Source organism: Gavia stellata, chromosome 5, assembly GCF_030936135.1.
Source record: "Gavia stellata isolate bGavSte3 chromosome 5, bGavSte3.hap2, whole genome shotgun sequence".
Lineage (NCBI taxonomy): Eukaryota > Metazoa > Chordata > Aves > Gaviiformes > Gaviidae > Gavia > Gavia stellata.
The window spans coordinates 29,880,592-29,936,007 of record NC_082598.1 but is presented as its reverse complement, the minus strand read 5'-3'; the positions used below and the strand labels follow the sequence as shown (position 1 = coordinate 29,936,007).

The 55,416-nt window shown below is 40.2% G+C and overlaps 2 protein-coding genes across 2 annotated transcripts; one reads left to right on the top strand and one right to left on the bottom strand.

Moving 5' to 3' along the window:
• Window positions 1–5,894: 5,894 nt before the first annotated feature.
• CWH43 (cell wall biogenesis 43 C-terminal homolog) lies at window positions 5,895–37,217 on the bottom strand. The gene is made up of 16 exons (XM_059817930.1): window positions 37,175–37,217; window positions 36,016–36,207; window positions 29,224–29,344; window positions 28,932–29,086; window positions 27,422–27,623; window positions 26,326–26,414; window positions 24,161–24,415; window positions 20,334–20,459; window positions 18,037–18,116; window positions 16,601–16,706; window positions 13,679–13,814; window positions 12,329–12,478; window positions 9,457–9,601; window positions 8,737–8,798; window positions 7,524–7,679; window positions 5,895–6,000 (listed from the first exon to the last, which is right to left on the bottom strand). The coding sequence occupies exons 1-16, from the start codon at window positions 37,215–37,217 to the stop codon at window positions 5,895–5,897; spliced, it is 2,124 nt and encodes a 707-aa protein (XP_059673913.1).
• Window positions 37,218–43,864: 6,647 nt separating this feature from the next.
• On the top strand, window positions 43,865–54,916 carry OCIAD2 (OCIA domain containing 2). The gene is given in 8 exon segments (XM_059817929.1): window positions 43,865–43,957; window positions 45,581–45,752; window positions 46,585–46,673; window positions 49,203–49,296; window positions 50,184–50,237; window positions 52,420–52,467; window positions 53,476–53,581; window positions 54,835–54,916. Coding segments are annotated over 8 exon segments (738 nt in total).
• The last annotated feature ends 500 nt before the right edge of the window (window positions 54,917–55,416 follow it).

The following is a 55,416-nucleotide window of genomic DNA, read 5'->3' as shown; positions in this document are numbered from 1 at the left end:
AATAATAATCTATGTCAGGGTAAAGCAGTACAAGCTAGGTTTCACTTCATCAAGTAGTTCTAACGTCCCACATGCCAGACATTCACATCTATGCGTGTCATCCCAAGCTCTTATACCCAATAGGGGCACCACTGAGTTGCAATTCATCTGATCTGTTCTAATTCTGGATTGAGAGGAACAATTCCTTTAGGGGTGCCTGTTTGTTCACATTGACCATAAAAAGCACAGAGACCACTAGTTCAGAATAAAAACATATTCAAAAAGAAATCTTCTCCCATGCCTTATGTAGCTGTAAACCAATACAGATCTAAAGAAAAGTGGCACAAAAAAAAACCCTATCTGGTTGTATCTGAAGCCATTTGGACCTAAGGCAAGGTTTGTATTCTTTTCCCCCATTTATGTTAGTCTAAAAAGAAAGATACTACTTGGCTTTACAAATCTTTCCTTAGACTACAGCTTCTGTAACTACTGCTATCCGTAAGTGTAAAGCAAATCATAATAGTGTAAGTTTGACAAACAAAAAGTTCAAAATATTTTTGAATAGTTGAATGCACAAGTATAGTCTCCGACCCTGATCTACAAAGAAACCAGATCTGCAAAGAAATCCATAGGGAAACACAAAAGAGACTTTGTTTTCTGCTTCTGCCTGCTAAACAAGGGAATGTATGCTTCAGCTAGAAAAGGCCTGCCCCATGAGAACAAGGCCCATTACAACAGGCACCTTCATTCCAACCTCAAGAAGGTATAACTATCCTTTTTGTTACCACTAGTTGTAAAGCAGTATGCAAGTCTCCAGGTTGGCAGATGTTACATAATCATGCCTGTATTTTCTTTCTGAAGCCTAAGTTTACAAAATGCAGAAATACTTCATTTTGCATAGAGCAGATCAATCAGATCATGATTGATCAAGCATTGTCTCAAGGACAGAGACAGTTTAAGCAGTTCCAGCATTAGACTCGTAATACTAGCCCTCCTGGCATCCTTTTTTTCGTGCCAATGCAACCATTTGGACAGCTAGAGAGCAAGGTACGTCAAAGAGCAAGACTGCTGCCAACGCCCCCAAAAAGCAAAAAACCCTAAAACAAACAAACAAAAATGGCAACACTTTTTGGGGTTTTGTTCATTTGTTTCTTTGTTTTCCCAACCAGATGAATATCCTGATCTGGCTCACTACACATATGTCCAAATGCTACCATCAGGAACTGGAGAGGGGCAGGACATGCATCAGCCAATTTACACACTGCTAGATCAAACTTAAAACTGCAGACTTTCTTTTTAAAGGAGAAAGACTGTCGTTGTTTGGATTGCTTTTTTTAATTGATAGCTAAAATGGCAACCACATAAAAAACACCATAGACTGTGAAAAATACTGGCTAACATGAGAAAGAGGAGCCATTTACCTAGTTTTACCTTCTTCGCTATCAGAAACATAATGTAGAAGGGGTCTTTGAGAAAGAGGATCCCCTCTGTTTCCAAAGGGTATCAGACTCAAAATTGCTAAATCCACTGCATCTCTCAAACAGCATTGTTCATTTTGCTTTGCTTAGAAACAAGCTTGAAAGTTAATTTTAGGTACCAGAATCACAAACCATTACGTGTTTTACAAGTTGGAGGGGAAGAGAATTGTATTGAAAATAAAAACATTGGCAAAGCAGAATTTGCTGAACATTTACGAAGCAGATAAAGAAGAAACAAAGCACAGTACAGGGCATTGTAAGAAAAGAAACAAATCGTTTACTAGAAGCCCAGCATTCACAGTTTTAAATCATTTGCAGATGTGAAAAAGTAACTGATACCCAAGTCAATGTAAACAGCTTTATGTAATGCTTCTGAAAAGATTTTTCACCCTCACAGTTACAATGAAACACCTCAACTGTGCATTATTCTTGCATGCTATCAGCAGAACAGTACTGATCAGGGATAAAAGAGGACCTCAGGTGGCAGAAAGTAGCAGCTGCAGGTTATATAACTGCTTTCAAACCACTCCTCATTAAGTAATTCAGTTCATTTTAATTGCCCTGTCCCATGGACTCATACTATGCTGCTTGTTTAAGTAAAAACATTTGTTTTGTTACACTTGCTCCACAAATGTATAACTAACCTTGACTCTGAGGTGCCTTTTGTAACACACTACAAACAAATGTAATTTTACATACATGAGAAAAAACATGTTTCAGGGCTGTTGGTAGCTCATATTTAAATCCTTAAATTGGATTTATAGGTTTTTTTCAGCCTCAGTTTGAAATTTAAAAAAAATTTCTGCTTAATTTCGTAATTAGGAAGCTCTAAGCAGCCAAGCTTAAGCAAGAAGCTCAGAATTTCTGCCTGAACCCTGGAGGTGCAACAAAACAACCAGCACCTTTGTCTGGGGCCACATAGCGCCCTCACCATAAGTTGAGGACCCTGAACATTTTCGGCATTCTGTTTCAGTGAGGCATGTGGGAGCTGGTCGCCTGCACACTTAAGCTGCACCTAATTTGTTTCAGTAACATCAACTCCAGTTCAAAACCAAAGGATGTGCCCAACTTCTGTTTAATAAGCTTGTAGCTGTGACACCCTTTTTGAAAACAGGAAATAAAAATTTCAGGTCCTTCTTAGCCCAGGAGGTTTGAACTGCAGCTCTCAGGTTTCAGAGTGCTCTGTGACAACGCCAGAGCTGAAGCTGAGCTTACAATACACATAGAAATGCCTGAGCCTGAGTCAAGGCCCCAAAGCAGGAATACATGTAGGAGGAGACTTGAGTCTCCACCCTGCTGAAGAATCCAGTACAATTACACTCAGAAGTTGCTCTCTTACATGTTACCTAGAGTCCTTCTTTCTTATTCTGAGATACACACTGGTAGGCTCCTGATGTACTGCTGTCTCTTCCTGTATATTCCTAGAAACTTTAACTGACCTGCACAGAATGTCAGAGAGAATGGAATTAGGAGTGCAACAGAATACATATTATTTAGAAGTCAGATATATATAATCTAGACCTTTTACCGCCAGGAAAAGCTCAAACCTTTAGAAAATAATGTCTATTTTATACATTTTATCTTTTCATGCTGTCTCTGCATGCATGGTTACAGATAGCCACAGACAACTTCTTTCACAACATACTATCATCTCATGAAAGCTGAGATTAGGAGAGTATGATTAGGAAACAGCAAGATTAGTCACACACCCCTGCAGCAGGACCTGTTCTAGCACATTTCTTTCATAGTTCGAAACATAGTGATTGCAACTGAGAGATGTACTGTACATTTTTCTAAACCAGTCAGATACAGGTGATGAGATCGATGTGCAGATTCAAGGACAAATAAAGTGTAGTTTTAGCTTCCCAATTCTAACCGTAGCAGTAGAAGCAGTATACAAACAGTTCATGGTCATAGTCTTTCTTAGTCATTCTGATAAAATAATGCGAATGTCAACAAATCCTTGCTTCTCATTACATTTGCATACAGTGTTTTCCAATATTAGGCATTATGAGGTATGGATCCACCAACACTAAATTACACAAGCTACTCAGAATAAGAGAATAGTCAAACTTTAGATTTTGTCAATGTCTATGTGGATGTTTCTAATGGGACGAACATTTCTAAATCCTGTGAAAATCCATTCAAGTATGCTCACAGACTTTGAAGAGATCACACACAGAGATGACATATAGTCTGATCTGTTATGCAAGTCATGCTTTGGTGTCTGACTTCTTGAAAGATACCCTGATTCTATTTTTTCATTGTTAAAAAAATAAGGTTTTTTCAAGCTTTTTGTGTTTATGAGCATAATTTCCTGCATCTCACATGAGTAAACTGCTCGCATTACAAGGGATTTGCAGAGTCAGCCTGTGGAGAATGTTAAGTAATGTCGCAAGATAATGTTATGTTTTGTACAGGCTATGGAAAGGCAAACCTGTGGCTGGACATGCGTCATGCTGCAAAGAAGTGAGGATACACAGAAGCACTGCACAATGTTGGTGCCAATGCCAGCTGCTGTTGCAGGCTGGGAGAAGGGAGAGATGGGCTACTGCTTTTTGCAGAAGAAAATTGCTGAAAGTGCAAGAAAGTCACTCCCATCACTCCGAAATCTAATTTATCCTGTCCTGCTGGAAAGTCACACAGAGAACAACCTCAGAGGATTTAAAATCCTTCCTAAAGGTTATCTAAGCTGGTATGTTTAATTAGACTTCCTTGGGCTTGTAAAGACAAACATAGCACCTCTAGGTGAGAAGTAAATTAGTTCAACAATGGATGGTTAATTGCAACTAACAAAGTCAGGCTTTCTAACACCATCTGAGATGAAGCTGTGGTGGCTACGTATTCCTCAAGTATCTTTCAAATATCCTCTGTCCACAAAAATCAGTGAAGTGTTTCACTCTCAGAAACACAGTCCTAAAAACAAGGGAGGACCAAGATAAAGTGACAAGCTTGGTGATGGCAGCAGTTACCTAACTGCATACGACAAGAAACCCTGGGTAAAGACTTGTCCTGTATTTGCTTACACAGAAATAATAAAATTGAGTATGCTCAAGCTGTTCTCAAAAGCACATGGTGGAGAATGAGAGAGAAAAAAAACCCCACCTCTTTCCTGCAATGTGTCCTATTCCTTTCAGTTACAGTATGTTTAGGTGTTACTGGAAAGACACACAGTACTAAACACTCATGTCACAAATGTGGTTTCCAAGTTGAGAAGGTCATCTAAATAAACCATCTAAAATGCTTCTCACAAGCACAAAACTTTCTTTGGCCAACACTGAAGATGTCCTCATTGTTTAAGGGAAGTTCTGCACATATTCTGAAGGATCAGGAGTTAAATATAAAAGACATTGCCAAGAGGCCCTGAGAAAACACATTTTACGTTGTGTTGTATGTGTATTACATAGTAGGTAGTTCATTGCCTAGGCCAAAAAAAGCCGCACTTCTATTTAGTCCCACTAAAAAGTGTAGTGCCAGCAAAGGAACAATGCAGGTTTTTTTGTTTTATTACAGTTAATTTCAAATAAAAATTACAGTTAATTTTAAATAAAAATTAGGCAACTTTTCTTCCTTCTCAGAACCCTCGTCATGTTAAGCATGATTTTTTTAAATTCTTCTGCAGTGTGTTCATTTAAGTGTCTCATAACAATAACTATTCAGAGGTACTTTACTCTTCCCTTTGTAAAAGCATTGCAATGTCTAATATCTTGTTAAAAAAAAGTCTGTAAAAGTCGCAGCCTTTTCTCCAATATTTTGAACATCAAGCATCTGAAAATTGTTCTAATAAAATTATTTTAAGAATAAAATGTGGAATAGCAGCAGACGTAAACACTGTTTCAGTAAGTAAAAATGCATACACTTCGAACACATAGTTACTGCATATCCGTCAATGAAGAAATACAGAAGTCCCATTCCCATTTTGAAAAACCTAAGGCCAACCTTTTTATTGCAATAGCAGCAGGACTACAAAGTGCAGCATATATCAACAGGTTACCTACACTACTACATTATTTTGCTTTGCCTCAGTCATCAAAATTGTGGAAATCGGCTCCAACTCCTTGCTTATGATTGTTCCAGTGAGCTCCTAGGAGAGGAAGGGGGTCATATCTGGATCCTAAAGAAAAGGCGGATAGACACATTCAACTCTGAAACAGCACAACGTACCTTCAAAAAAGTTGAAGAAGTTATTGTCAATACAAATTCCCACCCTTGCTTTGCTGCGTACAAAGCAGGGACCTGGCCCAGGTAGATACTGGTTTATCAAAATGCATGCGTCTTCGCTCTCTCACAGTGATGATGACTCATTAAAGAGTCACCAGCTATTACACAGACATTCACAGTGTTATGCAGCATGGGAGTTGCTCATCCTTAAACAACGTAGTCTTTTTGACTGCCAACTCAATTTCAAGGAACAAACCTTTCTTGTTGGTCCCAATGCTATGTTATTTTCTCATTCTCGCTTGTCTTTTTAAAATACTTAGGAGTGCTCATATGAAAGTGATGAATATGCTCATAATTATGACCATCTTTGTAAGATCCAAACCTGAGAAAAATATTCAACAGAGCAAAACCATTACAACATGATCTAACCCATGCAATTAAAACAAACACTTACTACAGTATAATTCACACTTCTTCTGAATGTTCTAGATAGTTTATTTCAGAAACAGGCCACAACCCTACTTACATATAAATCATTATCTGTGTACACTATCTAACTAGAGGTCTTTAAGTATAATGGAGACATTTAATTACACTGATTGGATTAATGCCATAGGCACTCTATAAATGGAACTCCAGATGACAAAGGTGAGCAGTGCTTTTATCTAGTTAAATCCTATGCTCTTTAAGTTTTTTCTACTGACTTCAGTGGAGATACAATTTAACCACCCATAGTATCCAAATACTCAACTCTATTGTTAATATTGCACACCTTACTTTTGAAAATTATGGTGAAAATTGTCATTCTTCATGCCATATTTAAATCTGAAAGTTTTGACTACCGACTATTATGGTAGATAGATTTGCAAAAGTAAAGTGTAGTACTTATCCAAAATATCAGTGCTAAATAGCATTTAAAAGCAGTGCCATTGTACTTCAAAAGAACTATAGTTAATCGGAAAAAGTTAAACTTATTCCTAAGGGGTATAATTTTTTCTGCTTATAGGCAGACATAAAAGAAATTAGGACAAGAAAAATATTCTGCACTGAAATCAACTGAGAAAAATCTCAATGTGAATGCTAACTTCAGGCAAGTTTCATCATGTGGAAAAGACTAGGCAAACTCCTGCTTAGACAGGAAGCCAGTGACTGAGTGGTAAATAAAAAGTTACTAAGTTCAACTGTTAGGTGTATGTAAGAAATTAATATATTCTGTATTATGCATGTTAGAAGTAGTAAATACAGCATTGCTGGAAATAGTCTCTCTGTGGCAACATCTATCTCAAATTTCGTGGCTCCTCCACTGATATTCCGCATAGAATAAATACCTTTCTCCATATTTCTCTTCCTTATGCAATGTCAGTGGGAAAATGACAGCATTCTAGAAATAAATTACTTTTTATGTAAAAAGCTAGCCCTTTTTTCTTCTTGACATATGTAACATACTGCCTCAGGCATTCGCCTTAATTTTTGCTCCAGTTATATAGTATATTTTAAAATGCTTATGCAAGGAGTATTTAACATATATATTGTATTTTGTGTTCTAAGTAACAGTATATTAAGATCCTGATCCTCAAAAGTGCTGAGAAACATGGGAGATCTCTCATCATCTATAAAATGAGTCACCACACCACTTGGCAAATATCCCTATCAAACAATCGCCGAAATCAATCACCTGGGTGAAATAAGCATTACCATCAATTTATGCTATGACACAGCAGACTGATTTTCCCAAGGCACATGCCAAGTCAGTAGAAAAAATGGAATTACAAATCAGAAGTTCTTGCCTCCTAATCTTCTGCTCAGTTTGGTACTGACCACTTTAAGAACAACTTTGTTCCTAGACTTCTGTTTTACAAGATGTCACGTACATCATCCCCTTAATTTCTTATGAGATATGCTGACCTGGGATTGAAATGGATGTCCTCAGGAACTTGGCTGGGATCAGTGACAATTCTGTCATTGTCAACATAGCCATCCAAGTGATCTGGGATCCTAAATTTGGCCATCTGGACTTCTGAATCACTTAAACCAGCATGAGATATGCGGGCATAGCCCAACCTATCAGATACAAGAAGAGTTAATTTGAAGAAATAACTCAAGGCAATTTCACCACATTCTTAATTCATGTCTCTTTTTTCCAAGAGTTATTATTTAACTTATCAACATAACTTTCCATTTCTGTGAATCTCACCTTCAAAAAACTTAAAGCGCTCTATAAAAACAATGTCACAAGTAGAAAAACTGAGAAAGCCTAAGTGTTTGACAACAAAAATAAGTTCTAGATCTAGAAACTTATTTTTAAAATCACAGTTTTAGAATATGCATACTGGTATAAGCTCATCAAGTTTTTTCACTGAAGAGATTCAGAAATTCAAGACAAGAACTCAAGCATCAATGGAATAAGTAACGAGAAAAATTAGATTGCAAATGGGGGATTCGTTGGGTTTTTTGTTGTTGGTTTGGGGTTTTTTTCCTCAGTACTGTTACTTGAGACAGCTATCTAGTTTACTGGTTTTACTCCTGTGAATGCTGCAGAATTTGCAGTTTATTCAGAATAAGCTGAATTCCATTCTAGTACATACATCACCAAGAGAATTATTTACAAGCAACTTGGTATTAAAAGATACGGAGTGCATAGCTCCCAGCAGAGGAAAGTGCTTCATTATGGGCTTACACAGTTAAAGTTTCCACTAAATCCAGCGTAAAGCTTGGCTGGATTAGATCAGCATTTTGCTTCAACAAACCCTACAATCATAGTTCAAAATTTGTATCTTCTGTGTGACATAAAAATTAGGGCTTAGCCATCACATTTTAGAATGAAGCTGCAAAGCCAGAGCTTTTGAAAAAAGTAGTTTTATGTTACCAAAGCAGATTAGATCTGAAGGCTTTTGACACAGAAGGATGAAACCTGCAATACCGTCTTTGTAAATTATATTCAGAAATACACCAATTCATCCTGAGATCGATGTTTCACATTACTTCATGATATAGCTAACTGTCCATACATAATTGTTTAGGGATATAAGACTCTTCCACAATTACCTACAGAAGGGTGTAAAACTGATTGTCATAAAGATATTTAAAACCAATTAATAAATGATCCACTTTAACATACCTTATTACTCCACGATACATAATATAGCTACACCATCTGTCATGATCTGTACTGTCAATATCCTATGAGTGAAAGGAAAAAAAAAAAGTCAAACCAATAAGGCAAGCTTTCCTTATGGGTGGGCTTTAAATCAGTAACAGAACCAATGTGTAAACCTGCTGCAGAAAAATATTTTGCCTAAAACACTGTAATAAGGTAGAAAGGAAAAAACCCACTGTTAGACACAGACAAATCAGACAACTTTTTGGCATCACCTGACAGAAAAACAAACTGCAGAACTCAGTTTTAAAACAAAAGAATCACATAATTAGAGGTTGGAAGGGACATCTGGAGGTCACCCACTCCCAACCCCATGCTCAAAGAAGTATCAAGCAGGTTGCTCAGGGCCTTATGCAGCCAACTTTTGAATATCACCAAGGATAGAGATTTCACAGCTTCTCTGGGACCCTGTTCTAATGCTTGACAACCCTAACTGTAATTTTATTTTTTTTCTTCTACTATCTAACTGACATTTCCCTTGTGGCAACTGCTGTCCATTGCCTCTTGTCCTTTCACTGCGTAACTCCACCTTCTCTATAACATGTCAGGTAGCTGAAGACTTTATTTGAAAAAGTGCATGTATTTTCTTATATGTCTAAGTTACCAATTTGAAATATTAAGCTGAATGTTTCAAATATATATTACCTCTAACTGCTAAAAGAAGCAGTATTTTTACACTACCTGGACATTTCCATTTTCTATTAATTCAGTATAATCTCTGGATCCAGGAGCTGAAGTGATGTATCCTAGAAATACAACTTGCTTAGAGCTAGTCTTCAATAGGTTTGAAACAGTTATAGCCTGGAGTTTTCTGTCCAAGTCCTCTCTGAAAGAAATGGAAAAGACTTTAACATATGTATATTTTAGCTCAGAATCTTTGTGCTGTAACATAGTAAACCACAAACCACTCTGACACCTTTTTTATTGCTCAGTATTAGAGAGTATGAAAGTTTACAGAAAGCTCACTGATTCAAAATGATCACTATGTTTGATAAAAGCCAAATGCTCATGGTAGATGTAATTAGAGTTCTCTTTCTAACCATTATAGGAACAACTTTTTCTATTACTGTTTTGTTTTTAATACTGATCTCATCACTAGGAAATGTGAATATAAACGCTTTGTTTATCTGAGGCTTTGTCTCTGCCTGCACCTGAAATTTCATTGTGCTAGCACAGAGTGGTGCATAACGAAGAGCTCACATGCTAACAAAACTTTTATGATGGACAGATCATGGTAAACATAGTCTTAAAGTTTGGGTCACATAATTTATGAAATGTAACTTAAGAGCTACGTCATCCCATTAACACTACTTAACAACATTTGGCAGGTATTCTGCATCTCTTTAACAAGATTTACACAACAGTTCCAACTTGACCAAAAGTGATAGCATAAGTGGAGTCTGGTAAAATACTGTATTGGATCCCATTCCCTGCCCTTGGATTTGTCATAACATAACGCGAAGTCAGTTCTCTTTCTATGATTCTTCATGTTAATAACTTTAAATGTTTGTGCAAAGCATATTCTCTTCTATATTTTGGTAGACTGGGCTAAATACCATTGAGACAGGGAGTTGATTTTTGAACCTGTAATCCCAAAAGAAGACAAGAATTTAAATGCTGCTATGCTTTCTAAACAGCAGTACTTCTGACTGAAGCAAATGCATTAGGGAGAAAGAGCACACAGACAGCAGACAAAAAACCCCAACTATTTAAATAGAAGCCTGACGTAGGTATGCGTGAAGTTGCCTGCTCAGCTAGCTGCTCTTTCTAGAATTACACCTCTCCAGAAGATGAGTTCTTTTAAATGACACAGGAATTGTTCTATTCTCACATTTTAAAAACAGTCTTTAAAAAAATCCCTAGTTACCCCGTATTCTATAGTTTATGTCATCCTAAGCAGCAGATGAAAAAAGATGAAAAACAAGTAGCTGTGTGTGCCATTTAATTACAAATTCATTCACCTCAAAGCACAAACTAATTTGCACTCGTTTCCCATGTGTCTCCTCCTATTTTCTCCTTCATCTTTACCTCATCCCTCTGTGAGGGGGGAATACAGTGCTATTTTCTTCTACTTTGACAAACTTTCTCAGAGGCACAAATATAATCAACCATGTGAGGCAGAGAATGAAATTCCTTTCTAGAGTTCAGATTGGGAGTGGTTTCTGACAACTATATGTGTTTAGTAAAAGGGAAATCTATAAACAATTTGCATGCTTGGAGCACAGCTTCTACACAGGTGAAGGAAATAAGGAAGCTCAGTATGGGATAATGAGAATTCCTATTGCTTTCTGAACAGCTTCTTTGTGTATTATATATTCTGCACCCAATCCATAAATTTGCCTCTCCATGAATAAACAAATATAAAAAAGTCCAAATCTTACTACATAACCAGAAACATACTAGATATTGCAGCAAATAAAACAGAAAATACAGCTATATGGAGCATCACAAAACTATCCCTTATTAATACTCATTACATACAAGTAATCAAGACATTGTTTTAAAGTAAAGAACTGATATCTTTTCCATCACATATTTGAGTTATTGGTATAATTCTTCCTTTCAGAATCCAGAGATTAGAATTCATATTTCCAGTTTCATATAGTCAGAAAGACACTGAATGGATATTTTTGTTGCTGTTTCAACACTGTCATAGAATCATAGAATCATTTAGATTGGAAAAGACCTTTAAGATTATCAAGTCCAACCATAAACCTAACACTACCAAGTCTACCACTAAACCATGTCCCTAAATGCCACGTCTACACATCTTTTAAATACTTCCAGGGATGGTGAGTCAACCACCTCCCTGGGCAGCCCATTAGAATGCTTGATAACCCCTTCAGTGAAGAAATTTTGCCTAATACCTAGTCTAAACCTCCCCTGGCACAACTTGAGGCCATTTCCTCTCGTCCTATCACTTGTTACTTGGGAAAAAAAGACCAACACCCACCTCACTACAACCTCCTTTCAGGTAGTTGTAGAGAGCGATAAGGTCTCCCCTCAGCCTCCTTTTCTCCAAGCTAAACAACCCCGTTCTCTCAGCCATTCCTCATAAGACTTGTTCTCCAGACTCTTCACCAGCTTCATTGCTCTTCTGTCCTTTCTTGGAGGTTTCAGAATTGTTACTTTTTATTTCAATAAACATCAATTGTCCATTAATGCTATCTATCTGCAATTGTAACTATCCACACTCATTGTGGAATATAACAGATCTATTCCACATGCAGAAAGTCAGAAGGATGCTATCCTGCACTGAGATATATCTGTAGCCCTATTGCTTGTTGTGGTTTTGCAGAACTATATCTTTATATCTCTAGTAAATCAGATATTAGGCTCATGTGAGTTTTGCTGACACATTTGTCCCTTTTAAAAAATGCTTCAAAATTTTAAACCAGTAGTTATGTCATAGTATTTCCTCCAATGTGCTTTGTTAGAACCAGTATCACTCCAGCAGATTTTAAAGGGTACAGAAGAAATCCCAGAAATTCACAAATTACAATTATGTTACCCAACTTTACACAACATATGTAACAATAAATAAGATACACACTCTTCATTTCCAAAGTGGGCAACAACAAAATCAACCAGTTTCCCTGTGAAGTTGACAGTCATAGATATGGCAGGTGCAATCTCTCCCTCTGGAGATGGAAGGAGGTGATGGGTAGATTTTACAATTGGATACCTTGATAGCACCATAATCCTACATGAGAAGAGGAAAACAGTTACATTTTGTAGTTCACAAGCGTCACAAGTGTGAACTAAGCAGATAAATGTGGGCAGAAGACTAATGGTCACTGCACTCAAACCATCAGACCAGAACACAAACCATCTTTAGCACATTTTTCTGAATATAGAAGGTTTTCCTTTAAAATACTACTTAAGTACATGTCTAAAAATGTATTATCAAATTCATTCCTACACTAAGAAATACCATTCCATACATATGAATTCTTACATTTAGCCTTTCAAAATCTGCATCCTCAGACAAAACAGAATTCTATACTACCAGTAATTAAAATGTTATTTTATTAGAAGTAGAAGCAGGTAGAAATACATCTTTAAAGCAGGAGATTTCTCATTCTTTCAGCTTCTGTTTAGAATCAACCTTAAAACCATTTTGCATCAGGTTTTTCAAAATATTTCATGTAGAAAATTTCAGAGTATTACTTTTCTGCCCCATTCTGCACCACAGGCTCTGGAAGAGGAAAGTTACTAAATCCTCTTCCCATGTGGCAAAAATTAAATAGCCATTGCAACATCACTAGGATGTTCCATCTGCCACGGAGATCTGCATATCCCCCTGGAAAAAAAGCCACATCATAAGCCACTATTTTCCAGAGGGCAAAGATATTCAAAGACATGCAACTGGTAGTTGGTCAAGCATTAAAGTAAAATCAGACACAAAAAATCTGGTCAAATAGATACGTGCCTTTCTATGCCCATTTCCCACCATACAGCCCAAGCTGGATTTAATGAATTTAAAATTTCTAGTAACTCCAGCTGCAGCTACGTTTTCCAACTGCTATCACATTTTTAAGTCTGAAATCTAAAGTTCTCATAGCCCAAAACAAAATAATGAGAAAAGCAAATCAGATATAGTACCTTAGAATGCCAGACTTCCAAATCTGTACATTAAGGGACAGGATGCCACTCTCTGCATCACCAAAGCCAAAGTAGCTTACAGAGGCAGGCACTAAAAACTGATTATTAACAACAAGAAAACTTCATCTGCATTGCACTGTAATGCTAAGGAATTAATGCGTGTTCTTAAAGACAAGCTCTAACAAGTGATTACAGTGATTATTATTCCAATTATTCTTTGCCCATGTTTTAGTGGAGTTAGTATTGGGTAGTGTATTTACATTTATTTACTGTCACTGTACATGTAAAGATGACTCACCCCCAAGTGTGATCTCTTGTGCTTGGACCAAAATCTGTGTAAAATCCTAGTCTTTCTCCTAGCCACATTGTTGGATCGTTGTTCCCAATGAATGGTTTAGAGGCATCACTCTCTATAATAGTGATAAAATCCGCACCTAAAATGGGGAAGAAAAAAGAAAATATTTCCAAATTTATAACTGTGACCTATAAATGTGATTTATAAATGACTACATAATGTCATCATTTCCCTTTTGATTACACAGGGATGGACACAAGCCTTTCAGGAGTCAATCAGGACAAATCTCATGCTAGCAACAAAGTCATGCCCAAACTTTCAGTCACTGTAGGATACTCAGCCTCTCATGGAGAGATACTCAGTGTCTGGATGCCACAGCTCCTCACTGGTGCATAACGAGACACACATGAAGCTGCACAGTACAGCTGGCCTGCACATACCTAGTGCGGACCATTTCAAAAGCATTAGACATAATGGGCATACACAGATTAACAGCGCAGTAGCGAGTCTACTGCTTTCAACTTGATAAACAAGCGTTACACAGCACATCTGCACTTACCTTCATATACCAAATCCTATTCTGCTCCAAAGGGTCCTGTGCAAGAGGGAGCAGGTTGCTGCTGCCAAAACAATTAATCAGCCCATAGCAACCTAGCGTCAGCCCCCAAGCATGGTAACAAAAGGGTTCCCAGCTCTAGTGAACTGTTGACCATCCGCAGCCACCTCACTTTCTCAGGGCACTGTGGTCCTTCCCTGTTTACATGCTGAGGTGTGGTTTTGTCAGGGGAACATGACTGGTTACCCTGCATTTTAGCTGCAGGATACAGGAAGAGCTATGTGGTCCCTCAAGGAACTGGCACCTAAGAAAGACCTGTCCATGCCTGAAAGGAAGGTGGGAGTCTGCAAGCTGGCCACAGGCTAGCTGAACCATGCAGGCTCAGCTTGAGCAGCAGGTTGGTACGGCTGCAGCAGCAACAAGCGCTCCCTTCTTGATGTGATTATGCCCCCTTTGGAGTGCTCTCCTACTCTAGAAGGCAGATCAAGTCACCACTTCATCCGCAGCCCTTCAGTAAGGAATTAAGACTGCTCCATCCAGCACCACTCTTGCCACGAAAGATTTTTTGCTTTTGAAATGTCTTATTTAGCGCTATGAAAGCAACGTTAGCAGGGAAAATGGTAGTTCAGAGTACTTTTAAGTGACTTTCCGGATTTTTGCTTCTACATTATTAGCATACATGCTGGCCACAGAAATAATGACTGAAACCATTGAGAGGGGTTGATGCTGGTTCCCTTCAGGGCAGACAGGAGTTCCAGTCACAAAAGCCATTACATGTTGTGTCTTCACTATTCCCACAGAAAGAAGATGAGCCCAAGGAATGCACACCACCACACCTCTAAAGATAATCCCTATGCTGGAGAAGTTAGCCACTCTTTTCTCTGTGGTTCTCAAAATCAGCTACTCTTCTTTAGCAAACAAATCGTTTAAGAATCTCCAGCTTAACTCTGAATGCATTAACACATTTCCTGGAAATGTTAATGTGGTATTTTATATAACAATATACATGTAACATAAAACTCCAGAATACTGTTTCTAGCAATCAGGAATTAAAATTTATTTATTTATATTTTGGATTTTTCTGATTTTTTGACTTACCAGTTGCTTCTTTTAGAAATGATACTTCATTACCACAAAGAAATGCTCAACAGGCATAACCATGTAAATCACTTTTTCTAATATTCATGAATTTAAACTATAGGTACCAGGAATAAATGCATTCATTCCAGTTCATAAATAAATATGCAAAGATGAAATAAATACTCAAACATAAGCCATGAGCTATGGAATCACATATGTACAAGAATGCCTCGAATTTCAATTCATCAAATGTCCCAATTGTTTTCTCATATCACTAGACAGCCTACAGAGCTCAGCCCTCTAAAATTTAGGTCACAGGACAACAGAGTGAATGATGCACAAATCAGCCTGTTCCCTCTTCACTAGCTCCTGAGCACCTCTGCCATAAAATCAAGGCTTGCACAGCAGCACCTGTGTCAGTGTCTTCCCACTGCTTGGGTCTGTCAAGCCTGAGCTGCTCAGGAAAACCGTATGGTGCATTCACACCATAGGAGGAGCGGAGAACAACAACGGCTGGAACGACAGCACGGATGCTTGCTAATCTCCTAGGCTGCTTTAAATCTTAAAGTGGCAGCTCCCAGTCTTCCCTGTCTCATGGGTATCACAGAAAACAAGTAACATCTACAAGCGCCACTGGTCTATTCCTTTCAACGCACCCTGCAGCAGCACTAATCTTTGGTCCAAATTCTTCATTTCCTATAGCTAATTTTCCAACCAAAACCCTGTCCATGAGCAACAGGTTAGAGACCCTTCTTTACAGTAATATCACGACAACTCAACAAGCTACAATCACTATTTTTGTTTTATACGTTGCTCTGGCTCAGTGATGGAGACAGACTTGTCTGTTTCTCCTCTGTACACCTTGTTTAGGGCATTTTAATTTCAGACCCTTTAGGAATTATACAATGCTTCACATCTTAAAAAAACACAGAGAAGTTATAAAACATTAAATTTGACCTAAAAGGATATTTATCATTATTTCATTTATGCAAAGAATTTCTCTATAGACAAGTAACTCATCAGCAATATGAGAAGAAAATCCAAATAACAAACAACGTGTTTCTTCCAACCAGAAACCTCTTTAAAATACATTAAAAAAAAGATCACCTCTGCAAAAGCATTTTTAACAGAAGTGATTGTATTGGAACAGCTCACAAATTCAGGAGAAAGCCACCGGACACAGGTCCTTGTGTTAATGCAAGAATGGACTCAGTTACCCAGCAGGTGTTCTGCTTTTGTCTCTTCAGATGAACCCTCTCAAACATAAATGAAGTGGAAAAAGAAGTTACCTGTCTGATTAAGCAAATTAGCTGATCCTTCCAAATTAGACCATCCTTCATTGTCATATGCAAATCTAAAAGGCCAGATCATAGCAGAAAAGTCTCTTTTTGGAACCTCAAAAAAATAAATGGAAAAATAGTCAAGTACAATTTGACTTTTATGTATTATACCTTTGCAGTCAAGAATATCAGATACATGGTGCCATAAAAGACACGCCAAGAAGAGATGTTTTAACCAACATATTTTCCTAAGAAAGTTGTCAGGATTACAAAAGACTTTAGGTATTTTTGAGAAAAATCTGCTATTAACAAGAGGAGAAAAGTCATCATAGCTAAAATTAATTTGTAGAGGTAACAGTCAATAAATGAACATGAAAGAGACTACGAAATTTTTTATCTTTCTAAGAGGAACTACCCACTTTTTTCCACATTCTAAGGTACTACAAATCTGGATGAGTTCTAAAAAGAAAGCCAACTGTGTATGTCTGTGTGCATGTGTGAATACACATGTGGCATGTGCACACACACACAATTTCTACTTAGCTCTCATCACCTTTTCTGCATGTTTTCCTGCATTTGTCATCAGTGATTTCTCTAACAAAAAAATTACCAACAGGAATACATGTCAAGAGCAAGTTTCAAAGCACTATTTCCAAACAGCCACCAGAAGAAAAAAGTCTAATTCTTAATTGCAACCACCTGCAGCAAAAATTCAATTTTATATTAATAATCAATTAAATCATAGAATGGAAACATGTTCATTTATATCTGATCAAAACAGCTCTAATTTTGAATTAAAATTACTAAATATGCAAGCAACACACTCAGACAACTTTTAAGTAATCTAACTGCTAAACTTTGCGAGCATTATGCATCTTAATTGTTACTATCATTGCAATACCTATTTTTTTGCCAGATAGAAAACTGGAACATTTTGATTTTTATCCAATTTCCATAACTAGTCTAATTCTAATCTAAGTCAACCAACTTTTCAGAGAGGTTCAACTCAGAGTTACACATATAAATACAGAAGCATAGAATTCCTTCAGCCGGAAGGAACCTCAGGAGGTTATCTATTCAAACTTCCCTGATATAAGGTCAGGCTGCTAACAGCATTGTCCAGTCAAGTTTTGAATAAAATTAAAATAAATTCATTTATAAAAGTAACATTCAAATTGAATGTATGAGGCAAGCATCTCTCAGTTTTTCAGAATATTTTTTTCCCTTCATAGCAGCACTATAAACCTCCAAAGATCCAGACATTTCCCGGGTTCAACATGAATTTACAAATTAAACTTGTTGTATCTTCATTTCTGCATTATTGTTGCTGAAAACTTAGATACCGGTACAAAGACTTCTTCAGCACCAACCAACACACCTAAGATATCACACCCACATTTTACTGTATATTTGAAAGTCACCCTTTCCACAAACACACTACTCACCCCTTGGCCCAACTTCTTCTGGTAAGTTTTATAACGTAGACCCAATCCTAGCAAACCAACACCAACAAACAGCCACAATACTCGAAACAGAGAAACACAGAAAAATTGTTTTTAAAACAAGAGAAAATAATGTCATTATTGCAGTTAAACAGAACTGGGTACACTGTCATTCTAAGGTGTGCTATTCGTAGAATGGGGAATGTAAACATTTACATTTCCACATATGCCAGTGATAACACCATTCCAAAGTAGTGTACTTAAGAGTATATATATGCGTGTAGAATATCTATGTGTGTGCAGATACACTTACATTCTCCAAAACACAACAGGCTGAGCAGATACAATATATCAAAACTCCTTGGAATATTTATGTAAAAATGATACCTACTGAAGAATTCATTACAGGAGATGAGTAAGAGCATCATGTAAACCTTCCAGTGTTTTCCTCTCTGTGTTCCAGGTATGCATTTGTAGTATACAATTTTTATTTTATATTAATACAATGTGTGGAAGAAAATTCAGTTTACTTCACAAGCCTTTAGATGTCAGAAAGATGTGATCCCTGCCAGACCTCCAGAGCAGTCCTTTGTTTGACACATTCTTGGAAAGGCATTGTGGCTTCACAGAATGCAAATACAGAGGATTCCCATTGCTCCTGTAGCCTTCCAAATAACCACAGTGGACACTTAAGAGCTCTCAGGGTTGGGCACACTGTAATTTGAAGATCAACCCCCTCTGCAGTTATTTAATTTATACAGCGGCATACGGTATTGACAATGATTTCAATAGCTCTAGTTTATTCTTCCATCAAATATTTAAACAGATATGTAATTATTTTTATGCACGTTTTCTGGAAGAATTTTGTGTAAAATTTAAATAAATTTTACTGTGGATGATGACAGAAGAAAGGACATGCTGTTTACATTAGTAAATGTCAAGCAATTTCATACTCTGCTAGATGCAAAGGTGTTTAAAGGGGAAGCTGAGAAACAATACAAGTCTGGGCATGATGAGGAAGTACACGAGTTACTGTTGTAATGTCACAAAATCAGCTGAGCAAGGGCTGTGCTTTGTGACAGAGAGTACTTTGAAGTATTTACTCACTTTTCTGATATATTTAAATTTAATATTTAAACCACTTGCATTGGTGCTCATGTTGCCTCTAACACACAAACTCTCAGGGGCCACATTCTTCTGGCACCTGAGTATATAGGGTAAAGACCTTCATAGAGATTTCAGAAACAGCCCTGAAAAGTGGTGAAGCACTATTGTCTCCGCTTTCCAAATGAGGCAAAATGAGGTATGCAAATGATAAGTAATTTGATCCAAAGACAGAGGAAAAAAAGATGCAGGAATTTGAACCTTCAGCATTCCGATCTCTGTAGGGTTAGCATGCTGCAACGTCCAGCAATTTTTTCCTTTACCAAACTTCACAGCATTGACAGACTTTTTCCTTGGAAAAAGTAAGCTAACAATGAAAACAAATCTGAAGCTCAAATGATTGTAGAGAAATACTTGAAAACATAATTTGTATGGATTCCAGAGGTTTATAAGCCAAAAAGTGGTAAAACCTCAAACATTTTAGTTTCTTTTCAAGACCTAAGAAAAAGATCAGACCTCATACATACAATCGGGAAAGCTGGGATCTGTAGGCATAGGTTACAGGCAGGAGATGACAAAGATTTCCTGAGGATAGGCCTGGTCTGAACATGCAGCAGGGTGTCAGGATTGTGTAGTGATGTCAGCCACAACAGGCTTCACAGGACTGCCTTCTCACGCAGGAGGGGTGTTACATTATACAGCAGCTCCTGAGCCAGGTGAGTCCCACCCTACTGCCAGCCAGCTCACACAACCCTATAAAGGGTGTCACACTGAACTGCTTCAAAATCAATGTACCAAATGGGCTGAGAAATCATTCATATCTTTTGTATGCACATGTAATAAAACCCAACATCCAGACAGGCCTCCTCCTCAACTGCCAAAATGAAATCACAAATTATGTCAAATCCATTTTTACACCTTCTTTTTTCCCCAGTTCATATTTTTTGGTGTCCATTTAACACACTCCATGAGGAACAGCCTCTCTCTCAACCACAATCATAGTGAATCAGCTCCTCAGTCAGTATATGTCATCATTAAAACTGGCCCTAGGCCAATACCAACTACAAGTCTGCATCTAAAACTAGCACCAAAAAACCATTTCTAAAACATCTGAGCAAAACGCTCCACTGCATTACTCTTTTTCCTCAGATAGTATTCCTAGAGTCATGGAAGAAAAGAAGTAAAATTATACTTACGTAGTTTAATATAGTTTTTACTCTTTTTGAATAGTGGCTTTTGGTTGCTTTTCACTTCAAAGATAGAGCTAAGGTCTTTCTTGGGTCCTGTTAGAAAGACTACCCCAATACATAACATTATAAACCCTGTAAAAACATAAGTCATTAGTTTTTTCATAGAGCTTTAACATATTAAACATTGCACATAAATGCACCATTTATAAACTCCCAGCTGTTGTGTTACATTCAACCTTATGTCTCCAACAACAAAGACAATTCAAAGCACACACACAGATAAATGCTATACCCAATGTAGTAATGCAGGCAATATGAGATTTATCAATAGAGAAGATCCTACTTATCATTGTCACAGTATTCACCTCAACTATGCCTGCAGCACTTCAAAAATTTTTAATTTATACTGTTGTACTTGTTGACATAAGCATTGCTTCCAACGAAATGAGCTAGTGACAATAAACATGCCACTAATGGTAAATATTTCAAATAAATATTTCAAACTAGTAGTATTGCAATAAGAAGTCAAAGCTAAAAGATTATTTAAAATGCCACTGAACACCTGTCACACAAAAATAATGAAGTTCAAAATTATATTGTTTGGTTTTTTGTTTTTTTTTTCAAATAAGCTGCTGCTAAGATTTAATATGATGACTGAAGAGCAGACCTAATAGTAAAAGTATCTAGCCAAAGACCCCTTCACTTTATGAACTCTACTCTGGACTACAGTGAGCTTCAAAATACAGTACATTTCTGGGTCTTTCAGGCTGAGCAGAAGGGGGGCTACTGACACTAATGCAACTTACAGCTGTTCTTGCTCTTCACTTGCAACCCAGCAACCTAAGGATCATGATATTACAGGTAACTTTGTGGTCCCCAGCATCAGGTTGCATTGGGTGATAACCAAGCAATCCTCAAAACTTTTCTCATTATTCACTATGGAAACGCAGAGATATTTTAACCCTGCTGGTACTACTGGGTCCCACTACTGCACATTTTATCAGGTTTCTTCTGTTAGCGAAGTATTTGTTTAAAGCCGTGTCTTCCCTTCTTCCATTCATGTACCAATTGGGAGAACAATGAAACGAAAAATATTTTCATCCTTTGATCTGGGGCAAAGTAGGGAATCTTTCAGCAGACTGCCCCACCTTTGTGTATCCTAACACCAACCTCCACAGAACCTCAAGCACACTTAGCCAGCACTCTCAAGCAAAGATTGATTTGCAGTAGAGTTTCAGGGTATTACGTCAAAAAGGCTAGCACATGGTAGATAAATTGTGCCAAAATGCTTCCAGGCCCCTATGGACAGCTACAACTCTCAGCTCAGCCCAGTGCTTTCAAAGGTTACTGGAGTTAACCTGGATAAGAGCAATTAAGTTACACCTACATGTTACAGAACTTTAAAATAACAGCTTGATGAAAAAATACATTATTGATTGTAGATGTCTATTATCTTTGCAAATGAACTGCTCTGACACCAAGATACAAGTAACACATTTTTATATAGAAACTACAAAAACAATTGCTCAACAGCTTGTTCTAAAACAGTGTAAGCAGACTGCAGCAAGCTGGGAGGCCCATTTAACATGGCAGCATCTTTTATTCTTGTGCTCCAGAGCCAACAGTAGCAGCTGTGCTTTTTAAGAAGAGACAACTAAACACACCTATAGATACAGTTCAAAAGCTAGTAAGCAACTTCAGTGCACTAACTGTTGCAATGCACTGTGATGGTATCTTTTCTTTTCAATAGGTAGTTCAGACTAATACTGCAAGCTGTTTTCCCATCCCTTATGAGCTAAAGGATCCAATTACCTGCAAAGAAAAAGTGGGAGCATAATGAATTGGATAAGAGCTTTGCTGGAGAAGGTATATGTCCTTAATATCTTTGTGGTATAGTTAATTAACTACAGAACTCATGTTTTATTTCAGAGTTATAGCTGAAGATGAAATAACCATTACTCATTATTTTCTTATTGCCCTTACTTGTTACCTTAGCTGTAGTGAAAGTTTGCAAACCAGGAAGCTGGGCCTAGTGCAATGAAGAAGGGGGCACACACAAAACCTTTATTAAAGGGAGACTGATTCAAAGCCATTAAAGTTGATGGAAGACTAGGGATCCGACCCCTCAGCATTATGTTACATCACAGTGAAGCAGCACAGAAGTTTTGAATATAATGGTCTTACTTTCATTGTCACTTTTCCTGGTGCAGTTCCCTACCCAAACCGCAGCAAGAGAAAGGCAGGATATTGGACAGGAGGAGAAAGCAAGAAATAGCACTTGCACCTGAAAGAAACTGGAAGAAAACAAGCAGTTTGCCAGAAAGCCATGCTGCAAGGGAAGAAGCACAGCAACAAATACACAATCTCATGGTATAATCTGCAAATCTTTGATAAGAAATGGGATGGCATCAAAAAGACAGTAACTGGATTCTCACATGGAATATAAACTCATGTAGTGCCATCAGCTGAGACTGGTTCAGTTCACAGTTTTCTTTTTACCAAAGAGGAAGTTAGGGCCATCTCTGTGTTACTATCCAGTGACCATGCCAGCTGAATTAATCACAAGTGTGTATTTCAAAGGAAGTAACAGAGCGGGATTTTATGTAACAGCTTTTCTTTTGTCAAAGCATTACTCAAGAAAGCATTTGACACTCCTCTACCACATGCTTTCTTCATGTAACTTCAAAAAATAATACTAAATTAACTGAAGTAACTGTTTCTACGGACCCCCAGAGCGCTTTCAGAACAAAGAAAACTGCAATAAATGTAACAGAACTCTCCTCAAAACATAACAAACTGAAACCCTGCATGTCATTGCTGTAGTATATGAAACATATGGAAACTACCAAACTGGAGTGACAGAAAGTGGTTGCAAAGACGTTTACAAAATCTAAAACCATTGGAGCAACAAGTCAAGCACAGAATTCATTAATCCTTTTCAAACAACATATAGGACAATGTGTCACATTTTAAAATGTGCCACACACTTAGCCCAAGACAATGTTTGGCATTATTTAAACATAATTAGTGAAATATACTATTGAAACACATTAGTACCTATTAAGAAAATAATTCTGGAGACAAAACCAGAAAGGTTTGGTTTCATTTCCACCTCCCCACCTTCATCAAGGGATCATTTTGCCAAAACCTTTATATTCGCTCACCTCAATTCTTCCTCATTGGAAAATACCTGACAATGTGTTTTCTTCCTCTCCTGTTTGCATGTTTCTGACACTTCAGGCTTATCAACATTCCTCCAAACATGCTGGTGTGTCCACAAAGCATAAGGTAGAGCCACACGGAAATGAAGTTCAGGTCTCAAATACAGACTAGCTAGATCAGCAGGATGCTGCACCTTGCTCCTCAGAGCTGGGCTAAATAACTTACTGAATTATGTTACAGTCCCAGTAACACAGCCTTCATAAACACCTGAGTTTCTAGAAACTACATTGTTACCTGAGGTACCATACTGCTATCTTAGGTAGCTAGCATACAGGTGCATTCACACCCTGAATTGCAGCCTTATTTTTAGGGTGACTGATTAACAGATCTCTTCGTCAGTTATGTACTGAGTTATCAGACTTTTTTTCACTTTGTCATTTTCCCTCGACTGAACTCCACTTTCTGCCCACATTTTAAACTATTTCTAACAGTAAGGAAACAAGTAGATTATTTTTTGCATGTCTCACAAATTTTCTCATAGAAACTCTTACCATAGTAAATCAAATAGAAGCTGAGCATTTGGAATGACTATTTATACACTAGATATGTTTTAAACATCTGGTTGTGGCTAAAGCAAGCATATTTGTATTTGTTCATAGTCATAAATGTACCTAAAAGAAGATGGGAGCTTTCTCTAGCGTAAATTCCTCCAGGTACAAATTTATAAGCTGTACACCACACACAGAAGAATAATTCAAGAACATAGGCAAACATGGCTGTACTCATGGCTTTCCCAGGATGCAGACAGCTAACAAAGCGTCCAGCCAGTTGAGGCCACACACACATAGTAAAGACAGCAAGAATGTTGCCTGCAACAGCAGCACTCCAGGTGTGTAAATAAAGGAGACCGGCCGAAGATGCTAAACCTGTGAAGGGATAGAAGAGAATAGAGTAAGTCACAGTCAGTGTATTATCTGCCACCTTCTTTTTCACACTCTGTCTAGGAAAAAAAGAGAGTCTGGGAAATACAACTGTGCTTTGCAGCCATGAGAACCGCATCACTAGAAGGACAGTTATTCCCAATAGCCAAAGACAGCCTCTTACTTTTCCCAATATCTCATTCTCTTAAAGACTGCCTATTCAGCTGAAAATAGTGGAGCAAAAAGACAGCAGAGAAACATCATTAAGAATCAAAACGGAACAGTTTTTCTTACGCAGAGCTCTCCCAGCTTAACAGAGGGATGATGCAGTTTTTAAGAGATTAGCAGGTCTGCCTGTTATGAACCTCCTTTAACATAATATAGAAAGAATCAAACAGGTTAATGTGAAGAGAAAACATATCTTTCCCTGATCTTCCCTCCCTTTAGATAATCATATGATGGGTAAGAAAACAACTATTAATCTTTTATTAACTGCAAGATCCTTGATTTACCACACTGTCTTTGACTGTGATGGGATCTAACTGCAAACAGAACATTAACAACCACAGACACTCTCTGTAACAGGATGACTTAATTTTAAAAATTTATTGTAGGTAAGAAAATATTTACTAACTTTCACATCATGATAGCAAATGTATAGAAACATTTTTAATATTTTACTCTGATGCATCAAGGTTATGAGCATTTTAGAATACAATGCTTGAATCAGCTAAAGAACCATTCTGTACTTGTTTTAAATAAGCAATGTGTGTACATCAAAAATCAAATGCTCATATTCACATTACAATCTGCACACATATTTCTTAAAACTAACACCTGCACCAAAAGGTAAATTATTTGGGCATCTGACGGTTGCCAACTCTTATGCCTTTATTGTGACTTCCCTGATATTTGGTATTATATTTTGGTTCCTGACTAGGAGAAACTCAGTTTGCATTAGATTTCTTGTCTTTGAGATTGTGGAAAATTACTTGAAAATGGTGGCTCTTAAGTGCTCCAAAAAAGAAGGTGAATAAGAAAAAAGCAAAACAACTCAACATTTCCTTTGGTCTCTGTATTTTGATATGTCCCAATTTATTATTAAACATTTGTAGGAAGTATGGCTTTGTCTTCTTGATATAAACTTCTACAAACAATTAGCTAAGGCCAAAAACCCAGCAGATTTACATTTTTATTAAACAGCATTTATACCACTAAATTTCACTCAGATGGGCCTACAGATGAAACCAAGCTGCATCCATCCATCCATCCATGCTGAGAAGGTATGGAAAACACACCTCTCCACAGTTCAAGAGCAGAATTATTTCCATTTCCTCTTACTTGCTTCATGCATAGCTTGCTCCACAGCATCGCTATACCATCCTCCTGAAAATGGATGTCCAGATCCAGCACTTGAATCCCTCTTCCCACCACCCAAGATCCACTGTATGCAGACTGATTCACAGATATATTGCTCCGGCAGAACTGCTTTGGTGTTCATACTATTTTACTGGCTGGAGATCTTGGTAACTAAGGCAACAGGAGGCAAGCTTGCCTCCAGGTGAACTGCTCATTACAAGTTATTGTGCCTCCTGCAGAATCGAGAGGCTTGTGTCATCTCAACCTCATAACCCTAGATGTAGCCTTGCACAATGCAGATGGTGAGAACTGAGGTTCTGTTTCCATGTTTCTCAACAGGGGCATCTGAAGAGAACAACACTGCTCTGCAATGGCCTGGAGATTTGGCCTGCAACCATTAGTCAACTGGTCAGACATGTGTATACTACAGTCAGTGACAGAGAAAAAGACGCTTTGATTAGTAATTGACTTTTCTGAGATGTGGTGTAGGGTCAGAGGGCTGGAGTGAAGCGAATAAGGTAATAGAAACAAAAATTGTGCTCAGGATTTGCACCTACCTACAAAAAACCAGGCAAAACTGGTGACAGAAGACCAGCTCCAAAACGAAAGCATCAGTCCATGAGCCAGGCCCAACAGAACTGTACCTCTAATACAACAATAAGGAAAAAGAAATCACACATTAATATAATTTTATAAACACCTGATATTCAAAAAGAAACTTCTAGACATACAGACAAGGATGCTTGGTAATATTTTACATCCTTTTATTTTAAATAGAGCTCAATTTGAGCACAAAATATCTTTATCTCACAACCTGCTACGTTTCCTCCCCTTTACTGGACGTAAAAAACATCCAGCTGAAAATAATGGTCGTTTATCATAACGTATAAGCGAGCTATGTTCAGCAGCAGAAGCACTCCACTGACATACTGGGTACAAAAGGCAAAAAGAACGCAGAGAATATGAGAGGGAGGAATCCACCCCAAACAGAAGTATTTTCTTCACGTCAAATAGGGGATCCTACAGCATCTAACATTGCTATCGGTCTTGGGTAGCTCTTGTGTATACTAACTCCAAATTATTAACTACCTCACCTGCTGCTACATGTAGTTGACTCAGAATAACTAATCTGGTCTCTTTCTAGATTTTGGAACCTGGGTAAGCAACACACAGCATTAAGACTAAATTCTTACTAACCAAAACTTCTACAGAAGTGTATCTTTTAATATTGCACACAGTTTACTTCTTTTATTTGCATGCATCTCTGATGTACAGTTTCCTACCATCTCCTCTCTGAAGTCAACTGCTAGATTCGTTTACTGCATATTATAGATGCACTTCATTCATAAGTCCTTGAACCTAAGTCCTAACTTAAAAATTGTTTTGCACTGTGGCAAATCCAAGTTTTTTATTGCTGAAATAAAAATAATTCTGTATTAGAAAATTTTAAGATTTATTGGTATAGACACAATGCTCAGAGGTATCTGAAACCAAGAATGAATCCACAAGTCCTCTGTGTGAAGTACCTTGTACCCATTTTATTCTATGTAAGTCCTTATACCATCATCCGGTTGAGTTTTAATTTGTCACCCACTACAGCGCTGGCTTTTGATTACTGTTTTGTTTAAATAATAATAATAAAAAAACACTTACCCATATGGATTAGGATCTGGACCTGTATGTGGATGTCCACTTACTGCCCATCTAGAAATTAATGAGACCTCCCCAAATATCCACAGGGTGAGGAACATGAGGCTGCCGAAAGCAATCCCTGACAAAAGCCAATGAGGGTGGGAAACAGCCTCTCTAACTGCATTACCAGTTTTGTTTGCTTCTTGTTTCCTCTTGTCTCCACCTAGAATAAGAATAGAAATACAGCTGAGCAAACTGTCAAATCCTATTAGAAAGGGTTACTGAGAAAAAGAAATAGCCAAGATCACAAAATTACCAGAATAAATTACTGGTTCAGACACAAAAGTTAACTTATCTGATCATTCATGGAAATCGATAGGACAAAAAATCTCTAATAACATTCCTAGGTCTGTCAGAAAAAGCTACTCACCTTAAGTGTACAAAAATGGCAATCTGCCCATATGATTATTCTTCATAATACTGGAAGTTAAATAATTAAATTGGCTTTGAAAATCAGCAGAAAAGTTATTAGAATTTGTTCAGAGCATTCTGCTCTCTGAAACTCTAAACTCTGATAAGAACAAAACCCGAAGCCAGAAATAAACTCCCTTCCTTCTCTTCTCCTTTTTCCGTGCACTTCAGATCCTCTCTCATCTAAGGAGAAAGCAGCGCCTTTAATTGCATAGACATATTGCTTTGTCACCTAGGAAGAAGATAGATTCCCTTCCTAATCTTCTGCAGTATGTTCCCTTTCTAAATTATGATGAAAACTCAGGCTTAATTTATGTCATGTAATGCAAGTCTACAAACAATACACACGGTGCCAATTTATACCCACTTACTTACACATAGATAAGGTCTCATCTTTCAATTAATTAATTCAGGTTATACTGAGAAGGAAGGAACTTCTGAGGATTTAACATGAGCTGCCTTAACTAACCAACCCAACCTCGCAATACTACCTTCACAGTTTTCCAGTGTGCTTCGCCTATGCCAGCCCCCACTGCTGTGTACTCTGTCCAGACGCTCAAGAACTCAGGCAAATTTGACCAGAGCAACTTCTCCACTCTTCCAATTCTTTCTGTTTATTTTGCCACATCAGCTGTTCCCCAGCTTTGTCCTGTCTCCCTTTTTTTGTCAAAGGATATGCACTGGCAGGGAAACTCAAAGAGCAGACTGAATTAAGAAAATAACAGAAATACCACAGATGCTTCATGTTGGAATGAGGATAGCCCATTCTGGTTTTACTGGTCTAGGTTATGCCTTTGTTTGCGTTACTGCCACATTACTGATACTGCAATTAGTTGGCAGTTCCAACACCAACTTACTACAGCTTATATGAATTGTGATAACGATTCTGCCAGGGCAGAAGGAAGTACCCTATCGTTTCTGAAGTCTGCAGTGCTCATTCATCAGGTCTAAAACCAGATTGTACTGGGGAAAAAACCCAAAGAATCAAAACCCAGTGACACCTAGATAGGTATACCTTAAGATGTTTTGATAACTGTCATCTTTGCTGTAATATGCTTACCTGAATAAATTCGCTCCACTGCTGCTATAAAACCAATTGTCAGTATGACAGTATTGGCAGCTTGTGAGCTCCAGACTGGGTTTACTGATGTATACCAGATGCGAAGAACAAGGAGTATTATCTTGCCTAGCATGAAGCCCCATATCCTGATGAACCTATAAGAACCAGTTTTTAAAATAGTGATGCATTTGAGAAAATAAATAAATAAATAATAACTTCTCTGGGAAAAAAAATAAAACACCTTTTAATACAAAGAAATGTCAGTTACAACCCCATAAGTATAAGAAAATACCTTTGTAAACTGTTTCCTGACCACCATGTTACTGTTTGAACCAGCAATGAGGAGGAAACACCTGCAGCCAAGATGAAGAGTCTAATAGAAGCATTTGGTGCCTGGTATGATGCTAAGCTTCCTACAAACAAACACACACATACAGAGGTTGCTTTAATGGGCAATAGAGAACAGGTAATAAGGATTTCCTGTGCACTAGTTCAATCTTGACTGTAATTTGGATGGCTACACCATTCATTTGAAAAAACATGACGCTACACCTTTTTAAACAAACCAAAGAAATGTAGTTATGGATAGAAACTGGGTATATATGACATTATAGCAGTTACCATTTTTAGGAGAAAAAATAACATGAATCAATTATCCAAGACTGCAGTGATTGCCTTAATTTAAGTATTTATGGTCATTGATTTCATAAATAGGATCTATGGATAAAATATTTAAGCATACAGATATTCCTCAACAGTGCACTTACATAACTCAAAAACCATAAAATTTTATGTTTGGTGACTGCTCCTTTCTAAAAAGGATACGGCTTTTGCCACAGTGCACTTACTTTTGTGGCTTTTGAGTTATGTAAGTGCACTGTGGCAAAAGCCGTATCCTTTTTAGAAAGGAGCAGTTACCATATATTGCACAAGAACTAGTAGGCAATTGGCTTAGCGGGTGTGAACAAGGCTTTCTCTGGCCCAGTATCTGGTCTCAGAGTGGTCATTAGCAGTCTGTGTAATCTTGTTACTGGAAATGTCACTCCCCCAGTCACTGAAAGAGACTGCACATGCATCTCCGCCACTTCCCAGAGCACAGTGACCTCACCTCTATCAGCAGTTTTAAACTCTGCTAGCAGGTTTCCAATTCAAGTGACTATGGGTCACACACATTCTCATAACTTCAGTCAGTGTGGCAAATTCTGGCCCAGGACCAGCGACAAACAGCAGGAGAAGCAATATCATTTTACTACCAGCCATTTGCTAAGTGACTGTGAGTCAAACTTGAAGAGACGTTAAGCAAGGAAGGACAGAAATGGAGCTGCTGATTCTGGCAATGCATGCTAGGAATCCTCCAACTGTCTATTTGCTCATTCTGCTTAGAGTAAAAGATGCAAAGCTTAGAGCAAAGATGGTAAAATGAAATCAATGTGTGGTGAAGATGTATGGACTTCAGCAAAGATTGCATGTACAATGCACACAGATTTCTGTCGCTAAATTGTGCAGAAATCTGCAACTCTGCCTCTTCAAATCTTTCATCACTTGTGCTAGCCAGATTAAAGCTAGTGTGGGTTTGCCTACTTATAGTAGACACGCCTTTTGTTGCTGAGCAAGTACACGCAAAATGTAAATACATCTATCCAAACACTCAAATTTACTGTGTGTTGTCTGAAGACATAAATTCAAATGGACACTACCACAGGGGTAGTTTGTCATTGATTTGTGGGGTTTTTTTAATAGAACACAAAATCAAGTAGTATGAAAGGATACAGAAATTAAAACAAAAGTTTTAGAGAAAATAAATCTTCCTGAAAAGGCAAAAAGAAAGATAATTATGAATAAGGGAAGAGCCTTTTCCATCAAAACAAAAAAACTCAAACCCCCTAAATATTCTGGTTTTAGCTAAGCATGAAGAATTTCCAGGTTTTTTGATTGTGAAATTGAAGACTGAATATTTCCAGTGGAATGGGGTGGAGCATGCATGGGGTAGATTGTTCTGCCTGACTTTGTTCAACATGCTCCAGAGGAACGCCATGGCCTTTCTGAGAAAGGAAGAAGATCAAAAAGAGAAAGAAGAGAAGAAAGCAGGAAGAATTGAGGAATAGGAGAAACAGCAGCACAGCATGATAGGACTACGACAGAAATAATTTAAAAGACAGAATGAAGTGATGAGAACCAAGTAAATGGAAAGTCCTAAAGCCCAGTGCTGCCTGTGCAAGGGCATCTGGATAACTTGAGACTCTGTAAGTAGGGAGGCAAGTAAAGAGTGAGAGTTACCATTGACTGCTAAACTCCTTGCTGGAGAAAAAGAGGGTGAGGAACATGCTTTTACATCTTCCCCAAATGCTAAAGGTCACTGTAGATCAACAGATAAGGAGAAGACAGAGTAAGTACAGTAGGGCTGGGAGAGAATATGGTGTAAACTTGCCAAGGGATGGACAATATTAGGACTGTTTGGGAGATGGAAACAGCAGTGGGATATGGTCACTGTAGGAACAGTTCCTGTTCAGGCAGAAACAAAGGGGAGGTCATACCTGCATACAGCAATGCCCAGGTTAGCCCAAAAGTCAGGATACATACAGCTTCAGTCTCCCCATGCTCTGGAGTCCTCCTATGACTACCTCTATTAACACATCCTTTCACTAGATTATTACTGAAGATGCTAGCTTTTTGTTTGTAGTTAATGTCTTCAGGAGCTTGTGATTCAGGTGAAGCAAACAGGCATAAACCAACAGACTTTACACACTGTTATAGCTCTGTCACTGCTCTTTACTTAGCAGAACAAAAATTACACACTTTTAAGTGATTTCCATCTCTTTAGGCAAAGTGAACTAATAAACATAGCAAGATGATCTGAAGGACTAATCTTAAATGAATTTTGTGTTACTCTAATATCTGAAGGAATGCAGGGTGCAATTTGAAATGCTTACACTCATTACTAGTTTCTAAATCAGCAGATCTTGTAGAAAGCAATGCACTGAGCACTGCTGCAGAAAGCTGAAGTGAAAGACTCTGCTCACTGAAAAGCTTATTAAAAAACAACAAAAAAGTATTAGGATGGATATAACAGAAAGAGTAGAAAAAGAAAAGAACATGGTAAAACTATACTTCATCTAACCTGATGAAATCAATGAGCTGTGTTCAGTTCTAATATCTTTTTAGAGATAAAGAACAAGAATTATTTTTTAAAATAAAGTCATGCAGCAAAAGTAAGTAAGATGATCCTGTTCTGTCTTCTACCAACAAAAGAAGAAAATTATATGGAAAGTGATTCTCTGATTATCATCTTATACTGACAAATGAGGAGCCAGGAACTGCTGCTTCTGAAAGAGAAGCCAAAAACTGCTGCTTCTGAAAGACACCAGTTAGCAGCAGCATTTTCCCTGCGTGCAGGATGAATACCTTTGTCTCCTCTGACTTCATCCAGGTGTTGCAAACTCATTAGCAATAACTTCGCAGAATCACTAAGGTTGGAAAAGACCTGTAAGATCATCAACTAACACCACCATGCCCATTAAACCATGTCCCACAATGCCTCGTCCACACGTTCCTTGAACACCTCCAGGGATGGTGACTCCACCACCTCCCTGGGCAGCCTGTTCCAGTGTTTCACCACTTTCTCAGTAAAGAAATTTTTCCTAATATCCAGCCTGAACCTCCCCTGATGCAACTTGAGGCCACTTCCTCTTGTCCTACCACTTGTCATTTGGGAGAAGACACCAACACCCACCTTCTCTGCAACCCCCTTTCAGGTAGTTGTAGAGAGCGATAAGGTCTCCCCTCAGCCTCCTCTTCTCCAGACTGAACAACCCCAGCTCCCTCAGCCGCTCCTCATAAGACTTGTGCTCCAGACCCCTCACCAGCTTCGTCGCCCTTCTCTGGACACACTCCAGCACCTCAATGTCCTTCTCGTTAGTGAGGGGCCCAAAACTGAACACAGGATTCGAGGTGCGGCCTCACCAGCGCCGAGTACAGGGGCACAATCACCTCCCTACTCCTGCTGGCCACACTATTTCTGATACAAGCCAGGATGCCATTAGCCTTCTTGGCCACCTGGGCACACTGCTGGCTCATATACAGTTGGCTGTCGACCAACACCCCCAGGTCCTTTTTGCGGGCGAGCTTTCCAGCCACTCGTCCCCAAGCCTGTAGCGTTGCATGGGGTTGTTGTGACCCAAGTGCAGGACCCGGCACTTGGCCTTGTTGAACCTCATACGATTGGCCTCGGCCCATCCATCCAGCCTGTCCAGATCCCTCTGCAGAGCCTTCCTACCCTCGAGCAGATCAACACTCCCGCCCAACTTGGTGTCGTCTGCAAACTTGCTGAGGGAGCACTCAGTCCCCTCATCCAGATCATCAATAAAGATATTAAACAAGACCAGCCCCAAAACTGAGCCCTGGGGGACTCCGCTTGTGACCGGCCGCCAGCTGGATTTAACTGCGTTCACCACAACTCTCTGGGCTCGGCCATCCAGCCAGTTTTTAACCCAGCAAAGAGTGCGCCTGTCTAAGCCACAATTCGCCAGCTTCTCCAGGAGAATGCTGTGGGGAACAGTGTCGAAGGCGTTACTAAAGTCCAGGTAGACAACATCCACAGCCTTTCCCTCATGCACTAGGCGGGTCACCTGGCCATAGAAGGAGATCAGGTTGATCAAGCAGCACCTGCCGTTCATGAACCCGTGCTGGCTGGGCCTGATCCCTTGGTTGACCTGCATGTGCCCTGTGAGCGCCCTCAAGATGAACCTCTCCATAATCTTCCCTGGCACCGAGGTCAGGCTGACAGGCCTGTAGTTCCCCAGATCCTCCTTCCAGCCCTTCTTGTAGATGGGTGTCACGTTGGCAAGCCTCCAGTCATCTGGGACCTCCCCTGTTAACCAGGACTGTTGATAAATGATGGAGAGCAGCTTGGCAAGCTCCTCCACCAGCTCCCTCAGTACCCTTGGGTGGATGCCATCAGGCCCCATAGACTTGTGAGTGTCCAGGTGGCATAGCAGGTCGTTAACTGCTTCCTCCTGGATCATGGGGAGTTTATATTGCTCTCCATCCTTGTCTTCCAGCTCAGGGAGCTGGATACCCTGAGGATACCTGGTACGGCTGTTAAAGACTGAGGCAAAGAAGGCATTAAGTACCTCAGCCTTTTCCTCATCCTTCGTGACGATGTTCCCTCCCGCATCCAGTAAAGGGTGGAGATTCTCCTTGGCTCTCTTTTGGTTGTTAATGTATTTATAGAAGCATTTTTTGTTATCCCTTACAACCGTGGCCAGATTGAGCTCTAGCTGGGCTTTTGCCTTCCTAATTCCCTCTCTGAATGACCTAACGAGGTCCTTGTATTCTTCTTCACTTGCCTGCCTCTTCTTCCAAAGGTGATAAACTCTCGTTTTTTTCCTGAGTCCCAGCAAAAGCTCCCCATTCAGCCAGGCTGGTTGTCTTCCCTGCCGGCTCTTCTTATGGCACATGGGGACTGCCTGCTCCTGCGCCTTTGAGATTTCCTTCCTGAAGAAGGTCCAGCCTTCCTGGACCCCTTTGACCTTCAGGACCGTCTCCCAGGGGACCCTCTCAATCAGTGTCCTGAACAGGCCGAAGTCTGCCCTCCGGAAGTCCATCGTAGTGGTTTTGCTGACTCCCCTCCTTACTTCGCCAAGAACTGAGAATTCTATCATTTCATGGTCGCTAAGCCCAAGACGGCCTCTGACCTTCACTTCTCCCACCAGATCCTCCCTGTTCGTAAACAGCATGTCAAGAAGGGCACCTCCCCTGGTAGGCTCCCTTACCAGCTGTGTCAGGAAGTTATCTTGCACACACTCCAGGAACCTCCGGGACTGTTTCCTCTCTGCTGTGTTATACTTCCAGCAGACGTCCGGTAAGTTGAAGTCCCCCACAAGAACAAGGGCTTGCGACTGTGCGACTTCTGCCAGTCACTTGTAGAATGCTTCGTTGGCTTCTTTGTCCTGGTTGGGTGGTCTATAACAGACCCCCAGCAGGATATGCGCCTTGTTAGCCTTCCCCCTCATCCTTACCCATAAGCACTCAACCTTGTCATCACAATCATTGAGCTCTATACAATCAAAACACTCCCTAACATAGAGAGCCACCCCACCACCTCTCCTTCCTTGCCTATCCCTCCTGAAAAGGTTATAGCCATCCATTGCAGCACTCCAGCCATACGAGTTGTCCCATCGTGTTTCTGTGATGGCGACTACGTCATAGCTGTCCCGCTGCACAATGGCTTCCAGCTCCTTCTCTTTGCTGCCCATGCTTCGTGCATTGGAGAAGATGCACTTGAGCTGGGCTATCGATTTCTCCCCTAACTTGCTTCTGAATGTGACTGTAGCTGCCAAAACTTCTCCCAACAAACTTTCAGAAAATCAACAAGAGCTAAGGCTTGCACCAGTTAGCTGAAGACCAAAGAGGGAATCCCAGCAAGTCTTGGTTTAGGGAGGATCATGTGGGATCAGTAGTGAGGCAGTTTTATCTTAAATAAATCAAACTTTCTTTCTGTGCAACTGACAATATGAGTGCCATCTCACACTCAGGATGAACCTATAACCCCATCAATATGCTACAGGCATATAGACATGGTTAACGAAGGAAAAAAAAAAAACATATTAACCAAAAAAGCATGCTTCAGAAAGTAAGCCTAACAAAAAGAACATTTCACTCACAGCAGATTACTTTTATAATAGCCCCAAGCTGTTCTGTAACATCTTGTCTCTACCCATTGTCACAGTCACAGAACTGCTATACAAGAGATACCTGCTCTGACATTCTCTGTGCAATACTGAAATTTTTTTTCAAATAGGGCATGACTTGTACTAATTTAAAAGCTTCTAGAAACGAAAGTGAAATGAGATTTGTCTTTAATTATGCAGTACTGGTCTAAAAACTAACACAATGGATGCAAACAATATTCCTCTGATCATATCTAAAAGCTCAAGAGAAAAAGAAAACCATAAGTTTGGGAGAGCAGTAACTTCTTATTCCTGTCTCTTTTCAGAATCATCTGAATTTTGAGGCAATTTGGAATGTTTATTCTTATGCCTTGATACCCAGATGGAATCTGTAACTCACTATGGAGCATACTTACCAACCATAGTCAGTCTCAGAAGGGCTAGGATGTACTTATTGTTAGCCAACCTCCAAAAAGGGCCAATTATCAAGAATATTGGAGAAAAGAAGGCAACAGCAAAAACTTCTAGACCCGTGAGTGCCAGTGTCTGAAGGGGGAAGTAATAGATCATCGGTGGCAGTGCATGGTAAAGCGACCAAGAAATGTAGCCTAAAAAAAAGAGAAAAAAATTCATGTATTTTCAACAGCGTGGTTTCCTGGAGATTACTTAAAAATATACCATCTTCTACTTCCAAATGTAGAATATCAAATGTATTTGAAAGTAGTTCAAGTAACGATAGGCACTTTCTGTGAAGAAATATTTGCTATTTCAAGTTAAAGAAAGCTATTTTCCCAGGACACAGAACGATGAGAAGAAAACAGCTCTTCCCCCACTCAGACAGTAGTTCCTACTTCGATCTTCAGTGAAGGAGTGCTCAATCTAGGAAGGGGTTAGTGTTCAGAGGGAACAGTGCTGGCTAAATAAGTAGTCCACCCACAGTCTCAAAGACAGATTGGTGGCTAAATGAATTACTGTAGTAAATTGGTGCGTGGCTCTCCCCTGAAAACGCCTTATCTAGGCACACTAGCACTGCGCTACGATTTTCTGTATGTTTTGCAGGAGGCGCACGGAGCACCCGAGCCGGCAGTCCCATGGGTAAGAGGTCTGGTGACCACCCTCAACGCCGTGGCTCGCTCCGGGCAGCACAGCACGGTTCAGTACCGGCTCCGCAAACACCTGCACAAACACTTAGCTGAGGGCACGCAGTAAACCCTAGGCTGATCCAAGAGACAAAAGGCATTCCAGCACTCGGAGAAAAAAAGAACACGGAGCAGCAGTGACCATTATTTACGCATTTCCAGCGGAGGAGCTTATTTTGAAGCACCTTTCACGGGCAACACCTCCCCACAGGCTGTACGCCCCACGGCGCTACGGGCGCCGGCCGTTCCCGGGAGAGACCCCGGCGCTGGCCTGCCGCAGGGCTCCCGAGCGAGGCTGAAGGAGGCCGACCGGTGCCGTTAACCGCTTCCTCAGCGGGGCGGCGACCGCCGCCTCTCCCCCCGGCCCGCCTCGGGCACCGCGGCCCCTCACAGCCCCCCGCCGCCAGCCCCGCCGGGCGGTGCCACCGCCACCTACCCAGGAAGCTCTCCGAGAGGACGGCCTTCCACAGGGGGAACATCTCCCCGCGACGCTGACCGGCTCGGCCCGGCGGGGGCTTCGCCCCTCTCGCCCGGAGCCGAGTCGCGAGCGCCAGGGAGGGCGCGGCGCCACCGCCCGTCCCGCCTCACGGAGCTGGCCCGGCACGCGGCCGCCGGCGAGCGGGCACCACAGCGCCCCCTGGCGGAGCGCGGGCGGCTCCGCGCCGTGCGCCCCGGCCGTGGCGGGGCGGCAGCGGGGAGCCGCTGTCGCGGGACAGGGGCGGCGCGGCCGAGGGCCCTGGAGGTTGCACAGCCGCGAGCAGGGGCAGGGGGGGAAACTTGCCAGGTAGGGGTGATGGCGCGGTGCCGGCCTGCGGGGTTAGGGCTGGGCACGAGGGATGTCTCCAGGCCGCCTCCGTTCAGCCCACCCTTCTCGGCCCGCGCGCCATCGCCGACAGAAATGGCGGCTCCCTGAGGGCCGGGTTTCCCTTTCATTCCAGCGCCCTGGCTGGTGAGGGAGAGGAGTGACCCGCTGCCCGAGCCTGCAGGGTGGCTGCGGAGCCTGCTGAGCCCCGGCGAAAGCCCACGGAGCCGGTGGCTGTGCGGTCACAGAGGTGGCAAAGCCCGCATCAAGATGGCACTGCAGCTAGAGAGGATGGCAGGGTGTGAGGCCACTGTGAAGAGATGTTCAGGTAAAGCAGGCATTTCTTCATGGAGGTCAGCCTGGATGGCTGGAGTTTACTCTTCACAGCCCTGTGACAAGGAACAGTGACTGTATCTCGCTCCTTCACTGCTGTGTTACCAAAGGAGTGTTTGTCCACTGAATAGTCACACCAGCAAGTAACAAAACGGAAGCAAAGGATTGTCATCCCACAGGCTGATGGGGAAAGGAGGAGCTTACTCACTTGCTAGCTGCATAAATATATGGTTGATAAACTGTTACTACCTGTCTTTGTTTGGGGGGGAGAGGGGAGGGTGTTCAGATTGGTGCTGTGCTCATCTTAATGAAATGTGCTTTGCTGTATAGCAGACTAAGGACTTCTGATAAGCAATCCTGTCTGCAAAAAGTGCTGAAAGAAGCATTTAGTTTGCTGAGATTCCTGGGTTGAGGCTTAAGCCACTCTGCTTGTTAATTTTAAAAGAAACCCTGAGCTATATGAACCCAGCCATGATCACAGCTGCCAAGTTCTGACAAGAGGATTACATAAGCAAAATCTGAGTTTTAGAATTTTATTTTTGGCATGAAAAGTAAATTTGTAACTATGAACTAAGAACTAAAAAGCCCTTTTGCTGTTGGAATACGTCTTCTTCTTAAGATTTATTAATCTTCATACAGTACCCTATGAAACTGCCAGCTATATTTTCTCATTTGTGTTAAAACTGCTATCCCATTCTAAACAAACCTTCTGATATGCATTTTCTTTCCCTTGCTCCTGTGAAACTCCAAATCTATAGGAGTAAACTATAAACACCTGACACCTGTTAAATATGACCTATTACTAGCAATAATTTCCCATCAAAACATTTTGGGGGGCAGAGTACTAAGGAAAAGTTTGTTCCAGTAGTCTCATAATCAAGTAATTAATTTACCCTGCAATATAATGGGGTTTGGCTAGCTACAAAAACTCTTGAATTTTGGTTGGTATTTGAAAAACACGTATATGTTTCAAATGTCCACAAAAGAATTGAAGTATTTTGATGAAAAAGTCAACCTCTCTAGGGGAGGAAGAATGAGACTCATAGGTTTAATGGCCACCTTTCTTTTTTCTTTTCTCCAAGTTCCATGTAACTAAAGGCATCTTTTCTTTATGTAAGAAAAGCCATCTCAGAGTAGTCACCAAGTTCACTTATGACTGGTTTAGGATTATGCAAGTGATGACAGCATTTCATCTTGCTGTGGCGTGACGCAAATGGAACTTGTAAGATGAGATCCTTGGCCGGAATAAACCCAGAACATGGCTGCTTTTGTAGCTGTGTAGCAAGAGTGTGAGGCTCACAGGATGTATTCAGCCGATAAATATTTGAAACAATTTTGCAACACTTTTTGTAATTATAGTATCTTGCTTCATGATTCAGAGGTGGAGTTCCAGTAAAACTAGACACGACTGGAATCATGAACCTGACGTGCTTGTGTGGCTTCCATTAAACTCATAATGCAATGAAAATAATGCAATTCCTGATAAATTTAGCCATTGTATTCTGGGTACTCTCTCTGAGATTCTTAGTAACTACTAAGTTTGGCTTCAAACTTAACAAAGTTACATTCCAGTTCTCTCCATAGAGTTGACACACAGATAAGCATCTGAGCACAAGAGGAGGGAGTTTTCAGGTGTAATGTGTTTTGACATGAAAACAGACATGTCTTAAATATAAAAGTCAAAGCTTACAAGGTGCTTCATTACGCATATATATGTAGGAATGCCTTTCACTATATTTTTTTATTCTTGGAGTGCCACATGTGTAGCTGATAAAAAATAAAGCAATAGCATTTGATCTGTACAGGAATACAATGATGGCAAACTAGCAAAACAAAGATAGCGTACTACAGTAGCAGTTTCCACTCACAGAAAAAGGAGCATCTTCATTTTAGAATAGTATTTAATATACGTTTAACCTAAGGCAGACATAAAAAATCAGCTGAATTTAACAGAAAACAAATTACAGCCCCACAATTATATCGGTATGGACAGGGGTAAACCTCTCTAAAGCTAGTGATTGTGAAAAACAATGCTTTATTTGGGTTCAAACTATAATACAAGCATGTTCTGAAACCCAAAATGAACACATGGAATTTAAAAGAACTGTGAGACACCTGGGAGAAGTTGTCCTTGCATATTGCCCGGTAGAAATGTGCCTGAATGGGCATGACTAAGAAGAAGAAGAACGTGCCGGAGAAAGAGAGGAAAAAAGCGTTAAAGTATGAACACAAATTAGGATTAAGAAAGCAACTCCGGAAAAAAGCTGGGGTGGTTGTGTTTACAGTTAGGAACCTGCCACAGTCGCAGTGGAAACACAAAGACTTGCAGGTCATTAGGTGCCTATTCTGTTTGCACAACAGTGTAAAGCTTCTTAACCATTACCTTTACACCTGTTATGCAAAACTCTGTATGCATATTCATATTCAACATTGATTTGGTTGTTGTTTTCTCAAGGTTACAGTAGGTTGGCTACAAAATACTGTTCATTTGTTACACCTGGGCTGAAGTGTAACCTCATCTCTTGTCCTAAAACACAGGACTAATAAATATTGAGACTTGCTAAAGACCTTTTTCAGTAAAATATTCTGCGGGACATGATACACAAACATTGCCCCAGAGTAATTCCAGTAATGTACTCCATTTAATAGGTCTAGATTAATTTCAATATGTATTAGAAATGGCAGGTACAATCAAGTCTGATTACAGGATCTAAGCACCTATAACCCCGCTGAAATTGGCTAGTGTTGCAGGTCTTTACTGTAGGAAAGAAATTACGCATATAGGTGTGCAGCCTAACAAAAGAGAAAACTCTGTGGCCATTTTACAGCCTTCTTCACACTGAGGAGTGAAAAACCTGAAGCTTGAACATCTGATAATTGTCAGCCATTTGTTTCTACTAAAAGATAGGCCAGACCAAGTGTAAAATAGAAATAAGTACATCCAAGAATCAGCCAGGACACAGAAAACTACTCCATAATTTCTTGTACATAGTGAAGGCAGTTTAATGTTTTACTCAGAAGTATGTTGACTGTTTCCTGCTGTGACTTTTGATGTTTTTTCATTCACCCTTAACTCATACTTCCATTAGCATGAGAACAATGCCCTTCAGTGTAATTCTTATGTGGTTTTCCATGCTCTGAATGTTTTTATTACTGATACACTTTTGAAACCGAACTGTGCTTCTGTTACTCCAGGTCTTTTTTTCTCAGGGAATTTTTAAGCAATTAACAGTCTTTGTGATTTTCTAACACACAAACAAACCATATTTATCACACTTCATAATAGTTCCTCCTCCTGTCATGTGCTGTATGCCTACATGGAGTGTTTCTGTTAAACACACACACTGGAAAGGCTTTGCCTTTGGTGACTGTGGTGAACCTCAGGATCCTGGCAACCCTGCAGCATTTTCTAAAAGGTTCTTCAGACAAACAGCCGGCGCCTGTAAACCTTCCCCAAGTTTGTGAAGTCTTAGCTCCTTGACCTCTTTGTACTGACAGTAGAAAAATCCTCAGCCAAGGATTCAGTTCCTTAGTGGTTGTTTTATTCTTGATATCTCTTGTTTTTTAATTTGATGTGTAACATTGGTTTTGGTCTGGGAGGGGTAAGGATCCCTCTTTTGGTTTGTGTTTATTATTCTGACGCACTAAGATTTATCGGTTTCTCTCAACTTCTCTCCATTTTCATAGCTCTGAAGTACTTTCAGGTAAATCTTAATAACAAAGAGTGTTTGAGGAACATATTCAATTGTGATAACCAACTTTAAAGGTAAAGTTAAAATGAAAGAGAAGTCTAACCTTTTTTTAATAGGCATTTTTGAACAGGAAGGTGCAAGAATCCAAGCAACCACTATCCTCAGGCATCATTTGCCCCATGAGGAAATTGTCATTCCACTGCTCTTTCATTTTATGACCAGTTTAAGCTGAACTAGCTAAGAAATAACTGGTCATTAGGGACTTGCCTCACATGGGATTTTCTTGTATATTGGTTTTCAAAATAGCTTATAGCCAGGATCTATTAAATCTTCTTTTACCTATGATTTCAAGGATACCTTTTAGATCACAGGAGATGCAGGTACACTTTTAAGAGCTGTTTTAGGACATCACTCTTGCCAAACCTCCATGTGAAGAGCACATTTTACAGCAGCAAAGCCCAATGGTCTGGTTTGGCTGGCAAGAGTGAGAGAATACTCTTGCTTCAAGCAGCCAAGACTTCTGGAAGCTGAAAGCCTTTTTGGACTTAAGAAAATGAATTATGACTTATGTCATATTTATAATGAAATTGAGATGCCAAGGTCATGCAAGAGAAGGAAGTATAATGCTGATCTCACAAGCTGTGCATTTCAAGATAAGCAATAAAGTGTCATATCACCATTTAGGCTACTCTACTAAAAGCTATGTCTCACTGCCAAAAAACAAATGAGACAGTTTTTATTAAAGATGAAATGCAAAAATAAACCTCAGATTTACATGCTTTGTTTTATGAAGTTTATCATTAAAGAAAGGCATTGCATTTCTCATTTCAGAGAAAGTGGCACTATTTCTTTTCAGTATTCCTAGAGGAACAACCCCACCCCCCGAACTGACATTTTCAGGATAACTTTTTCTTGCAAGATTATTTTTGATTGATATTTTTGATTGATTGATTGATTGATATTTTTCTTACTTGTTTACTTTTTACTTACTTCTTATTAATACTGATACTAAAATGTATTGATTTACTTACATAAGCATCATAGTATAAAATCAAAGTAGATAAGCAATGCTCTTCATTCCAAAATGGTCAAAACTGAATTTGTCCCTTCTTTTTTAAAGAACGAGATTTCATTAAGTTTCCACAAAGTATTTTCAATTCGTAGGAGACCCCCGCAGCACCGTATGCCGTACACTGTTAGGTGACTGTTAACTTGATTCACAAATACCATTGCTAAAACAGTGTTTCTGAATTTCGGAAATAGGAGAGCTCGGAAGGAACCTTACTAGCGCGCTCACTGTTTTTCTCCCCGGAGCAGCCCCTGAGGAGGCGTGAACCGCCGCTTTGGTCACGGACGTTGCCAGGACCAAGGAGCCAGGGGCTGAGGAGAGCTCGGCGGGGCACTCCCGGCCGCGCCGACACCCTCCGGCCGCGCACGGGCGGCGTTTCGCCCTCGCTCACCGCCACCCGCCCCGGCGGCTGCCGGCCTCTCGGCCGGGCGGGCTGCCCCGGGCTCCGCGGGGACCGCGGGCTGTCTGCCCCGCCTGTCCGCGCCGCCGGCGGCCGGGAGATGGCGGTGCAGCCCAGCGGCAGCGGCGGCGCGGGCAGCGGACAGGCAACCCTGCCCTGCGGCGGCTCAGCCGCCGAGGGCTGAGACGGGCGTGGGGTGGAGTCGGTGCCCGCCGGGCCGCGGCTGCTGTGCAGCCGCTCTTCACGGGCTTCCGGGGCTGGGCGGTGCGGGCCCCGCCGCGGATGGGCCGGGCCGCCCCCTCCCCCTTCCGCCGCTGGTCCGGCGCCCCGCGGGGCGTGAGCGCGGCCCGCCGCCAGCCACCTTCCGCGCCGCGGCCCCGGGGAGCGCCGGTCTACTCCCTTCCGTCCCGGAGGGGCTGAGCTCCGCCGTGCCGGATTTCTCCGGCGTCACGGCGGGAGGCAGGCCGGGGCTGGCGTGGCTCTCGGCGGCCGACCCGGGGCCGGCGGCGGCTCGTAAGGGGAATCTCCCCGCAGCGCCCGACACCTGGCCCTCTCCCCTTCCCCACAGGTCTTCGCCCAGCGCCGGGGCCGTGGCACGGAGGCGGGCTGGGCGGGGTGTAACAGGCCCGGTGGCCGGGGCCGTGGGGAAGGCTTCTGTTGGCTGCAGCAGACGCCTGCCCGGGGCCTGATGGCAACCACTCTTCCCTCCCACGAAACCCTGACCTCCCGGCATTTTGCACGTCCCCAGCCACATCGTTGGCCCTCAGAGCAAGCAGCAAGCTCAAAGTAATGGCCTGTTCTGGCTAGACGCGCTGTGCCTTGGACGAGTGATGCCGTCAGCAGACGTTCGAGCAGGTGCTGCGGAGGCAGGGCTGGGCAAGCGCAAGGCGTTCACCTGCTTCGTGGTGTCCACCCAGCTGTTGGTATTCACTGAAGACCTAGTGCATCTGCTCTGTTGACTCCCCTTCGAAATAAAAGCCTGGAATTAAAGTGCCAGTTCAGAAAATACATGTGAAACATCATAGTGAGTCTTCCCCTCTTCCTCACAATGGCCACTCCATCCTTGAAGGGCCTCTCTGAAGTCCTCATGGGTTGTCTCAGTGATGATTGTACTTCAGTGGCACCTGCCCTGGGCAAATGCACTGTATCTCCACTGTAGATCACAGTCAACTGTATATATGGGTTAACACATGCAATTTTGGCTCCCACCTTTTCCCCCAAGTAATCTTAGAAATTATGTGGTCACCATACTTATTTGGAAGGAGGCTTCTTGCTGAAAACAGAGTATATGAAGTTGGCAATTCTGACATCCGAAAAATGTAGCTATCTTCTTGCATACTGCTTGCTTCTTTATCAACCAGTTAGAAGAATCAAAACCACAAGATCTTTCAGGAGTCTTACATTAGCCTTTTCTTCTGTAAATGAGTAAATGATCCGGAACAGTTCTTGTAGAATAGGAAGAAGTTTTTTGAATATTTGATCCTTGCAAACCACATTGATTTAATCATGTGTTATATAAGTATTTCAGTTAAACAGAAGAATTCACATTACTGGGGAAATGTTGCCAAGGCAGGTAAAAGAATATACAGTTAATTGTTACATTAACAATTACATAGTTTGGTTGAGAAAACAACTAACTGTTACAGTAAAAATATGCAAGAAAGTTACATTTCTTCCATAGGTCAATGCAAATAAAGTTATTTTTTGGGTGACAGTTGTCTTTCCAAGTCACAATGCCCCTAAATACTGGAACACTTTTACGTTCCTCAAATAGAAGGCAGCATGTGTGCTAAGTACTAATATTGATAATTCAATTAAATAATATTTTGATGACCTCGACTCTGTCTCTTTGCTTTGTTCTTGCCAGTATAACTTTCAGCTTTCATCCCAAGTGGGAGAGATACCAGGAAGCTGCTTAAAGCGCTACGTATTTTGAGGATTCTTTGTTATGTTGAAATGGACGTGTAGCTGAATAACTTATAATTCTGGAGATATGTTTGCTGAAGACAATATAGGAGGTTAATGGCAAGCTGAAAATTTTTATAACCTGCTTTATACTCCTTAAATTTTTTTTTCACTTTATTTATTTTCTCCAGTGACTCAGCTTTTTCATCCTCATGAAAAAGATGGGCATTTAAAATCTGTTGCAGCATTTAGAAACCGTATCAGTCGGTAGTACTTTCCAGTGACACTTTTTAGGCAACCGTCTGCACAGGTAGGCTTCGTGAGCAGATAAGAATAAGAAAGCAGATAAGAACAAGAATATTTTGTGTCTTTGATTGATGTAAACCTCTTTAAAGTTTTATGCATTTGTCTCATCTTTTATCTCCTTTTCTGCATTAAGTGACAAGAGACAGATGGAAAATTAAATTGCTCTTAGTCAGGGTGAGGCAGACAGTGAAGAGCTGTGGGCTGTGCCAACATTATGCGGATTTTCAAACTCAAATTTCTTCAAAGACACAGTGGTCATTGTCATTTCTGAGAGTGACTGAGAATAAAGTGCAGGTTGGTGTGAATGCAATGCTTAATTGAATCTTTTTACCAAGGCGAGAGGCAGTCGTGTTGCTTCTGTTCCATCACTTAAAAAAGCATTGCTGTCTGAATATCCAGTATGCATGAAGCAGACGTTGCTTGAACTACATAGCTGTGTAATTGACCCCAAAATAAGTGCAGGAAGTGGTTTATACAGCAATACTATGAATGCCAAAAACCATTCAGGTTATTAAATTGTTGCGTATGTTTCCTGTTTAACTCTGTCCTTCTCAGCCACTTCAGCCTTGCTCAGTGCCAGCATTCTCAGAAGGTACTTTTTGAAAAGCAGCAGCACCCTGTATGTTGATAAATAAAGTGCCAGACCAAGCAGCAAAGTGCTAGGTAAAAATCATAGTTTAGATGTTTGAATTACTCCAGAAAGAAATGGGATTCCTTCTTGCTTTTCCCAAGCAGCACAATTATCAGGCATGGAAGGCTGCAACTCAAACTCTTTGGAATCTATTTATTCTTATAGTTTGGGTTTTTTTAAAGCATCTTTATAACTGGATTGTGTTTCTTGGAAATGCAGATGTGGTTTGTGATAGGCTTGCATTGTGGGTCCTGTGGAATCAAAACTTCAGATGATGGCAATGAGGGTAGAAGTAGTAGAGTGATTCTGGACAGCACACTAAAGAAGCTGAATTTTTGACCTGCAATACAATAAAAATTTGAAAGATTTTGGATTACTTGCTCATATTTGTTCTCATTTCTTTATGATTGAGAGTGCTGTGCTAGGCCATGATCCAGCATCTGATTGTACTTACCAACTTCCCTGTTTTAATTAAGCTACACACAACTCTGTACTGGTAATACGTGATACACTGTGCTGTAAACCGTATATAATCAGGTGACTGGATGCTATCTGCTGTAAAAAAATATACTCCTTTCAACTTGGTCATTACTATTTCTAGGTGAACACTGAACTTACAGTATCCATATGATACTTTGGCTTTTTACACTTGTACCTAGCAGAAAGAGAGGTAGCCAAGCATAAACCACATCATTTCCGCTGACCAAGATAAGCAGCAGAGTGCAAGGAAAGAGAAAATTTCTTCGGAAACAACCCAACAGGGAAGTCAGACATCTCCACTAAAGCAAACTGGATGGATAAGCTGGGTTTCCCCCCCCTTTTATTTTGATGCTATTGCTAGTGAATAACTGGGATTTTGCATTGGTTGCTCTTATTGAAGAGAGAAACAGATGTCTGTTGCCTTAAGCATATATAGGAAAAGAAGAAAGGGCTATGTGTTGTTCTTCCTGATTCACTACACTCAGAGGGCTAGGAGCTTCTGAGTCTTAAGATAGTGGGCTCTGATTTATGCTATGCTAGTTAAACTGGTTATGAACTGGCAGAGCCCTAGTGTCTGAGTACTACTCCAGTGTAACCTGTCCCCATCAAGTTGTGTACGTGCATGTGTATGTATTCAGAAGGGGAGAAGGGAATAGTACTGCACAAGAACCTGCCCTCCAGCTGTACAGAAGATGAACATTCCCCTCTGCTGGAGAAATCGTCTACCCACAGGGGTTCAAATTTTACCATTTTATGCTGTAAGCATGTCATTAACCACAAGGAATTTAAATGTGGTATGACCTCGTTGCTAACCAGTCACTGCCAGAGAGCAGCAAAAGTAGGCTGATCTGCAAGGCAAGGTGACCCGGGAGCCACGAGTGACAGCAAGGCAGGCAGGGCTTGTGACCTCAGGGACAAGGAGCACAGTCCCACAGTATCCCAAAAAGAGGAGCTGAGCAGATCCAGTGATGTTAACTGGGGTCAGCCAACAGTTGGTCCAGTGATTGCTGGGCAAGTCCATAGGAATAAGGCAAGCCTGATGGTAGGTAAGCCAGGATGTCAAGTTAGCAAGGCAAGGTAGGGTTCTTCATGGTAAAAGGCCAGGTACAGGCATAGCTACAACACAGTTAAGGCGAGGGCCTGAGCTTAAATGCAGCTCCTGAGCTGAGGGGCAGTCCCTGGGCAAAGCTTCCTGCAGCTCTTTCTCCCAGCTTCGCTGTTCTCACAGCAGTCTAATTCAGTGTTACACAACTGTGCCGTATTAGAGCTGACTTTGAGCCCAAGCAACTAAACCCCTGGCAGGGTGTGTATGGGGACAGAAAGGTTGCAAAGCCTGTTGGTGCACTTAGGGCCCTGACACTTATTTCCTCATCTTTCACTCAGCCTGTTTGGATTTTATTGTATTTGCTGTGACCTTGCTGTGAAGTTTGGAGTGGTTCTCTAGGGTCTGTAGTGGAGTCCATTCTCTACTGTTTACCCAAGCAGCACCACCATTAACTTTAGTGGGAGCAGTGCTTGAAGAAGGACTGAGATATTAATTAGCTAAAATGTGAAATGTGTGGCTGCAGCCAGTAAATGCATTTCATTATTATGGTTACAAAATCATGGATCAATCGGGCATAAAATGAGGTAGAATCCTGTAGTAGACCAATGTGCTCTTTGTCCCAAGGCACTGCTTGTTCTATGAAGTCTAGTTTTGCTTTCAAGAATAGGTATGTCTGCAGAGGTTGTGGTTTTACAAAAAAATGTTAAAATTTCAACTGATTTTAACTTAATAACAACTCCTTCTTTTCCCCAGCTTTTATTGCTGAGCACGACATCATATATATGGGATATCCTTTGGGTCAGTTGGGGTCAGCCGTCCCAGCTGCATCCCCTTCCAATTTCTCATGCATCTCCAGCCTACTCACTGTTGGGGCAGCCTTAGAAATAGAAAAGGCCTTGATGCTGTGCAAGCGCTGCTCAGCAATAACTAAAACATCCCTGTGTTATCAATGCTGGTTTGGTCACAAATCCAAAACGCAGCACCATACAAGCTACTATGAAGAAAATAAACTCTTTCCCAGCCAAAACCAGTACAACCATATATTTTAGATGTCCAATAATGATACTACAATTGCTAACACTGATAACCAAGTCATCTCTTAAAGAAAGAAAAATAATGTACTTACATAGACGTCAATACCATGGATAATAGAATGCAAGAGAGAATACTGTCACTTTTTTCTCACAATCAAAGTGGGAAAAAAAAGAGTTACCATCAACCTAAAAGAAGCCTGTCGGCAAGGTAATTATTATGAAGGTGAAGCCAGTATGGTTGAGTTCAGTTAATGCCATGAATATATTTAATCTGTTCAGAGAGAAAGTTAGGTTAGTTAGGGGAATCTGACAGAGTTTATGTTGACCCTCTTCTGAATAGTTGCAAAATCTACTCTTACTGAATTTAAATTGACTTCTGTAAGGGGCAGAACTTCAGTTTTAGAAACTACCACTCTGCCTTTATTTCCTGTAATTTCTTTCCCAGAAAGCTGATGTAGCTCATAAGAATGGCTAACAGAAATAAAGCAATATACTTCTGGGGTAAGCAGCAGCTGAGCTATTTTAGGAAAATATAGACCAACAGGATGAGTGGTTTTAACTTTAAAACCTGTGTAGTTCTTTCTGTTTCTGTACTGGGGTATCAAATATTTCATCACACTGCTAACAACACAACAAGGAGTTTTGCTTGTTTGGTTGGGTTTTGCATTGTATTTTATTTGTTTTTTTAAATAATTTGTCTTAATTTATTTTTTTTTTTCTTCCTGTGAGATTAAATTCAGTGAACTAACCCGGGTTTGTCCTTTCAACCAATGTTCTATTGTCCTATCTCACAAATTCACAATGCTGGAGAAATTGCAAGGATCCGTGAAGAATGCAAAAAGGAAAGTTTCTGGTACAGAGGTGAGTGATCCAAACTTGTTCTTATCACACTGAGAATGACTTCTTGATGTAGTTATGCAAAACTGGCTGCAAAATGCTATGTTGTCTATTGTAATACATTGGGGTTTCTTGGAATATTATTGTGGGTTAACTCTGTCACCTTATTTTAAATTGAGCAATATGTTTTTATAGGGTTAATTGAATTATTTGCATAATTACTGTAGGTAAAGGTGGTTGAATTAAGCTCTTGTTTAATATGAACTTACTTTAACGATCATAGAGTTGGTTCTATTCTTGAAGTCCGTTATTAAAACAACCTTAGGAATGTTTTACTTTATTACATACTTATTCTTGCCTTTGAATGAAAGGCAGGCATGGCTATGTGTCTTGGGTTTGTGAAACTCTTTAGGTGTTAGGACATCTAAAAGGTTAGTTACTCAGTGTTTTAGTGCCTTTTAAGTAAGTCCACCATGTCACTTTGTATCTAAATTATACATTTTCTGAAAGGAGAAGATTGAAAAGGTTTTCACCATTTAATTGGAGCTGCTGTCATTACTAGTGTTGCACTACTGAGAGGAGATACTCAGACTGTGGAAGCTATTTTTTAATAAATATATATAATGCATTAGCTCCAGAAGCTACAGCATGCCTGATGTCTGGCACTGTGTGAATGCATCCTTGCTTTGAAGAGATAGTAATCTGAATGAGCAGATGTAATAGGTGTTTAAGTATGCAAAGTTAATGTTCAGAAGATGAGTAATGTGTTTAACATCATAAACATATAAAACATTTAACAAATAAAACATTTAACAAATAAAACATTTAACATATAAAAGAGTAATGTATTTAACAAATAGGTAACAAATTTTGGCTGATACCAGATACACTCCTCCTTTTTATTATAACAGCTCTTCCTTTGTCTCTTGGGAGCATGCTTGTCACCCAGGGGCTAGTCTCAAAAGGTAAATATAAAAAATACATGATGGTCCTAAGTTATGAAGTTGAGTCTCTGGAATTACTACTGAAATGCAAGTTTCCCTAAAGCCTGCTGTTTTTCAAGATCAGTATTCCTCTCACTCATCACCATCATTGTTATAGTGATTTGATCATTATTTATGCATTGCCACAGTCATTCTTTTGAAAGAACATGAACTGAAAAGAGAACTCACAAATTCAAAGACTGGTGGCTAGATTCTGTCACCATGATCACATGTATTTGATTAGAGTCTTCACTGCGGCTTCTTGTAGGGCAGAGCATCATACAACCTGAGCCGGGGTATCAGATTTGGGTACTGTAGCTCTAACTGTTGGTTTATTTGAAAAATGCTGGCAATGTTTTCACAGTGACCACGTATCAATATGAATACAGCTTTAGTGCAAAGGCACAAGGAATACTGCCAAAGTGAGGAGACAGAGAGCTTTTTATAGACATGGCTTGCGATCTGCAGGCTAACACAAAAGAGAGCTGTATTCCATTTACGTGGTGGATGAGCCTGGTTCCACACATTGCACCTTGAGTCTCCCTCTGGGGGTCTTGATTAATAATAAGGTTGAGGTTAGTGTTTTGGGTAAAGAGTGAAGGGCATCCACCCTGAAGACTGCTAAGATGGGTGTATCCCAAAGGAGCAAATAAGACAGTCCTTCAGCCTGCATCAGCAGCCGTTTACAGCAAGGGCAGGTAGGAGAAGAGAAAAATCACAGGGCCTGAAGCAATGGGTGGTGGGAGAAAGCAAATGGAGGAGGCGGAGGCCTTTTCTAACTGTGTGTGGTTGCAAGCTCCTTGTTTTGCTCCACCCACTATTACTATGTTTCCTCCTCATCACGTTCTTTTTTTTTTTTTTTTTTCACTAAGATGATCAGGAGCAGTAGAGTAGAAAACCTATAAGCTGTGCTATACCCTAAGAGGCTGATGTGGGTTCCCTGTTGCATCCTTGACCTATGAGCTTGTAGGCAGACGGGGAGGAAAGGAGCAAGGGAGAGTGTGAGGGAAGGCAAAGGTTTACACATTTGAACAGGGGTGAGCAGTGATAGGAAGGGCACTGGGGTTGTCTCAGTAGCTAACATGCTAGGTACTCCTCTCAGTTTTTCTCCTTTGTACTTGGACATTTCTTATCAGCTGAGAAATAACAAATGCCTTTATTAAATAATCGTTACTGTGTGTCAACAATTGGAAGAGGGGGGCCTGTTTAGAAACAAACAACAGTTTTGTTCCTCCCTCCCCTGAAGACTCAATTTCAAATTACATAGATGCTAGTGGGCGAAGGCCCTTGCACTTAGCATGGTCTGAATGCTCCTCTGTCTGAACACTCCTTTCTGGTGACTGCACGCAGTACACTGGCTCTAGAAGAAGCTGGATCTTCTGAGCCTCATTAATACTGTCTGAATGCATGTAACAGTGCAAACAGGGTTCACTTTCCTTCCCTTTGCCATGGCAATCTTGCTGTGTGGAGCCCTTCTCCACAGTATGGCACTCCTCTGCCAGAGACACACACTTGTAGAGGCTTAATGGTCCCACCTGCAGGGACTGGGGGGGAGGTGGATTTTGGTCGGAAAAGCTAATCTTTCAGTTTCCATGTTCAGCACACTGTATTTTCCTCATAAAGGCCAAAATATATGATCTCTCCTCTCCAGAGGAGGAGGCTAGGTATCTGTGGTACAGTTTAACACGAGCTTAGTCAATAGCCACAGAAAACTACCGAAGAACAGTTTGGGTCTGCTTCTCGCAGCACAAGGAGCTGGACCCTGAGTAAGAGATTGCAGTTCGCTGTTGTATTTGCAAGGCTGGTTTGTGCTGAGACATAAGCCACCATCTCCTCCTCCTGCAGTGCTGCAGGTGTCACCAGTGGCAGCCATGCTGCCTTCATGTTGATTTACCCTCCGAACCCCTGCCTGAAGTGAATCCTGCAAAGTCCTGATTTTTTTCCTCCTATGACTATAGGACTGCACCAAAATGGATGCACTAAGAACTAGTGGAATGGAAAGCACCCTGATGTTCCTAAATCTGAGTTAGTGGACTTGTAAGACTTCTGTCCAGTCTTCACCTTCAGAAATGCAAAAGCTTGTAGGAAAAACACTGTCTTTGGTTTTGAGTGCTGGTGAGGTTCTCAAATGAATAAGTTTTCTGGCCATTTCCTTTTATTGTAGGCGTTTTCTCAGCAAGCCCAAGATTTGGTGCATTATCTAAGATGGCAAGTAAGTTTTACCCAATTCTAAAAGGAAAAGAAAGGTTATTTACAGGCAATCTGCAGACCTTAGATGCATGTCTCTGAATGTCTTTTCAAACTCTTCCTTTTTTGGAATTTATGAGATATTACCACAGTGCTTTAGGAAATCAGAATTCTGCTGTGTTGAAAAATAAATGTTTGAAATAAGGTTCTTTTAATGTAAACATTTTCAGTAGCGTCTTATATTTACTCAATGTATCCTCTCAAACTGGTAAAAACTCCAATCTCACCTTTGTTTTATAAATAATGTCAGCCTCATTGATCAGCCATACGTAGCAGATCACACAGTTTATGGTATAAAGGGGCCTTCATAGTATATATAAATAGTATGTTCCTTTTCATATGTTCATTTGATTTATCTTAACTGCCTAGTTCATGACCACATTGTTAAAGAAAACAAATAAAAGTACAGAAACGGTACAGTAAGGTGGCTTTTAAATGGCAAGCAATTAAGTTGATTCACTCTTCAGCAGAAGCTCAACAGAAAATTGAGGATGTTGAAGTAATATTTTTATTCTGACTCTGTAATGAGTGAAAGCCCCAGTGCAGTAGTATGGCAGGCTGATGTTCTAGCTTCTTAGAAGCCCTGAGAAGTGAAGTGTTAAAACTGCAATAATCAGAAATACCATGGTGTGCGTACAAGGGCAAGAGAAATTAGTGCTGACATTGTGATTTAATTTAATGATTTGGGCTTTCTCTATAATCTGTTCCTCTGAATCTGAAATCTTGTAATTTCAGGTGACTATGATATCCTGTCTGCATTCTTTTGGACCAGTTGCTATGTCTCACAATAGGTAGCCAGTTTTCAATAGTTATTGAAATCATCCCTGTAATCCCTGTATAACTTCACATGTGTTTGCAACATGTTTTGAGAAGACACGCTACTTACAGTTCATCGTATGATTAAAATGGAGCCAATTGCAGACTCTTGATTTAAGGTCTTGTATTAAAAGTGTTTTGTTATCTGTCTTTCTAGTTGCTGGTGTCTTAGGTTTTGCCATTGGAAAGACATCTCACATAGGAGAATGCCAAAAAAAGTTCCAGAAAATTGATATTGTACCATTTGGTCCACAATAAAAAAGGTTTGTGCTTAATTAAATCATTAATCCTAGATCAAAATAGTATTTACAATAGTAAAAACAATAGGCAGCAAAACTATCAAATTAAATTTTGTGATCAGGTCATGAGGTACTACTCTTATATTCTTAGGCTATATATGTCAGTATTAGAAACTACTAAACATTCTTCAGAAAATGCAAATTAAACTCAGTGTAATGCCTGTTATTAGGAAATCCAGTATTTAAATGAAATTATCGTACTTCTAAGTGTGATGGAACAACACTTACTAGTTCTCTTTTCATCTAGTATTGCGCCTCTAAGTGTCTCACGATCTTCTATGATTATCACTTGGCCCTTTGAGTCCTCCTTTGTACCATACCTCTGGCCAAATACACTGCGATTTTTTTTACACTATCCTCATATTTTAACAACAATTTCAATCTCAATCCACATTCCAACATGCTTCTCTGTGGTTTTGCCCACCTCATACTGCCATGCCAAACCACAAAGAGCACAAACTACAAGGGTATTTTTTCCACCTCGCAACTCTAACCATATGGTAGATCTCAATGGTTGCCTCCTGTCACCTGTCACCTCCATGTTTTAGTCATTGTTTTCTAAACTACATATATAAAGTACTCTTTCCCATCAAATCACACTCTAACTTCCTTCCAAGCTCGTCCTTCAACTGCCAGTACTACTTTTCATTCCCAGTGTAGCTTCTCATACGCACCTTTCACACACAAAATGTGTTTCCAAAAGTCCTACCCACAAAATCATTCTCCTCTCTCTTTCCACACCTTTCCCCCAGACCAGTGTGAGCTTTTATGCCCACAAAAATGCCTGACTGATAATGGGAAGCTTCTTCATTGTTCATATGTCTCTCCACTTCCATTCTTCCCCCACATAACAAAGCTATTGCTTTCCTCACATGGTGTTACACAAAGTGGCTATTTGTCACTCTTTTGTATTATACGCTTTGCTCCTAACTCTGTTTGCTCATTATTCATAGGTACAATGGCAAGGACTGTCTTTTCCTGCTTAGAAAATCCTGTTATATTTTGGGGATTGCTGGAAATGGTAGTTAAGAATAATAATTAAAGGGGTTTTATTGGTTGAGACATTTAGATGTCATCTTTTGCAGTTTATGTCCTATAAAGCGGTTACAACAATTGCAGAACATGAGCAAGAGATTACTTCTTCAAGAACATTTGCTGTTGTGTTAGAAGAAATCCAGCAAAATTCTTGAATACTTTATCTGCTTTCAATATTGTAGGCATTGTCATCATGCTTGCAAAGAATGTGAAACAAAATTAGGATCAAATGAGAAAGACAGTTTAATTCCTTCAGCATCTTAGTCCCAGGTAGGCAACCTTGAAACTTAAAATAAATTCTCATTTTATTTTCTGTGTTGAGTGGTATTCTTGCTTGAAAACTTTGAACAATATAATGAAAATCATGAATTTTAATCATAGATTAAAATCTAAGCATTATTCAAGGAAATATTCTCTATCTATGGTTAGTAATTACATTTGATTCTTCATTTTTACCTTACATACCTTTTATGCTAATTTTAAATCCCCCATTTCTGAGGAATTTCGGCTTTAGCTGTAGCAGAGTATTGTTTATTCACTTAACTGGAATTGATTTGGATTGACTGCTTGTATAAAACCAAATATCACTCCTTTCAATTTCCAACTTTCTACTTAAGAATCAAATAATTATGGATAATGTTGATAATTAAAAAAACATTGAAATACTGAGAATCTAAAAGCAGACACAGTTGGGGGTGGGTTTGTTTGTTTATTTGGTGGTTGGTTTGTTTTTTTTCATCCAGTACTATGGTCTGGCCAGAGCC

Coding starts and splice junctions, on each gene's coding strand:
- CWH43 (XM_059817930.1), bottom strand. CDS start 37,217: ATGTTCCCCCTGTGGAAGGCCGTCCTCTCGGAGAGCTTCCTGG. Junction 16,707..18,036: donor AGAAGAAGTTGGGCCAAGGG/GTGAGTAGTGTG, acceptor TATTTTTTTGAG/GTTCCAAAAAGAGACTTTTC. Junction 12,479..13,678: donor ACAAGAGATCACACTTGGGG/GTGAGTCATCTT, acceptor CTTCTCATGTAG/GATTATGGTGCTATCAAGGT.